Here is a 68032-nt window from a genome sequence, read left to right on the forward strand (position 1 = left end):
GCATCGCGCTGAGGTTTCTGTCGTGTTCCTCTTTGGTTCGACCATAGACAAGGATGTCGTCCACACATTGCCATGACTCCGTCGAGGCCTTCGTGACACCTCGTCGATCTTTCGCTGAAACTCGTCTTGGGCTGAGATAATCCCAAAAGGCAGGCGACGGAACCTGTAGCGCCCAAACGGTGTGTTGAACGTTGTGAGCTTAGATGACTCTTCTGTGAGCTTGATAGCCCAGTAGCCTGATCTGGCGTCCATGACACTGAAGTAGCGTGCGCCCGCTAGCTTGTGTGTGATGCCATCTAGCGTCGGTAAGGGGGTAATGGGGGCGTTTGATAGCCTTGTTCAAGTCTCTTGGGTCGAGACATACTCTGAGCTTGCCTGTCCGTGGTTTCTCCACCACCACTAACGCGTTGACCCAATCCGCCGGTTCTGTAACCTTGGTGACGATGTCAGATTGCTCCATGCTCTCCAACTCTTTCTTCAGACGGGCGCGGAGAGCAAGTGGAATCTTTCTCGGTGGGTAGATCACAGGGGTTGCGTCTGGGTTAAGGTGAATGGTACATTCTCCTGGGAATAGTCCTATTCCTGTAAAAACATCAGCAAACTCCTCCATGACATTCTCTATCTCTACTGGTGCTGTCACTGATAAAACTAGCTTGATAAGGTCCATGTCTAAACATGCTTTAAGACCTAGCACTGCAGGTGCTCGAGTGTCAACAACGTAAAAGTCCAACATCATGTCCCTTTCCTTGTATTTGCATTTGAGAGTGCATGTGCCTTTTACTGGGAGCTGTTCACCACCATAACCAGTCAGTCTGCGCGTGGTGGGCTGTAGCTCACACTCAGATGTCAAGCTTCTGTACTTACTCAGAGGAATAATGTTTACTTGTGCACCAGTGTCTAGTTTGAATTTTAGCTCTGTGCCTTGTCTTCCTATCTCAATGTCAGCAAAGGCTTGCTCTGTCTCTGATATCTGACTTTTCTGTGTCACTGAATCAATAAACAGTTCATCAGCATTTGACTCTTTGATTGACATTTCATCTTCACTCACTGTATGTACTGTTTTTCCACGGTAAACTCTGCACACTTTTGCAAAGTGATTCCATTTTCCACATTTAGTACACTGTTTGCCTTTAGCTGGGCAATTCCCTGTTCGCCATGCACTTTGTATCCACAATATCCACATGTTTTGGGGGCGTTTGGAGTCTGTGTCGCTCTGTTTTGGAGTTCTGTCTGTCTCCGTTCTGAAACATGCTCTCTGGGCACTGGAGGTGTGCTTTGATGTCTGCCTGACTGCGGCACCGCTTGTTCACGTGATGCGCTCATGCTGCCGCCTGAAATGGTTTTCATCTGAACCTGTGCTAGCTCGTGAGATCTGGCTATGTCGATAGCTTTGTCCAGCGTTAACTCTGATCCAACATTCAAAAGTTTCTCTCTCACTCGCGGTGATTGTATTCCAAATACAATACGGTCCCTGACCATCTCATCCTTGTTTGCATAATCACAGTCTTTCACAAGCAGACGCAGCTCAGTGACAAACTGTTCAAACGATTCACTAGCGCCTTGTACTTTCTCATGGAATTTGTACCTAGCGAAAATTTTATTGGTCTTTGGCAAAACATATGCTTCAAAACGATCGTAGTATGTTTTCAGTACCTTTGATTCAGCCTCGGTAAGTGTCCATGTGTTGTAAATGTCTCTCCCTTTTTCACCGATCCAGAGGAGCAGGTAGCTGCACTTTTCCTCTTCTCCTCTTTCCTTCAGAGGACCCGTGAACATCAGCTCCACATGCTGTTTGAACTACGCCATGCATCGGGTAGATTTGTAGACCCCCAATCCATTCGAGGTGAAGGAACTCCAGCAAAATCCATCTTTAGTCCTTTTACTCTGACACCATGTCTTGTTTTGTACGCTTTGTACAAAATAATAAAATGCAGGACGACAGGATATTTATAAACGTAGCTCTTTATTAACTAGCTATAACGTGCATGTCCATGTGTCTCTGGCCATGATCATCTTAGAATGACCTCACCACCTGGGTGGTCTTAACCAATCATTGCACAGTATGATGCATCCAATTACAATTCAGTATGGTGACACATATGAATATTACAACGTTCAACAGTTTCCCGTGTGGATCAAGAATGGTCCACCACCCAAAGGATATCCAGCCAACTTGACACAACTGTGGGAAGCATTGGAGTCAACATGGGCCAGCATCCCTGTGAAACACTTTCGACACCTTGTAGAGTCCATGCCCCGATTAATTTGGTATACTTAGTGTATCTGGCTGTTTTCGCTACATAACATTTAGAAGTAGTCGCTTTTCAGGTTTAGAAAAAGTGACTGCTAAATGCTAACTCCCTTTCGTATAATCAGGTTTCATAGGTAGCATAGAGAAATCGGTGGTGGTAGTCAGTCGTTTTTAACTGTAATGCAGTTCATTGGTGACAATGACATTAATATGTATTCGGGTTGACATCCATACAAGCATTTTTACCTCAACATGGTGTGAAATACATATATAAACAATAACCTAAATGTAGGGTAATTTTGCTTTGGGGCAGTGAGGAGATCTGGGATCTTTGGTTGAGTTCCATTGATCTCTTTATCTATGGTAATGTGGAATGTTTATTCAAATTATGCTGACTGATGGGCTTCTCGAGTGGCGCAGCGGTCTAAGGCACAGCATCGCCGCGCTTGAGGTGTTACTTCAGACCTGGGTTTGATCCCAGGCTGTGTCACAGCCAGCCGTGACCGGGAGACCCAAGAGGTGGTGCACAATTGGCCCAGGGTTAGCTGGCTGGGATTTCCTTTTCCCATCGTGCTCTAGCAACTCCTTGTGGCGGGCCGAGAGCCTGAAAAATGACTGCGGTCGCTTGCTGGACGTTGTTTCCTCCGACACATTGGTGCGGCTGGCTTCCGGGTTAAGCGAGCAGTGTGTCAAAGAAGCAGTGCGGCTTGGCAGGGTTGTGTTTTGGAGGACGCATGGCTCTCGACCTTCACATCTCCTGAGTCTGTAGGGGAGTTGCAGCGATGGGATAAGACTGTAACTACCAATTGGGGTAAAAAAATAAAAATAAATGATGCTAACTGATGTGGCTCATGCAATGGAATGACTTTTTTGTAATGTCAGTTGAGTTGATTTAACAAATCACAGCACAGATTGATAGGTACACTTCCTGCTTTTACTTCCTGCAACACCTGGGCTACAACACCTGGACTATAAGGCATGCATGTATTGCTATTGTAATACGCAAAATGTGTATCTCAAAAGGATAGCCAATAGACGTGTGTCAGTTACCTCTCTCTGAGAACGTTTTCAGCAGGTTGCCACAATGGTCTGCAATAAGCACTGAATTAACATTATCCCCAGGACATTTATTTGTTAATAAAAAAATATACAGTGGGGTAAAAAATTATTTAGTCAGCCACCAATTGTGCAAGTTCTCCCACTTAAAAAGATGAGAGAGGCCTGTAATTTTCATCATAGGTACACGTCAACTATGACAGACAAAATGAGAAAATAAATTCCAGAAAATCACATTGTAGGATTTTTAATGAATTTATTTACAAATTATGGTGGAAAATAAGTATTTGGTCACCTACAAACAAGCAAGATTTCTGGCTCTCACAGACCTGTAACTTATTCTTTAAGAGGCTCCTCTGTCCTCCACTGTTACCTGAATTAATGGTACTTGTTTGAACTTGTTATCAGTATAAAAGACACCTGTCCACAACCTCAAACAGTCACACTCCAAACTCCACTATGGCCAAGACCAAAGAGCTGTCAAAGGACACCAGAAACAAAATTGTAGACCTGCACCAGGCTGGGAAGACTGAATCTGCAATAGGTAAGCAGCTTGGTTTGAAGAAATCAACTGTGGGAGCAATTATTAGGAAATGGAAGACATACAAGACCACTGATAATCTCCTCGATCTGGGGCTCCACGCAAGATCTCACCCCGTGGGGTCAAAATGATCACAAGAACGGTGAGCAAAAATCCCAGAACCACACGGGGGGGACCTAGTGAATGACCTGCAGAGAGCTGGGACCAAAGTAACAAAGCCTACCATCAGTAACACACTACGCCGCCAGGGACTCAAATCCTGCAGTGCCAGACGTGTCCCCCTGCTTAAGCCAGTACATGTCCAGGCCCGTCTGAAGTTTGCTAGAGTGCATTTGGATGATCCAGAAGAGGATTGGGAGAATGTCATATGGTCAGATGAAACCAAAAGTGAACTTTTTGGTAAAAACTCAACTCGTCGTGGTAAAAACTCAACTCGTCGAGGACAAAGAATGCTGAGTTGCATCCAAAGAACACCATACCTACTGTGAAGCATGGGGGTGTAAACATCATGCTTTGGGGCTGTTTTTCTGCAAAGGGACCAGGACGACTGATCCGGTAAAGGAAAGAATGAATGGGGCCATGTATCGGAGATTTTGAGTGAAAACCCCTTCCATCAGCAAGGGCATTGAAGATGAAACGTGGCTGGGCTCTTTCAGCATGACAATGATCCCAAACACACCGCCCGGGCAACGAAGGAGTGGCTTCGTAAGAAGCATTTCAAGGTCCTGGAGTGGCCTAGCCAGTCTCCAGATCTCAACCCCATAGAAAATCTTTGGAGGGAGTTGAAAGTCCATGTTGCCCAGCGACAGCCCCAAAACGCTCTAGAGGAGATCTGCATGGAGGAATGGGCCAAAATACCAGCAACAGTGTGTGAAAACCTTGTGAAGACTTACAGAAAACGTTTGACCTGTGTCATTGCCAACAAAGGGTATATAACAAGTATTGAGAAACTTTTGTTATTGACCAAATACTTATTTTCCACCATAATTTGCAAATAAATTCATTAAAAATCCTACAATGTGATTTTCTGGATTTTTTTTCCTCATTTTGTCTGTCATAGTTGACGTGTACCTATGATGAAAATTACAGGCCTCTCTCATCTTTTTAAGTGGGAGAACTTGCACAATTGTTGGCTGACTAAATACTTTTTTTCCCCACTGTACTTATTTCCCTCATTAAAATGCAAATCAATTTATAACATTTTTGACATGCGTTTTTCTGGATTTGTTTGTTGTTATTCAGTCTCTCACTGTTCAAATAAACCTACCATTAAAATTATAGAATGATCATGTCTTTGTCAGTGGTCAAACGTACAAAATCAGCAGGGGATCAAATACTTTTTTCCCTCACTGTACATTACTCTTAATGAATTTCCACGTGGGCGAGGATATTAGAAATTTTATCAAAGCCTATTGGATGACAACTTGTTTTTAACTAGGACAGAGGAATTTATAACTGATTTTTTTCGACATAACATAGGTACAGCAAATCCCCTTATTATATGGGACACTTTTAAATGTGCCTTTAGAGGCCATGCAATTCAGTACTCATCTCGAAAACAAAAGCAATTTAGGTCAAAAGAGTTCATACTAACAAAGGAAATAGAAGGTCTAACAGAACAGATAGATAGTAATAAAAACTGAAACATAGAGGCTCAGAATAAACAAAAAGAAATGGAGAAACTTATTCAAGAAAGATCAAGTGTCATATATTATAAAAATAAAGCAAACTGGATGGAATATGGGGAAAATGCACCAAATTATTTTTAAATCTTCAACATAGAAATGCTACCAAAAATAATTTACTGAAACTGGTTACAAATGACGGAGTCACCCATGATTCACCAAATGATATTTTGAAGGAGGAAACAAAGTACTTTAAGCATATGTTTTTGTTTCAGTCGCCTCCATCTCCTCTAACTGAAGCTAATTGTAGAGATTGTTTTCTATTGATAATGTAAAACTAACAGCCATACAGAAAGACTCATGTGAAGGTGAAATTACAGAGGAGGAACTTCTGGATGCAATTAAAGACTTTAAGTCCGGGAAAACTCCAGGGTTGGATGGCATACCAGTCGACGTATACCAAACCTTTTCTGATATACTCAGAAGACTGTTATTAGCATGTTTTAACCACTCCTATGTAAATAGTAGATTATCAGACAATCAAGAAGAAGGTTTGATTTCATTATTACTGAAACAGGATACAAGTGGAAAATATAAAGATTCAGTCCATTAAAAAAATTGGAGGCCCCTTACACTTCAGTGTTGTGTGATGCAAAAATTCTAGCAAAATGTATAGCGCATAGAATTAAAAAGGTATTGTCGGACATTATTCATTCTAATCAGACAGGTTTTTTACATGGACGATACATTGGAGATAATATAAGGCAAGTACTTGAAACAATAGAACACTATGAATATTCTGGGAAACCAGGCCTGCTATTCATAGCAGACTTTGAAAAGGCATTTGATAAAGCACAACTGGGGTTTATATATAAATGCCTGGAGCATTTCAATTTTGGAGAATCTCTTATAAAATGGGTTACAATCATGTATGGTAACCCTAGGTGTAAAATAGTAAATAATGGCTATTTCTCAGAAATTTTTAAACTGTCAAGAGGAGTGAAACAAGGTTGTCCACTATCGGCATATCTATGTATTATGGCCATTGAAAAGTTAGCTATTAAAATCAGATCCAACAATAATATCAAGGAATCAGAAATCCAGGGCTTAAAAACAAAGGTGTCATTGTACGCTGATGATTCATGTTTTCTTTTAAATCCACAACTTAAATCCCTCCACAGCCTCATAGAGGATCTAGATACATTTTCTAACCTCTCTGGGTTACAACCAAATTATGATAAATGTACTATATTACGTATTGGATCACTAAAAAATACAATTTTACATTACCATGTAGTTTACCAATAAAATGGTCTGATGGTGATGTAGATATACTCGGAATACATATCCCAAATGAAATAAATGATCTCACTCCAAAAATGTTTTATAGAAAGTTAGCAAAAATAGATAAGATCTTGCTACCATTGAAAGGTAAAATACCTGTCAATTTGTGGAAAACTCACCCTGATTAACTCTTTAGTATTATCCCAGTTTACCTATTTGCTTATGGTCTTGCCTACGCCTAGCAAACAGTTTTTTAAATTATATGAGAAAAACGTATTCCATTTTATTTGGAACGGCAAGCCAGACAAAATTAAATGTGCCTATTTATATAATGAATATGAATTCGGAGGACAGAAATAATTAAATATTAAAGCATTAGACCTATCACTAAAAGCTCAGTCATACAAAAGTTATACTTAAATCCGAACTGGCTCTCTAGCAAATTAGTAAGATTCTCTCACCCAATGTTCAAGAATGGCCTTTTTCCCTTTATTCAGATTACAACCTCTCACTTTCAGTTATTTGAAAAGGAAATAATCTCCCAAATATCACTATTTCTAAAACAAGCCATAGAAAGTTGGTTGAAATTTCAATTTAATCCTCCAGAAACAACAGAACAAATAATGCAACAAATATTGTGGTTAAACTCAAATATACTAGTTGATAAAAAAAACATAATGTTTTGAAAAAATGTTTAAAAAAGGTATAATCTTCGTAAATTATATCATAGGTAGGACTGGTGGAGTTATGTCGCACATGCAGCTAACAAAAACATATGGAAATGCCTGCTCTACCCAAAATTCCAACCAAATAATTGCAGCATTACCACAAAAATGAAAGAGGAAAGTGGAAGGGGGAAAAAGTAAGGAACATGTCTGTCGGCCCTGCATTAAATAGTATAATTGGTTAAAGAAAATTGTGATAAATAAAAAAGTATACAGTTTCATTTAAGGACCAAAGGATTGACAGCCGTCCCATATAGATTGCAAAATAGTTGGGAAGAGATTTTTGACATACCGATTCCATGGCATAGTGTTTATGAACTGATACGCAAAATGACGCCGGTATCAAAACTTACAATTTTTTCAATTTAAATGATTATACAAAATTATTGCTACCAATAGAATGTTATTTATATGGGGGATACAATCTTCCCAGCTCTGCAGATTTTGCTGCGAAGAGACAGAATCATTAGATCATTTGTTTTGGTACTGTCCATTTGTAGCTTGTTTTTGGACACAGGTCCAGGAATGGCTAAATGATTGCAATATTTACTTGGAGCTAACCCTGCAGATAGCACTACTGGGTGATTTTAAAATGTACAATCTGTAGAAACAATGAGAATAGAAGGGTTCCGAACTTTTGTAAAACATCACAGTACAGTTTGAAAAATATATGGCAAATAGAAATCCAATATGGATGGTGTTATGAGATAGATGGGAGGTGTTGAATGGAGTTGAAGGATGGGACTAATAACAACTAACAACAACTAATAACAACAAGATAACTAATGTAAAGCATACTGTGTCCATAATAAGTATATAGGTTATAGGTTGAGAGCTTTTGTGAAAGAGCACAGTTAGAAAGATATGGCATATAGAAGCAAACGGGATGGACATCATGAAAAGGATCGGAGAGGTTGAAGGTAGTGGAAGTTCAGGAGTAAAAACAAATAAAATAGAATTATTGTAAAGTTGACTGTGTCCATAAAATGTATATAGTATGTATAAGCTGGAAGTAGAGGCCTAAGCATTGTTGTTCACTAGTTTACTCCAATTAAGGAAGGGGTGGTGGGGTTGGAAAGTAAAAAGGGAAATATATTTTAAAAAAGGATATGTATATACAGTGAGGGAAAAAAGTATTTGATCCCCTGCTGATTTTGTATGTTTGCCCACTGACAAAAACATGATCAGTCTTTAATTTTAATGGTAGGTTTATTTGAACAGTGAGAGACAGAATAACAACAAAAAAACATGTAAAAAATGTTATAAATTGATTTGCATTTTAATGAGGGAAATAAGTATTTGACCCCTCTGCAAAACATGACATAGTACTTGGTGGCAAAACCCTTTTTGGCAATCACAGAGGTCAGACGTTTCTTGTAGTTGGCCACCAGGTTTGCACACATCTCAGGAGGGATTTTGTCCCACTCCTCTTTGCAGATCTTCCCCAAGTCATTAAGATTTCGAGGCTGACGTTTGGCAACTCGAAACTTCAGCTCCCTCCACAGATTTTCTATGGGATTAAGGTCTGGAGACTGGCTAGGCCACTCCAGGACCTTAATGTGCTTCTTCTTGAGCCACTCCTTCGTTGCCTTGGCCTTGTGTTTTGGGTCATTGTCATGCTGGAATACCCATCCACGACCCATTTTCAATGCCCTGGCTGAGGGAAGGAGGTTTTCACCCAAGATTTGATGGTACATGGCCCAGTCCATCGTCCCTTTGATGCGGTGAAGTTGTCCTGTCCCCTTAGCAGAAAAACCACCCTAAAGCATAATGTTTCCACCTCCATGTTTGACGGTGGGGATGGTGTTCTTGGGGTCATAGGCAGCATTCCTCCTCCTCCAAACATGGCGAGTTGAGTTGATGCCAAAGAGCTCAATTTTGGTCTCATCTGACCACAACACTTTCGTCCAGTTCTCCTCTGAATCATTCAGATGTTCATTGGCAAACTTCAGACGGCCCTGTATATGTGCTTTCTTGAGCAGGGGACCTTGTGGGCGCTGCAGAATTTCAGTCCTTCACGGCGTAGTGTGTTACCAATTGTTTTCTTGGTGACTATGGTCCCAGCTGCCTTGAGATCATTGACAAGATCCTCCCGTGTAGTTCTGGGCTGATTCCTCACCGTTCTCATGATCATTGCAACTCCACGAGGTGAGATCTTGCATGGAGCCCCAGGCCGAGGGAGATTGACAGTTATTTTGTGTTTCTTCCATTTGCGAATAATCACACCAACTGTTGTCACCTTCTCACCAAGCTGCTTGGCGATGGTCTTGTAACCCTTTCCAGCCTTGTGTAGGTCTACGATATTGTCCCTGACATCCTTGGAGAGCTCTTTGGTCTTGGCCATGGTGGAGAGTTTGGAATCTGATTGATTGATTGCTTCTGTGGACAGGTGTCTTTTATACAGGTAAAAAGCTGAGATTAGGAGCACTCCCTTTAAGAGTGGGCACCTAATCTCAGCTCGTTACCTGCATAAAAGACACCTGGGAGCCAGAAATCTTTCTGATTGAGAGGGGGTCAAATACTTATTTCCCTCATTAAAATGCAAATCAATTTATAACATTTTTGACATGCGTTTTTCTGGAATTTGTTGTTGTTATTCTGTCTCTCACTGTTCAAATAAACCTCCATTAAAATTATAGACTGATCATTTCTTTGTCAATGGGCAAACGTACAAAATCAGCAGGGGATCAAATACTTTTTTCCCTCACTGTAGTAATTTGAAGAAGATTGAGCATTGGGACTGATACGAAATTAGAGCCTGCTCACTCTTCAAGGCCTGGTCCACTGCTCTCGTGTTTAAGTCCTCTGTTGTTTGTGATTTAAGATAAGCTTCCTGTGGAACAATAGATAGCCGCCAGTACACAGAACTCACAGGCTGTAAGAGAGACCGGGTGAAATTTGGGACAGAGGTGAATAATTGAAGACACGTTTTTGACAATTTATTTCTCAATTCTATAATTTGGGTAGCACCAGGGATTTAAGTAAGAAGGTAATGTCATCTAAAACAATAATCTGTTTCCATTACGTGGAACTGTGTCCAGTGATTTAAGTAAGTAATGTCATCTAAAACAATAATCTGTTTCCATTATGTAGATCTGTGTCCAGATTTTTTAAATGTTTTATTTTTACCTTTATTTAACCAGGTAAGCCAGTTGAGAACAAGTTCTCATTTACAACTGCGACCTGGCCAAGATAAAGCAAAGCAGTGTGGTAAAAACAACAACAACACAGAGTTACATATGGAATAAATAAAACGTACAGTCAATAACACAATAGAAAATCTATATACAGTGTGTGCAAATGTAGTAAGTTATGGAGGTAAGGCAATAAATAGGCCATAGTGCAAAATAATTACAATTATAATTTAGTATTAACACTGGAGTGATAGATGTGCAGAAGATGATGTGCAAATAGAGATACTGGGGTGCAAATGAGCAAAATAAATAACAATGTAAATAACAATATGGGGATGAGGTAGTTGGGTGGGCTAATTACAGATGGGCTGTGTACAGGTGCAGTGATCGGTAAGGTGCCCTGACAACTGATGCTTAAAGATAGTGAGGGAGATAAGTGTCTCCAGCTTCAGAGATTTTTGCAGTTCGTTCCAGTCATTTGCAGCAGAGAACTGGAAGGAATGGCGACCAAAGGAGATGTTGGCTTTGGGGATGACCAGTGAGATATACCTGCTGGAACGCATACTACGGGTGGGTGTTGCTATGGTGAAGTAGATCCAAGTAAATGTTTTAGTACCGAATATTGAGCTGATAAGCCAGCACCAACTTTCTGAAGGTCCTAGCAGATTTGTTAAACAACAGGTTTCATATTTTGACTAGTTTATGACCCAGGGACAGTTTGTACAGAACATGCAACAGGTCAAAATGACAATGATTCCAAGAGAGGGGCTCTGGGATTGTTTACTTTGGAAGGTGCCTATTCAGCTTGACGAGACATTGTATCATCTGATGTGTGTGAAGTATAATTCTGTATACGACTGATGGAATGTCCGCTACCAAGTAAAACATTTTTTTTTATCAATGATTCTGTATCTCTCCCTTTGAAAGGCTTCCTAAGGCAAATGCCTTGGGAAAGCAATTAAAGGTACCCGGATCCAGCTGTTAAGGGAGCTCCCAAATCAAGTAAGGCCTGGCCATTTGTTTGTTTTTACCCTACAATTTTTACTATATACACATTTTTTACATTTTAGTCATTTAGCAGACACTCTTATCCAGAGCGACTTACAGTTAGTGCATACATTATTTTATTTTTTTATACTGGCTCCCCGTGGGAATCGAACACACAACCCTGGCGTTGCAAACCCCATGCTTTACCAACTGAGCTACATCCCTGCCGGCCATTCTCTCCCCTACCCTGGATGACGCTGGGCCAATTGTGCACCGCCCCATGGGTCTCCCGGTCACGGCCGGATTCGACTAGCCTGGATTCGAACCAGGATCTCTAGTGGCACAACTAGCACTGCGATGCAGTGCCTTAGACCACTGCGCCACTCGGGAGACGCCAGCACCCACACACAACCCACCTGTTAATGAATATTTATTAGTGGTGTTAATACTGATTTATGGTGTGGGGTCTTTTTATTTGGTTTTAGTGGGTTTTTCACGGGTTAGAAAGGATGCAACTTAAACAATGTGGTCCTCTGTAGCTCAATTGGTAGAGCATGGCGCTTGTAACGCCAGGGTAGTGGGTTCGATCCCCGGTACCACCCATACGTAAAAATGTATGCACACATGACTGTAAGTTGCTTTGGATAAAAGCGTCTGCTAAATGGCATATTATTATTATGAAAGGGTACACAAATGACATTTTCTGAAGTTTCTATTGTCGGAGTTTTGGTTGCACACATGTAAATTCTCTTGATAAGAAATGTACTGAAAAACCCAACGTAAACCTGATACACAATGTTTGAAATGTTTAAAATATCTTTCAATAATGTCTGAGGTACAGGAAAACAAACACTCACTTAATAGGGCTGACTGACCTCTGACCTCTGTTTTGACTTCCTGGTGGGGCCTGATCACCCTCACTAGAAAGACTGGAGACATTTGGTGAGATTTAAATGGGCTATGTAAACACTAATAAATTAGAAGAAGTTTATAATTTATCAATAGTCCCATGTGTGATTCGGACCACAAGCAGGACAGAGAGCGAGTGCTACCCCTGAATGAGGGACATCTGTCTCTAGTCTATTTTACCATTACCTTATGGGATACAATTATTTCCTTATGGAGTTATCAAGAGTGGTAATTCTAATTTGATTAATTCTAATTAGTAAATTTTTTATTTAACAAGCAGTGTTGTTGATTTTTTGGACGCATGAATCATGATGTAAGTCATGTGTCCAAAGGGGGATTTACCAGTCCCCTGGGGCCCTTTGGTCTTGGGGCCCTTTGGTAAATATGCAAGCAGATTTTCTTCACATGCCTGCCAGTAAAAAGGAAAAAGATGTTGGTAATGGTTGACAGTTACTACAAATGGATTGAAGTTTTCCCCACATCGAGTGATATATGTGTATTGCTTTTGTTGTTTTCTTTTATTTTCTTTGTTTTAGTCTTGCTTCAATAACATATCTCACCAGATTGGGGCTGCTGGATGGTTGGGATTTCTCCCTAAGGATTAGCCCTCTAACTCCCTGACCCTGTAACTCTGCAGTTAGATCGGCAAGATGATAGGGGAGTATAAGCCAATTTGGAGAAAAATAAATTGTTTCAATTGTGTGTTGTTATTTTCTTTGTTTAAGAAATCTGTATTATGAATATTGGTAGTAGTAATAATTTGTCATACAGTAAATAATTTGTCTGGATTTCCTGAATCAGGTAGTAGTAATAATTTGTCATAAAGTAAACGATTTGTCTGGATTTCCTGAATCAGAAATGCCCTAAACTAATCTGTTGTTCTGGTCTGTCCTCTCTCTCTCTCTCTCTCTCTCTCTCTCTCTCTCTCTCTCTCTCTCTCTCTCTCTCTCTCTCTCTCTCTCTCTCTCTCTCTCTCGAGGTTATGGCGAAGGTGACCACAGATGGTGTCTAGATGCATGGAAGGGATAACTTGAACAAGAACTGTGTGAACCTCAACCACCCCTAACCGGCTGAAGCAATGGAGTAAATAGCGTTCAATATAGTCCTTCACCACTTCTACCTTGAGACCTGAGTCCGAGCCAGCAAACTGTACACAGCATCCAGTCAAAGCTATCAACTGCCTTTTCTCTCATGCCTTTTCTCTCAGGAGTGCGACATGAGTCCACGTGGAGTTAGCATGGAGAGAGATCGCATCCAAACTTCTCTCATGCTGCTGGTGTACTGGTAGGAAATTGAACAAGACATAATGGCCTGTAAAGGACATTATCAAGGGCCATCTACTTTGAACATGTGCCATTAAAAGGACAAACTGAAACACTATCTGAAGAAGAACATGAAGAAACGCCAGAAGGATGAGTGCTGGGAGGGAGGGGGTGGTCAACTGTGCCCGTAATTGATTTAGGCTTATCCAAAAATATTTATTTGGGGTATCAGGTTGATTGTGGAGGTGTGCACACTGCAAAATGTATAGTAATTTAGACTAAGAATGCATTGAGATACCAATCTGTCATTACCACAAGTGATGAATAGTTAACGCTAGAAATATAAGATGAATATACTGTATGTCAATATAAATGTACATTCTGCCAGTATCGATGTGTGCTAAGTTGAGGGTCTTAAATTAAAGTGATAGAACCAACGTGACACTCTAAGGACTGTCATTCTAAATTTGGGTTGGATAATTTATCAATAGTTATAATTATGATTTGGAAAGGCGAGGCTTCTAGAGACAGAGCTATGCCCATAAAATGTGAGGAGAGACACTAGATTGTAGCGTGGGCTAACCTTGCCACAATCTCATTCTTATCAAGGTTGGTGTGAAACTGTTATAACATGTGTTCTCTCTCTCTTCCCTGTGAAAGTCAATATGCATGTGCCCTAGACCAAATTCGGGAGATCTCTAGAGACGTAGAGAAAATTGGCAATGCTAAAATAATTGTGTTATTAACATGCTGTAAGGCGATCTGTGCCTCTCTGGCTGGTAAGATTTCAGCAGCGATCATGTTTTCTGCTCCTCCAGAGGATGGTGAAACTAATGAGTTGCCAACTCTGGATGAGCTCCCATTTCCCCCTGTAGATACAGACGATGAGTAAGGACTGAAGGTTGTTTTCGTTTAACAAGAACTGTTAAACCACAAGGTTTTATATTTTGACTAAGTCGATGTTCCAGGGACAGTTAGAAAAACATATGTCAATCCAGCCAGATTGAGATAAGAGATATGGAAACAATGGTTAACATTGAGAGATTTATTCACCTCTGAATCTACAGATCCCTTGTGTATGCGTGTGTATTTTTTATACTCACTCCAGTTGATTTTAACCTTTTGATTGTAGATTTTAGCATTATTATGATTCATTATAATGATGTAATTTGATAGAACCTCCTTTTGATAGAAGCTTAAATATAATGATTACATTAAAATGTAATGATTATTATCACACAAGTGATAAGAGGATGGAATGTGATGGACATTTTTATGTTTGTGCTTTTCTATTTACCAATTTCTATGTTCTATGTTTGTGCTTTTCTATAAACCAATTTCTGTGTTCATGCAAGTGACTTATTGAACGAATCCTCACTATCAGTATCTGCAATTTGGCAGTACGCCCAGAACCTTGTTTAGAGAAAGAGATAGCTGTGATGAGTGTGATAGAAGGAGTCAGGCGCAGGAGGGTAATCACCGAATGCAGAGTTTATTCCGTCGTACACAAATAGCGCTGGATAGCAACAAACGAAACAGGCACAGGGGAAAAATCTACCCTGGCAATACAAGGTAACTGTAGCTCCAACAATAACAGGCACAGGGGAAATATCTACTCCGGCAATAACAAGGTAAGAGTAGCTCCACCGAGCTACACTACTCTCACAAATAAACAATCACCCACAAGGACAAGGGGGGCAGAGGGAACCAGGTGTGTGTGATTGACAAGACAAGACAAATGGAATGATGAATAATGGAGCGGCAGTGGCTAGTAAGCCGGTGACGACGAACGCCGAAGCCTGCCCAAACAAGGAGGGGAGGCAGCCTCGCCGGAAGTCGTGACAGTACCCCCCCCTTGACGCGCAGCTCCAGCAGCGTGCCGACCCCGGCCTCGAGGACGGCCAGGAGGACGCGGAGCAGGGCGAGCCGGATGGCGACGGTGGATATCCCGCAACAGGGAGGGATCGAGGATATCCCTCACCGGAACCTAGCACCATTCCTCCGGACCGTACCCCTCCCACTCTATGAGGTACTGAAGGCCCCCCACCTGACGCCTCGAATCCAGGATGGAACAGACAGAGTACGCCGGGGCCCCCTCGATGTCCAAAGGAGGTGGAGGAACCTCCCGCACCTCAGACTCCTGGAGCAGACCAACCACCACCGGCCTGAGGAGAGACACATGAGGGGTTAATACGGCAATCAGGGGGAAGTAATAAGCTATAAGTGACCTCGTTGATTCTCCTCAGGACTTTGAACGGCAAACCACGGGCTCAGCTTCCGGCAGGGCAGGCGGAGGGGCAGATTCCGGGTCGAGAGCCAGACCTGATCCCCCGGTACGAAGACCGAGGCCTCACTGCGGTGATGGTCAGCGTTGGCCTTCTGACGACGCACGGTGCGCTGGAGGTGAATGTGGGCAGCGTCCCACGTCTCCTCCACGCGCCGAAACCAGTCATCCACCGCAGGAGCCTTGGTCTGGCTCTGGTGCCACGGTGCCAGAACCAGTTGGTAACCTAAAACACATTGGAATGGCGTTAGGTTAGTAGAGGAGTGGCGGAGAGAGTTCTGGGCATATTCTGCCCATGGCAAGAACACCGACCACTCCCCTGGCCGGTCCTGGCAGTAGGACCGCAGGAACCTACCCACATCCTGATTTACCCGTTCCACCTGCCCATTTGACTCGGGGTGGAACCCAGAGGTCAGGCTGACCGAGACCCCCAGACGTTCTATGAACGCCTTCCAAACCTTGGACGTGAACTGGGGACCTCGGTTGGACTCTATATCCTCTGGCACCCCGTAGTGCCGGAAGATGTGAGTAAACAGGGCCTCCGCAGTCTGCAGGGCCGTGGGGAGACTTGGCAGAGGAAGGAGGCGGCAGGACTTGGAAAAGCGGTCCACAACTACCAGGATGGTGGTGTTACCTTGGGAGAGGGGAAGATCAGTCAAGAAATCAACACTAAGGTGAGACCATGGTCATTGTGGAACTGGTAAAGGTTGTAACTTACCTGCTGGGAGGTGCCTAGGTGCCTTACTCTGGGCGCAAACCGAGCCATGGTAGGCCATCAGTACTTTCCGATCAGGCAGCGCCCTGTACGACCGATACCTGGGTGACCAGAGGAGGGTGACGTGTGTGACCAGAAGATCAGACGATCACGGAGAAGAGCAGGCACGTACCGCAGCCCAGCTGTACACTGAGGTGGAGATGCATCTGTGCGTAATTCCTGCTCTATATCTGCGTCCATCGCCCATACTACCGGCGCCACAATGCAGGAGGCCGGGAGTATGGGGGTGTTGTCTCTGGGCCTCTCCTCTGTGTCATACAGCCGGGACAGTGTGTCTGCCTTCACGTTCTTCGTACCCAGAATGTATGACAGTGTAAAATCAAACCGGGTGAAGAATAGGGCCCACCTGGCCTGGCGAGGATTCAGCCTCCTCGCTGCCCGGATGTACTCCAGGTTACGGTGGTCCGTCCAGACGAGGAAAGGGTATTTCGCCCCTTCGAGCCAATGCCTCCACACGGTCAAAGCTCGGACAACAGCCAACAGCTTCCGATCACCAACGTCATAGTTCTGCTCCACCGGACTGAGCTTCTTAGAGAAGAAGGCACAGTGGCGGAGTTTGGGTGGTGTGCCCGAGCATTGGGATAGGACAGCGCCTATCCCTACCTCGGATGCATCCACCTCCACTACGAACGGTAGTGATGGATTGGGGTGGGCCAGTACCGGGGCTGAGGTGAACAGACCCTGCAGTCTCCCGAAGGCCAGGTCAGCCTCAGCAGACCAGCGGAGCCGGGACGGCCCACCCTTCAACAGGGATGTAATGGGAGCTGCGACCTTGCCAAAGCCCCGGATAAACTTCCGATAGTAGTTGGCAAAGCCAAGGAAGCGCTGCACCTCCTTAACCGTGGTTGGAGTTGGCAAATTACGCACGGCTGAAATGCGATCTCCCTCCATCTCCACACCTGAGGTGGTAATGCGGTATCCGAGTAAGGAGACGGACTGCTGGAAAAACATACACTTCTCTGTCTTGGCATAAAGGTCATTTTCCAACAGTCGGACCAGCACTTTGCGAACCAGGGACACATGCTCCCCGCACGTAGCGGAATACACCAGGATGTCCAGCTAGCCTGCCGAGAATAAGCCTCGTGAGATATTGGTCTGTCACATGCATGACCCAGTATTGATCGTCACATGAATGAAGCAAACATTAATTATGAATGATGAATAAGCTAAATCATGCAAATGTACCTTGTCAGAATATAAGGGAACTAACGGGACTGCCCCATTAGAGCTTCTGACAGACACTCACTATGGTGCATTAAGTTTGTTGGAACCTCTCCAGAGCGCTGACAATAAACAATTATTAATTTAAGATTGACTTTGAGTGTCCCTGTGCAAGAACTTCCACGACAAAACCTTTTGGAGACCCATACAGGTTTTTTTTCCTTCTGGTTAGCCATATTATAGTGTTAAAATTCCATAGGTGTTATTATTGTGAATTGACAAGTTGAATCGTGTGCTGGCCGGCGGTCCCTGGGGAGAGGGTTGAGAACCACTGATTTAGTCAACAATTTTTAAGTGACACAATGCAATTCTGAAGTGACACAATGCCTTACATGAGTATTTCACAAGCCACCATTACCAGCCATATGATATGTAACATGTAATGATATAACACAACAGATTAGATAAACTACAATGTCACTCTCACTCACGGTTGCACAAAAAGAGCTGTGCACAAACCATGCCCCAAAATATTCAAATGAGCCGCCACACCTACATTTTAATTATCACTAAAAGATGGAACCCTCTTTTCTAAATGTGTATATTTGGTTCCAAGACAAGGACAAAGTTGCTTAGCATTTGAGTGCAAAGTTTGCAACTCTTTCTTCTGAAGACATGAATATAAAATATAAAACATGATTTGCTATGTCAGTCATAGTGAAGGTCTTTGACTCCTCTGCATTAACAGGGTTGGAACCACAGCCGTGGGAAGTAGGGGTGCTGAGGGTGTTGCAGCACCCCTGAAAAAATCAGAATAGAAAATAAACAAAAATAATAATAATAATAATAGTGAAACATTGCAGCACCCCCACCCCCAAACTACTTCCCACGGCTATGGTTGGAACCATGGTCTTTCATACATCAGAAGACTGTGTTAGCCCACTGAACTAAAGCCTACACATCACACAATCCGAAACACGTGCGTTACACTTCACCTCCCTTTGACCTCTTCTTCTTCGCAAAGATCCATCCAAGGCAGAACACCACTGTGACTGCGGGATCGGACTGTGTTAGCCCACTGAGCTAAAGGGCGGCAGGTAGCCTAGCGGTTAGAGTGTTGGGCCAGTAACCGAAAGGTCGCTAGTTCGAATACCATAGCCAACAAGGTGAAAAGTCTGTCGATGTGCCCTTCAGCAAGGCACTTTACCCTAATTTGCTCCAGGGGCACTGTACTACTATGGGTGACCCTGTAAAACAACACATGCACCTTTCTGGTGTATGTGACAATAAAATAACTTTTTTTGTATAGGCATTAGCTCTGGGAGTCAACGCAAGTCTTCAGGTCTCACTCAGGCAAGGTTATTATCTGAGCGTGGTTCACCAAACAACCTCTATTACAGTTAGGCCTATTGTCTTCAGGTCAATCCCTCACAGTGAACAACCCCCTTAGGTCCTAGAGACTACTTATACTGCACATAACTCATTAGAATTGACTACAGTATCACACCGCATCAATCCTAACACCAATTATTCCACCGACTCAAGCTTAATCAGCATAATAGCCCACTTCAACACTTCTTCATTATCATTGTATAGGGCAGCATGTCTTGGTGTGCACATGGTGTCTTGGTATATAGGCCCTATTGGCAATTATGTCACGACTTCAAGTATTACAAGTCAATTCCATACATTGGGAGAGTAAATTAGCCTTTTCGTTATACATGATCCCGAGAGACAATGTTGGAGTGGTCGATTAGCCTACAATAGAGGATTGTTTGTCACTTTGTCGATGTCCATGTTTTAAAGATGATCCCTCCTAATCTAATTTTGTTAGGATTTATTTGTGTTCACAGCCACTGAATAATGCTAATCTAATCTCCATCCCTTGCATCAATTAATAATGGGAGTTGGAATAATGAGAATAAATAAGATTAGGTCAACCAACGGGCGAGATTTAAAAAAAAAAATACAGTCTGGAGAAAACACAGTGCGTGTGTGGAGAAGTTCGCGTAATGAGGTAAGGACATAACAATGCAATTTGCGCTGCGCGTCATTTGTGGATGTAGATGTGTGCTGCTGTTGGCGTGCGTGCGCGCGTGTAGTGTTTACTGCTGAGTCAGGCGCGTCCACTCTCTCCATCAGCACGGTCTGTTGCTCTCTTCCAGTCTCTCTCGCTCTCTCCGTACATTACCTCCCCACTTTTCTTCCTCTGCCCAGCGACGTCAATTTTCATTGGATAAAGCGGTGGCATAAACGCCAGGAATATCGAGGTTCTGGTTTCTCCACGTCGTTTAGTTGTAAATTTTTTAACCCATTGACAAGTTGTTTATTTTTTAGGGCATTGGTAGTCCACGTCGCCGGCTGGATCCAACCAGTGGTGTTTACGTTCCTTTACATTACCGTAAACTGTAAGAGGTTTTGCTTTATGAATGAACAACGAGAAGGAAATACACGGGATTGTGAAACTCTCCAACCGCGGTCGCGGGGAGCGAGTCACCGATATGAGGGATTAGCGTCCTCATACCCGGTACTCATTGCGGAAAAGCCTCTCACTGCGGACCCATGTGAAAACGCACGGTGGGAGAACGTGCTCAATAGGCATTGACCAGCGGAAAACCGTGGTGACCATGTAAGTTGCTGTCTGCACCTCATGAATTGATGCAAAAGACGAGGTAGCCTACTTTACTGCCGCGTTTCTACTGTATGCTTGTACCACGCATGTTTTGCCAACAATGGGCTATGAATAGGATAATGACATAGTAGTAATAATAATAATGCAATTCTCAATTATTTTTGAATCTAAAAAAATCCGACAGAGCAACGCCAGTCAGTGTCATTCGCTCAATGGCTCAATGACACAACGTGATGCAGTGCCTCCGTGATAGACATGTATAATAAGGGGGAAAGGCACTTGTTAATTCCCTCCTTGCTGCATCTCTCACAGTCAAAGTATTAAGACACGTTCACCTGACTTCCCCCCTAATTCCCTTCTTTGCTGCATCCCTCACTGCATTTGAGAGACACATCACATTCACCTTATCTACACCCATAGTGTACCAGGCAGCAAACACAATCTGTCAGCCCATCTCTGCTTGTCTGGTTCCTAATGGGTCTGACTCTGACTGTGTCCCCCCATCTGGTGTGCTTTGCTTACAGGTCCATTCATATTGTTGCGCTGGGCAGTGAGTGCCCCGGGGGAGTGGGGCCAGGAGAAGAGGCCATGGGTCAGGGCCAGCTCCAGGGGGGCCTGCTGTGGAGTTATTTGGGCCACGGCGCCATGGCCGGAGGGCCTGAGGAGAGCAGCCTGTCCAACCCGGCCTTCATGGAGTACACGTCCCACGTTTTTGGAGACGTCACTGTGGTGGTGCAGGACTGCCCTAGCTGGGTAAGTGTGTGTGTGTGTGTGTGTGTGTGTGTGTGTGTGTGTGTGTGTGTGTGTGTGTGTGTGTGCGTTTAGGCTCTGGAGCTGATGGGGTGGGTGATTATTTTTCTATTATTTCTCAGTTTTTCTCTGCATTGTTGGGAAGGGCACTTAAGTAAGAATTTCACTGTTAGTCTACTTTCCTGAGCTTTGTCTTCTCCTCAACGGTGGCAAATCTTTTCCCTTTCAGAATAGATTTCATTAGTGGAGACAGATGGAGGTTATCAGGGTCCAAGCCAGTCCAATAAGCAGGCAGGGAAGAAAGGCATTTGTTTGGTCAGAAGAACATTGTCATTGTAAAGAAGTGAGTGAGTCAGTCTGCCAGCCTCTGTTTGTGTTTTGTTTACCTGGTTGCCTTGAGTGTGAGGAGCGCTCTTGAGATGCACACACATTTTGAATTCCAAAACTGTTTTCAGCAAGGGCAGCGGAACAAATCTAACCACTTCTTCTCAGAGGGCGTAAAAATGAATGTACTGTTCAGGGGTTCCCAAACTCTTTCACTCAGGCCCCCCCCCCCTCTCCGCGCACGTGCCACGTCTATTTCTATGGGCACAAGCACTATTCATGACACAAACTGTTCACACCCCTTCTTGTTGGTAGAGAGAAAATGTTGCAGTTTTAATGCTCATTTTCTAGCATTTCTATACATTTTGATATGTTTAATGTGTATTCATGTGATATTTAAGTGACTCAAACATTACAACAACATCTATGGGCTAAAACACCTATCTAAAAATGGTTAGCTGACATGGGCTAGTTGATCTGAACATTTCTGACAAGTTATAAATAGCTGTCTAAGGTATGCAATGACTGACATGACAAGTGGAAAACTGATGATGCACTACCCAATTTCGAAATTGCACCTTGTGCATTCTACTATTACAACTTTTAAGAGTTAATTGAAAGCCGGAGGGGTTGGCCCCCCCGCTGACCCCTTGCGCACCCCACAGTTTGGGAACCACTGCTGTAGATGATGCGATAGCATAGCTGAGATAGCATGTAATTAAGCGTACTACTGTTACTATTTTCAATCTTTTGCCGGTATAGAACCTTTGGGGCCTGGCTAGTTTAGGCCAGACCTGGGTTCAAATACTATTTGAAATCTTTCAAATATGTGAGCGTTGGCTTTAGTCTGTCTGGAGTCCCATATGTGCGGGGTATGAAGTTTTGAGACCATTCTATTGGTGTCTTTAAGCCAGGCAAGCTGAATCAAGACCAGCTAAAGTAATTGAAATTATTTCAAATAGTATTTGAACCCAGGTCTGATGGAGACTGATCACAAGTCTCAATTAACAGTTATTTTAAGGGGGGATGAGGCTTAAACTGGATCCGTGAAACGGGCCCTATAATGTTGATGCATTCGAGATGTGTGTGTGACAGACTTTGCAAATTCACAAACATTATCTTGTAAGAGGAGGCTGGTTTGATGTTGATCTGTTTTCTTGTATACTGAAAACACCAGCCCCTTGTGTCACGCTTAAACAGCCTTGGTTATCAGTGCAAACTTGTAGTGCAGATATTTGGGAGTCTCGGCCATGACAGTACATGGCCTTCAGATTGCAGGACTGTATAGGACAAAGGCAAAGCAGCTAGCAAGCTACTGCTCAGTGTCAGCTGTCATGGGCAGCCTAGCTGTTTGGAGAAGGAGGTGCTTTCTGTATCCATAACTGTCCAGATATCCGTGTCCTCTAAAATGTTTGAATCCTTCTCGACTGTAATATGATTTGTGGATTCAAATAAAGTATTTAAAATGTGTGTATGTACTCTGTGTATGGACAGGATCTGTTGGACAGTGACTGGGCCAGTGTGCGGAGCGTTCTAGAACAGGCTGACATCCTGGTCATCAAGTACTCGATCAACGACAAGCTGGCCTTCCAGCAGGTGCGCAACGGTTATGCCCCTAGACTCCGCCCCCTGCTACGTCACTGGGGCGTGCCCGTCATTTTGGTTGCTGTGGGCGCCCGCCTAAACGGTGAGATCCCATTGGTCTATCCTTGACCACACCACCATTTTGACCTGTTGTGTCTTCTTGTGCTGTATTGCCATGCACTTACCACATGCCAGGTCGTCATGGTAAATAAATAAAACATCTTAATTGACCTGCCTGGTTAAATTAAGATTATATTTTCTATTTTGCATGAGTCAAGTGGTGAAGTTTTGCCTCATAGCACTTCCTGTATAGAAATACTGACAATGATTGGTTATGTGGCCTCTCACACTATTCATAACAGTTTATGACATCCAACCATGTTTATGACATCTGACATAACTCTGTTGTTACGATTCAAACTAATATCATCCAAAAATCACATCATTTTGGGTCTTTTGAAATAGTCTTAATTAATTGATCTTTATATTTGCACATTTTACAAATATGGCTTACCAAACAATTGCTACATTAAATACTGTAGGAGCAGGGAAAATGGCTGAAGGAGTGGATTTGTCTTTTCCCTGTACTCTCAGTTAAGAGGATGATGCTCATTTTATGATTAAATCTCAAACAGGCCCCAGGCTTTTGGCTCTAAGTAATGTGTCTTTGTGGCTAAAACAACAAACAAACCAAGCATAATCTGGTGCAAGAAAGAAGTAGGTAAAGTCCAAAACCTGACACACACACAAAACTACAGTAAATCTTTGAGTGGTACATTGTGACATGTAGCATTTCCCAGGTCGGTGGTATTAAACTAGCAAAGTATTAACCATCAAGCCCACTTTAATGTCTATATCCGTCACCAAAAGTCATTTTTATTTCAGTGGTGTAAACAAATACACCACATTCGTGATGGGTTACTTTTTAGCTCAGTGAGATGCTTTTAGATCTTGCCAGAGCTTCATTGCAAGATGATAATAGTATTTGATAACTCTTTGGTGGTGAGAGAGGGGGCTTGAGGGATAGTGGTGGACCTGACACTATGTTTTTGTGTTGTTTTGTCGCTGCTTTATTGTCTATGCTAATGACAGCTGTGTTTCCTGTTGCCTTTGTTAGGAGACCACCTAGGGCAGAATCATTTCAGGGCACGTCACATACTGTACACACACACCACAAACAGTGTCTAGCTTTCACTCTATGCCTGTAGTTTTATTAGCAGAGTGATTTATCCCTTGCATTTGGCAATGAGCAGACCGCCTCACTCTTTCTGTCTCTCTCTCTGGCTCCTTCTCTACTTTTATGCTGTTTCTATATGTCTTTACTCCTCCCTCCATTTCCCTGTAATTTTCTCTTCATATTCTCGCTCTCTGACTGTCTCTCTGCATGTAGGCTGCAGTATGCACATGCAGGGTGTGCCTATGTGCATGCATTGTAAATCAGTCTGAATTTCAGTATGTTGTTATATCTTTGATGGATAAAATCAAATCTTGAGATGTTCTGCTGGAAGTTCTGTGGGTAATACCTAATTATTTTGCATGTGTGCGTGTAGAGGAGCTAACTGTTGTCCTGTCTCACTCACCTCTTCCCTGTCCCCTCACTGTCCAGATGAGGGGCCCCCCTGCACATGCCCCCTGTGTGCATCAGACTGGAGCAGCTGTGTCCCCCATAGTGAGGGCCTGCAGCTCTCTAGGGACCTGGGGGCCACTTACCTGGAGCTGCCCTCCCTCAACCACGTCTTTGTGGGTCGCTACTTTGGCAGCGTGGTAAGCCAGTTATTAACTGAATATATTGTTTGATGGTGTGATTTATGATTGGTGTGATCTATGTTATCATTCATCATTGATGATGCAGATGGCAAAGTATTATGTTATTGGCCCTAGTGCTAGTGAAGATAAGAATGGGGACTGGCTGCTATGTGATTAAAATGTTCTATTGGTGTGTGTGGGTTTATGCTAACTAGCGTGTGTTTGTGTATGTATTCAGCTGGAGTACTTCATGATTCAGTGTTTGAAGCAGAAGGCCAAAGAGAGGCCAGAGAAGAGGCGGGGCAACAAGATGAATGAGCCCCATCCCCCTCATCTGGAACAGCCAGGTGAGAGACTGGCAATGCAATATGAGGGCCCCCTTTAAATTATTTCTATGTGTCTATGTATTATATCAACTTTACTTGTGGTGTTCCTCAGGGATCAATTATCAACCCTTTCTTGTTCTCTCTGCACATGCTACTGTTATTGTTAACATGCTACTAGATATTATTGTTGACTTAAATTATATTTTCAATTTTTTCCAAATCACCCAACCGTATGTGACTCTTTAATAACCAACCAAATACACAGTTGAAGTTTTAGCCAAACCTATAGCAGACACAGGTTAGTGGAATAGTGTTAAGATTTCTTCGACAATTGCTCCAATATAATAGATTCATTACTTTTAGGGATTTATTATTGCATGGATCCAAGGTTTGTGAGATCTGAGATGAGAACGCCAGGGCTATTTTTGGCTCATGGGCTTAATTTTGAATTATGAAAAGAGAGTAATTGCGCACATCCAAACATGGCACAGGAGCTGGACAAATAAAGCAATGAAAATGAATGCAGACTCACCGTTTGCTGCTCCTAAAGAAGAGTTAGTGAAGCTTAGTGATAGTACAACAATACTCAAGTGACGAAGATCATATCATGTTGGTTGAAACATTGTTGAAACGTTGTCGCTTCAATAGAAGATCACATTTTGGAGTAGCAAACAGTGAGTGGACAATTTTCTTCCTTTACTATATATAGAATATAGACTTTTATTGCTTTATCAAAGTTTCGAATGATCTGTTAGTCAGCCCTTCACCCTATAGTGTTCATTATTTTTGTCTTTATTCCTGTAAATGTGTTATTACAAATATTACATCTATCTGTGTTCATGGACACAGAAATGGAACACACGGCTAAGCCGGCCGTGACCGGGAGTCCCATAGGGCGGCGCACAGTTGGCCCAGCGTCGTTCGGGTTAGGGGAGAGTTTCGCCGGGGGGCTTTACTTGGCTCATCGTACTCTAGTGACTCCTTGTGGCGGGCTGGATGCCTGCAGGCTGACCTCGGTCGTCAGTTGAACAGTGTTTCCTCCGACACATTAGTGCAGCTGGTTTACGGGTTAAGCAAGCGGGTGTTAAGAAGCACGGCTTGGCGGGTCATGTTTCGGAGGACGCATGACTCGACCTTCGCCTCTCCCGAGCCCATTGGGGAGTTGCAGCGATGAGACAAGATCGTAATCACGAAATTGGGGAGAAAAAAGGGGGGTAAAATTACTAAACAAATATAAAAAATAAGAACACACGGCTAAGCTACAGTTAACATACTGAATATAGCATCCTTGCCATTTAGCCACTATGTCTGATGAACTTTGACTTGGTGATTGACAGATAAGAGCAACACTGCCAAAGTGGGTGCGTGGGTGGGCTGGGTTGGCTGGTGCCCGTCCAACTACTTAACTTTCTCTCTTTATAGTGTACAGTCCATGAAATATGAAGTGCATTGATTCCTGGACAGCCTTGCCTGTATACCAGGCTAAAACAGAGTGGCCATAAAAAAGTGATGAGGTGCACAGGGGGACAGCGTGGATTAAGCATTAATAGGTTTATAATAGGACAGTGATTTACATAGCTTCACACTAGGAACCCCCTCCTCTGTCTCTCGCTCTGTTTCTCTTCTACTTAAGTCTCTGCTTTTCCCTCATCCCTCGTTGCCACGCCCAACTCCCCAAGCTAACTGTCTGATCATCTTTCTGTTCTCCCTCTCTTTTTTTCCTCATCAATCCTTTATTCTTTCGCCCCCTCTTTCAACCTTCTCCCTTCCATTCTCTCTCTCTCTGTTTCTTTCTCTCTTTCTCTTGATCTCTCTCTCTCTAACCTTCCCCCTTTTTAATCCATCGGAGCTGCATACGTAACGATGTTGACACTTACTCCTCCCATTTTCCCTCTGTGCTTTTACTCTTCCCTTTTCCCTTTTCTCCCTTTACTGAACCCATCCCTCACTCCATCCCTTCAGCGCGTCTTCCCCCCATCCGAGTGGAGGAGTCCAGCTTCTCTAAGGACCTACAGTGGCTGCTGGAGCGTGGCATCCAGTTCGCCGACGTGGCCTTCTACTCCGGGGACTCTGGGAAGGAACTGGGCTGGGGGCACGCCGCTGTGCTCTGTGCCGTCAGCCCCTATTTCAGACAGCTGCTGCTGGGCCCCAAGGCCAGGGAGAGGCCCATATCACGCTGCGCCTGCCGGGGGGATGGCCGGGGGGATGGCCGGGGGGATGGAGGCCCCCCATCGCTGCTCTCCACCTGGGATGGGGGCCTGGGCATGGAGGACGGGTCGCGGCCCGACGGGCATCTGGCCGGACGGCTATCACGCCTGGTGGTGAAGGACCCACTGCTGTGCCTGTGCCTGTGGGAGACACTCATGTTCCTCTACCGAGGTAAACTACTGGTTTAAGTGCTGTTGCTTTGAAACAAGCTTCAATTTCAAAGTTAGTTTAAGTGGCAAGTGCTTTAAGCATGTGGAGCAGCACTAGAGAGCGAGGCTTTAGCCAAGTGAGCTAATGTTGTCTGCTTTGGTGGGTGCAATCATTTACAATGGATCATTTACCATCACTGTACGAAACATACTGCTACGACTCTATCCGTAGTCTCCATTGTGTGTGTGTGTTGGCTGTGCTCAGTCATGGTACCACATAAAGATCATCAGTGTTTAATTAAGATGATTTTACCCTCCATTTACCCTGCATTGTGAACCAAACTAACCAATTCATCTTTTCCTTGAGTCGACCTACCGTTGTCTTGGAGGAAATTTCAGCGAGAAAGCTTTGTCACAGCTTGGAATTAATCTCCTGAATGAGGTGTTTGTGGGATATTACCCTGCGCTGGGTGTTAAATTAATCCTTGTATCAGCTAAAGTACCTCCATAAAAAACTGAGTGATGAGCTAATACCCCTCTAACTCACCTCCTCCTGCCGCAATGGTCTGTTTCCCTTCTTATATGAAGGAATACTCCACCCACCCCTTCAACCTTCAAGGCTGCCTGAAGGACTGTTGTTTGATGATTTCAAGGATTATGCAAATTGAAGAGATGTCTCCGTTTTCTGCCTTTTCCTTGGGATACTAACTCACAATCAATGTTTTGTCTTTCTCGCAGGTACTTTCTGAAAAGTAGGCTACTGTGATGTAGTTATGAGTGTGACTCATATGCGACTCCGTGGATCTTTTTGTATTTGCATTGGTGTTCCTACAATATTATGTGATATGAGAGAGAGTATACAAGGTTGTTTATATTTGAGTCAATAACCATGTTTCCATCCACAGTTTTTATGCGAGTAAAGTAAAAAATCATGACAGCTGTGATGGAAGTTTTGGGACAATTTTATTCTGGTGACATGATGATCGAAGCTTGACTGCCGTTTGACAAATAAATATTCTCGCTCTTATCCATAATAATCTCATCATGTAGACTACCCGCACTGTATCTGCCAGCTGTTGGCTAGAGTGCATGTGCCAAGACTAGAATAGGCCCATTTGCTATTTAATGCAACAGTTTTTGTGACAAAACTAATCGGTAGAGTTGAAAATGCAACTCCCCCCCCAATTCGTCAGGCCATGGACTCTACAAGGTGTCGAAAGCGTTCCACAGGGATGCTGGCCCATGTTGAATCCAATGCTTCCCACAGTTGTGTCAAGTTGACTGGATGTCCTTTGGGTAGTGGACCATTCATGAGACACACAGAAAACTGTTGAGCATGAAAAATCAAGCAGCGTTGCAGTTCTTGACACAAACCGGTGCACCTGGCACCTACTACCATACCCCGTTCAAAGGCACTTAAATCTTTTGTTTTGCCCATTCACCCTCTGAATGGCACACATGCACAATCCATGTCTCAATTGTCTCAAGACTTAAAAATCCTTCACTAACCTGTCTCCTCCCCTTCATCTATACTGATTGAAGTGGATTTAACAAGTGACATCAATAAGGGATCATAGCTTTCACCTGGTCAGTCTGTCATGGAAAGAGCATGTTTTGTATACTCAGTGTTTGTTTCTGCGGTATACATGTGTTAAAGAGATCAATCGAACTCGAACAAAACAATGGAAACGCCCCTCACGCGTCCCGCCGAAAATATTCTGAATCTTTATTTATTTTTATTTTATTTCACCTTTATTTAACCAGGTAAGCCAGTTGAGAACAAGTTCTCATTTACAACTGCGACCTGGCCAAGATAAAGCAAAGCAGTGCGATAAAAACAACAACACAGAGTTACATATGGGGTAAAAAAAAAAAAGTAAAAAAATACAACAGAAAATATATATACAGTGTGTGCAAATGTAGCAAGTTATGGAGGTAAGGCAATAGGCTATAAATAAATAGGCTATAGTGCAAAATAATTACAATTAGTATTAACATTTTCTATATTAGCATTATACTCCTCAATGCCGCCCAGCAAAATTAGCATTAAGGTTAATGTGTATGTCACACTATTTTGGGGTAAAGATCAGAGTATAATGCTAATATGGATGTCAACCCCAGTACATGTCCACGTCATCGTTGCCAATCAACTGCATTACACTTTTAAAAAACGACCCATTTCCACATGGCTAGCCATGCTACCAGCTTACATGAACGGGAGTTAGCATTTAGCAGACATTTTTTCTAAACCCGAAAATGACAAATATTTCCAGATCGGATTTTAGTAACCACATTGTGGGCCTGTTAGAACACTTACATCATGACGGATTTGAGGAATATCCAATTTGTTAGATCAGATTTTTTGAATGGGCACCAATTTCTTTCCCTCATGGTCTGCATTCCATTGACCTCTTTACCACATCTATATAACAGTTGAAGTCAGAAGTTTACATACACTTTAGCCAAATACATCTAAACTCAGTTTTTCACAATTCCTGACATTTAATCCTAGTAAGGATTCCCTGTTTTAGGTCAGTTAGGATCACCACTTTATTTTAAGAATGTGAAAAGTCAGAATAATAGTAGAGAGTGATTTATTTCAGCTTTTATTTCTTTCATCACATTCCCAGTGGGTCAGAAGTTTACATACACTCAATTAGTATTTGGTAGCATTGCTTTTAAATTGTTTACCTTGGGTCTTACGTTTCGGGTAGCCTTCCACAAGCTTCCCACAATAAGTTGAGTGAATTTTGGCCCATTCCTCCTGACAGAGCTGGTGTAACTGAGTCAGGTTTGTTGGCCTCCTTGCTCGCACACGCTTTTTCAGTTCTGCCCAAACATTTTCTATAGGATTGAGGTCAGGGCTTTGTGATGGCCACTCCAATACCTTGACTTTGTTGTCCTTAAGCCATTTTGCCACAACTTTGGAAGTATGCTTGGGGTCATTGTCTATTTGGAAGACCCATTTGCGACCAAGCTTTAACTTCCTGACTGATGTCATGAGATGTTGCTTCAATATATCTACATCATTTTCCTTCCTCATGATGCCATCTATTTTGTGAAGTGCACCAGTCCCTCCTGCAGCAAAGCACCCCCACAGCATGATGCCGCCATCCCCGTGCTTCACGGTTGGGATGGTGTTCTTCGGCTTGCAAGCAACCCCCTTTTTCCTCCAAACATAACGATGGTCATTATGGCCAAACAGTTCTATTTTTGTTTCATCAGACCAGAGGACATTTCTCCAAAAAGTACGATCTTTGTCCCCATGTGCTGTTGCAAACCGTAGTCTGGCTTTTTAATGGCGGTTTTGGAGCAGTGGCTTCTTCCTTGCTGAGCGGCCTTTCAGGTTATGTCGATATAGGACTCGTTTTACTGTAGATATAGATACTTTTGTACCTGTTTCCTCCAGCATCTTCACAAGGTCCTTTGCTGTTGTTCTGGGATTGATTTGCACTTTTCGCACCAAAGTACGTTAATCTCTAGGAGACAGAACGCGTCTCCTTCCTGAGCGGTATGACGGCTGCGTGGTCCCATGGTGTTTATACTTGCGTACTATTGTTTGTACAGATGAACGTGGTACCTTCAGGCGTTTGGAAATTGCTCTCAAGGATGAACCAGACTTTTTTTTTCTGAGGTCTTGGCTGATTTCTTTTGATTTTCCCATGATGTCAAGCAAAGAGGCAGTGGGTTTGAAGGTAGGCCTTGAAATACATCCACAAGTACACTTCCAATTGACTCAAATGATGTCAATTAGCCTATCAGAAGCTTCTAAAGCCATGACATCATTTTCTGGAATTTTCCAAGCTGTTTAAAGGCACAGTCAACTTAGTGTATGTAAACTTCTGACCCACTGGAATTGTGATACAGTGAATTATAAGTGAAATAATCTGTCTGTAAACAATTGTTGGAAAAATTACTTGTGTCATGCACAAAGTAGATGCCCTAACCGACTTGCCAAAACTATAGTTTGTGAACAAGAAATTTGTGGAGTAGTTGAAAAACTAGTTTGAATGACTCCAACCTAAGTGTATGTAAACTTTCGACTTCAACTGTATATATATATATATATATATGAGTATTATAGTGTTTCTATGATATACAGTGCATTCGGAAAGTATTCAGACCTCTTGACCTTTTCCACATTTTGTTACGTTACAGCCTTATTCTAAAATGGATTAAATAGTTTTTTTGTCCTCATCAATCTACACATACCCCATAATGACAAAGCAAAAACAGGTTTTTAGAAATGTTTACATTTACATAAATATTCAGACCCTTTACTCAGTACTTTTTTTAAGCACCTTTGGCAGCGATTACAGCCTCGAGTCTTCTTGGGTATGATGCTACAAGCTTGGCACACCTGTATTTGGGGAGTTTCTCCCATTCTTCTCTGCAGATCCTCTCAAGCTCTGTCAGGTTGGATGGGGAGCGTCGCTGCACAGCTATTTTCAGGTCTCTCCAGAGATTGTTCGATCGGGTTCAAGTCCGGGCTCTGGCTGGGCCACTCAAGGACATTCAGAGACTTGTCCCGAAGCCACTCCTGCGCTGTCTTGGCTGTGTGCTTAGGGTCGATGTCCTGTTGGGAAGGTGAACCTTCGCCCCAGTCTGAGGTTCTGAGCGCTGTGGAGCAGGTTTTCATCAAGGATCTCTCTGTACTTTGCTCAGTTCATCTTTCCCTCGATCCTGACAAGTCTCCCAGTCCCTGCCGCTGAAAAACATCCCCACAGCATGATGCTACCACCCATGCTTCACCGTAGGGATGGTGCCAGGTTTCCACCAGACGTGACACTTGGCATTCAGGCCAAAGAATTCAATCTTTGTTTCATCAGACCTGAGAGTCCTTTAGGTGCCTTTTGGCAAACTCCAAGTGGGCTGTCATGTGCCTTTCACTGAGGAGTTGCTTCCGTCTGGCCACTCTACCATGAAGGTCTGATTGGTGGGATGCTGCAGAGATGGTTGTCCTTCTGGAAGGTTCTCCCATCTACACAGAGGAACTCTGGAGCTTTGTCAGAGTGACCATCGGGTTCTTGGTCACATCCTTGACCAAGGCCCTTCTCCCCCGATTGCTCAGTTTGGCCGGTCGGCCAGCTCTAGGAAGAGTCTTGGTGGTCCCAAACATCTTCCATTTAAGAATGATGGAGGCCATTGTGTTCTTGGGGACCTTCAATGCTGCAGACATTTCTTGGTAGCCTTCCCCAGATCTGTGCCTCAACACAATCCTGTCTCGGAGCTCTACAGACAATTCCTTTGACCTCATGGCTTGGTTTTTGCTCTGACATGCACTGTCAACTGTGGGACCTTATATAGACAGGTGTGTGCCTTTCCAAATGATGTCCAATGAATTGAATTGACCACAGGTGCTCCAATCAAGTTGTAGAAACATCTAAAGGATGATCAATGAAAACAGGATGTACCTGAGCAAAATTTTGAGTCTCATAGCAAAGGGGCTGAATACTTATGTAAATAAGGTATTTCTATTTTTTTATTTTTAATACATTTGCTAAAATTTCTAAGAACCTGTTTTTCGCTTTGTCATTATGGGGTATTATGTGTAGATTGATGAGGAACATTTATTTATTCAATTTTAGAATAAGGCTGTAACGTAACAAAATATGGAAAAATGGAAAGGGTCTGAATACTTTCCGAATGCACTTTATACGGTATGAGTGTTTATATACTGTATATGAGTCTGTCTGTTGCTGTGGTATATATAAGTGTTTGAATGCCTGTGGTTCTGGTGTGACCCAGGGGCGTGGGAGTGGGAGCACCTTCAGGAGGCTGTGGGGGAGAAGCTGAAGAACTCTCTGGCCGTGGCTCAACTCATGGACCGCATCCGCTCCTTCCTGGGCAGAGACAAGGTGACCCATGGCTTACATGGATTCACGCATGCACAAACAAACACACACACACCCTGTGATACCCTATTCCCCCATATAACACAATACATGTGGCTCTGGTCAAAAGCAGTGCACTAGCAGTGCACTAATTGATTGAATTGGGATAATGTTTACTCTCAGATTGAGCAAAGGGGAATGGGATGTGGGCTGCCTTAACATCAGGAGACATGTGACATGCAGGGTCATAATTAGATTAGGCTTGAGTTCCTTCTATTTCAATTCCATCAGAAGTGAAGTGTCATTTTTACACTCATTATTTTCACGTAGCATTTCTCAATACAAGTCATGCGTTTGGTTCCAATCCGTCTCCAGGATTTACTAAGCAGTGATTTGTTTACTCTAAACCAGCAGTCTCTGGCTATATTCACCATGCGAGCGATGTTCTATCACTGCAGCATAATGAAGCAAATGGGTTTGATATGCAGACTGCTCTGGAAACGAGCCTGCCTGCCAGTCTGTTTCAGCATTAGCCAGCTCCATTGAGGCGGTCTTGGCAGGGAGGGCAGGGACAGTGGAGTTGGCTGCTGCTGAGGCAGGCTTGCAGACAGGCTATTTCTATGCCACGGGGGAGGTGGAGATGGAAGCTCAGAATGAATAGCACTCATGGTAGTAAATACCAACAGTGGTGGAATCCTCAGACATAACCCATGCTGTGTGTGCCTGTATGTGTGTGTGTTTGTGCTTGCATGTGTATGTACGCATGTGCTCGCCTGTGTGTGTGTGTGTGTGTGTGTGTAGGGCCCCAGGGACACGCCTAATGCTCGTCCCCCCCAGCTTGGTCCTCAGTCTCTGGTCAACCTCTTCAACTCTCCTCTCTACTCTGATGTCATCTTCATGGTGCAAGGCAAGTACACACACACACACACACCAAGTCACCTTTTTTTTTATTACAGATGATTAACTTATTTCCTCACTGGGGGCCCTCAGGTAGTCAGTCCATTTCATTATTGCACCAGAGAAGAAAATGGCATCAACATATTTAGGGTGCCTCGAATGACACTTGATATACAATAGTCACAGTGCTTTAGACATTCATGCCAGATTTTGTACAATTATTCTGTTTTGTCTATAAGAGCTCAGTAATGTTAAAGACACCCTGATATTATGTTTACAGATTTTATTTTATGTTCACAATTTTATAAATGCCTTTGCTGCAGCAACGGTACATTGTTTTTATGACAAACTCTCTCGCAGGGTGATGCCAAGCTCCAAGTTCATAAGCAATCATCTACAATAACCCATGTAATGAAATATATATATATATATACAAAAATATGCCCCTGACACTTCAAATGTATCCACTTTACAGCACGTCCTTCACCTGCGCTGCACCCAACTATAGAGAGGGCTGTCATAAGAGTGACACAATGCCTGTCAGACTTCAAGACAACCATTATGTCATGCTTTATAGCTGTCATAAGCTCTGGGTTAATTTAAACGACCCGTTCTGAAAGGCATCAATTCATAACTATGACAGTTTTAGATTCATTACGCCTTGCACCTAGACTGTGCATGAGCAGATCATTCGGTAGACGTGATTGTCTGATGTGAAGCTGTAATGTAGAGGCTTTTCTGTTTCTTTCGAGAAAAGTACAAAATACAGAGAATAGCTGTGGCTATTATCCTCAGCTGTATCGTGAAGAGACTAAAAACCTTCCCCCTTACAACAGCGGTATGTCAGGGTGTGATTAGCAACGCGTTACCGAAAGCTATTTCTCTTCACCTGAACCATCATTCAACCCCTCTCCTCCTGCAACTCTTCCCCAAGGCTTAGCTGGGAAGGAAAATGTATTCTCAACAAGGTAACCTGGTAAAATAAGGATTACATTTAAAAATAGACTGTGTTTCAGGGAGTGTGTTACCAGCTCACCGGGCGGTCCTGGTGGCTCGCTGCGATGTCATGGCGGCCATGTTCAGCGGGAAGTACGCGGAGGCACGGAGTCGGGTGGTGCCCATCCACGGAGTCTCCTCTGACACCTTCCTCTCCTTCCTGGAGTATCTCTACACAGACACCTGCTGTCCCGGTGGGTCCACTGCTGCAGGGCGGGAAAAAAACAGGCACTTTGTATACAGTGAGGGAAAAAAGTATTTAATCCCCTGCTGATTTTGTACGTTTGCCCACTGACAAAGACATGATCCGTCTATAATTTTAATGGTAGGTTTATTTGAACAGTGAGAGACAGAATAACAACAAAATAATTCAGAAAAACGCATGTCAAAAATGTTATAAATTGATTTGCATTTTAATGAGGGAAATAAGTATTTGAGCCCTCTGCAAAACATGACTTAGTACTTGGTGGCAAAACCCTTGTTGGCAATCACAGAGGTCAGATGTTTCTTGTAGTTGGCCACCAGGTTTGCACACATCTCAGGAGTGATTGTGTTCCACTCCTCTTTGCAGATCTTCTCCAAGTCGTTTGGCAACTCGTACCTTCAGCTCCCTCCACAGATTTTCTATGGGATTAAGGTCTGGAGACTGGCTAGGCCACTCCAGGACCTTAATGTGCTTCTTCTTGAGCCACTCCTTTGTTGCCTTGGCCGTGTGTGTTGGGTCATTGTCATGCTGGAATACCCATCCACGAACCATTTTCAATGCCCTGGCTGAGGGAAGGAGGTTTTCACCCAAGATTTGATGGTACATGGCCCAGTCCATCGTCCCTTTGCTGCGGTGAAGTTGTCCTGTCCCCTTAGCAGAAAAACACCCCTAAAGCATAATGTTTCCACCTCCATGTTTGACGATGGGGATGGTGTTCTTGGGGACATAGGCAGCATTCCTCCTCCTCCAAACATGGCGAGTTGAGTTGATGCCAAATAGCTCGATTGGTCTCATCTGACCACAACACTTTCACCCAGTTTTCCTCTGAATCATTCAGATGTTCATTGGCAAACTTCAGACGGCCCTGTATATGTGCTTTCTTGAGCAGGGGGACCTTGCGGGCGCTGCAGGATTTCAGTCCTGATCATTGCAACTCCACGAGGTGAGATCTTGCATGGAGCCCCAGGCCGAGGGAGATTGACAGTTATTTTGTGTTTCTTCCATTTGCGGATAATCGCACCAACTGTTGTCACCTTCTCACCAAGCTGCTTGCCGATGGTCTTGTAGCCCATTCCAGCCTTGTGTAGGTCTACAATCCTGTCCCTGACATCCTTGGAGAGCTCTTTGGTCTTGGCCATGATGGAGAGTTTGGAATCTGATTGATTGATTGCTTCTGTGGACAGGTGTATTTCATACATGTAACAAGCTGAGATTAGGAGCACTCCCTTTAAGAGTGTGCTCCTGATCTCAGCTCGTTACCTGTATAAAAGACACCTGGGAGCCAGAAATCTTTCTGATTGAGAGGGGGTCAAATACTTATTTCCCTCATTAAAATGGAAATCAATTAATAACATTTTTTACATGCGTTTTTCTGGATTCTTTTGTTGTTATTCTGTCTCTCACTGTTCAAATAAACCTACCATTAAAATTATAGACTGATCATTTCATTGTCAGTGGGAAAACGTACAAAATCAGCAGGGGATCAAATACTTTTTTCCCTCACTGTAGGTCCCACTCCGGGTAGACATGGGTTAGGCCTAGACATGGTCTTGAGACCAGGGGTGGCCAAACCATCATTCTGGAGAGCTATTGTTCCAACCTTGCTCTAACTTATGTTGTGTTTAGTTGATACGAGTAATACGGTAGACGGCAAACCGGATGTCATTGTTTTCAATGAGAGCACGAAGGTAAATGCCGTTGAGGCTGGCGTTGAATGCCGTCAGCCGTCACGGTAGACGGGACTTGCCACCCTCTTTCTTACTTTCTTGTCCCACTATACCAAATGGTATGACGTTCTTTTCCGTCCCTTGTCTAAACGCAGCATAACACTCAGTATTCAGCCAATTAAGGTCCTTATTATGAGCAGCTGATTCCCTAGAAACAGATGTGATTCAGCAGGGCTGGAGCAAAAGCCTGTACACCCAGTAGAACAGAATCTTAAAGTTCAGATAGAAATGTAACGAATAGAGCACACAGTCCTCTGTCGTGTTGAATAGACTGAGAACCATGCCTGTTCTGTGTGGTGTATTTCTAGTTGCAATCTGTCAGTGAACAAGCCCCGGGTCCACTGCAGTGGAGGCTGTTGAGGGGAGGACGGCTCCTCTAACCATTACCACGAGCCCGTCCTCCCCAATTAATGTGCCGCCAACCTCCTGTGGTCCACTATAATAATCTCAGCCTCATTGCAAAATGTATAGAATAGCATGAGATTAGCTATAAAACTGCAAATGTTTCTTGCTGTCCCATGCCAATATGTGTAGAATTGCAGGAAATTTGCTTTAGCTCAGACTAGGGGTGTAACAGTTCACCAAACCCAGTTTGGTTTGGTTTCAGTAGTAAATGTTTGTTCATTTAAGAAAAGATAGTGTTGGTATTCCTGTTTCCATATACAGTATGATCATGGGTCATGTAATGATGAGAGCACAATCAGGAATACCAACACTTTGTATTTTCTTAAATGAAAACACGATTACTCATCAATAACAACACTAAAATAAAGTGCAACATGCATGTGAAATCAATATATAACATGGCTCAGATATTGTATAATGGTTTCTTACAAAGAAAAAAAAAAGTGTGACTCTCATAAAGGGGGCGTGTCTGTAGAACGGTACTTCTCATTTCCCACTCCGGGGTAATGTGATGGCCTATCACTATTAAGTAGCTCTGTGTCCATCCATCTGTATTAAGCAAAACACAGGGTGCATTGGCCAATTAATTGACAACTTCGGCTTTAGTTTGCTTATATAGACCGGATACTACCAGTTTGCTGAAATGGGTGCGAGAGAGCGAAGTTCGTAACGTTGTTTGAGCACTTTCATGAGGTGCTGAAACCGCCGATTCTTCTCAACCACAGAAAATGGGCGCATATCCGCGGCCAGGGGTGCACATTTTACTGGGGACGGGGGGGACATGTCCCCCCCACATTCTGAAATTGCATTTTTGTCCCCCCCAATTGTATCATTGGAATGTGATACATAACGTGGCAACGGTGTGCTTTAGGACCATGTGGACGCCTCAGAGCGGTCAGGTAGGCTGTTTGGAGTGTTTATCCGACTGGATATATATACAGTTGAAGTCGGAAGTTTACATACACTTAGGTTGGAGCCATTAAAACTTGTTTTTCAACCACTCTACAAATGTATTGTTAACAAACTAGAGTTTTGGCAAGTCAGTTAGGACATCTACTTTGTGCATGACACAAGTAATTTTTCCAACAATTGTTTACAGACAGATTATTTCACTTATAATTCACTGTATCACAATTCCAGTGGGTCAGATGTTTACATACACTAAATTGACTTTAAACAGCTTGGAAAATTCCCGAAAATGATGTCATGGCTTTAGAAGCTTCTGATAGGCTAATTGACATAATTTGAGTCAATTGGAGGTATACCTGCGGATGTATTTCAAGGCCTACCTTCAAACTCAGTACCTTTTTGCTTGACATCATGGGAAAATCAAAAGAAATTAGCCAAGACCTCAGAAAAAGAATTGTAGACCTCCACAAGTCTGGTTCATCCTTGGGAGCAATTTCCAAACGCCTGAAGGTACCACATTCATCTGTACAAACAATAGTACGCAAGTATAAACAGCATGGGACCACGCAGCCGTCATACCGCTCAGGAAGGAGACTCGTTCTGTCTCCTAGAGATGAACGTACTTTGGTGCGAAAAGTGCAAATCAATCCCAGAACAACAGCAAAAGACCTTGTGAAGATGCTGGAGGAAACAGGTACAAAAGTATCTATATCTACAGTAAAACGAGTCCTATATCGACATAACCTGAAAGGCCGCTCAGCAAGGAAGAAGCCACTGCTCCAAAACCGCCATAAAAAAGCCAGACTACGGTTTGAAACTGCACATGGGGACAAAGATCGTACTTTTTGGAGAAATGTCCTCTAGTCTGATGAAACAAAAATAGAACTGTTTGGCCATAATGACCATCGTTATGTTTGGAGGAAAAAGGGGACTGCTTGCAAGCCAAATAACACCATCCCAACTGTGAAGCATGGGGGTGGCAGCATCATGCTGTGGGGGTGCTTTGCTGCAGGAGGGACTTGTACACTTCACAAAATAGATGGCATCATGAGGAAGGAAAATTATGTGGATATATTGAAGCAACATCTCAAGACATCAGTCAGGAAGTTAAAGCTTGGTCGCAAATGGGTCTTCCAAATGGACAATGGCCCCAAGCATACTTCCAAAGTTGTGGCAAAATGGCTTAAGGACAACAAAGTCAAGGTATTGGAGTGGCCATCACAAAGCCCTGACCTCAATCTTATAGAAAATGTGTGGGCAGAACTGAAAAAGCTTGTGCGAGCAAGGAGGCCTACAAACCTGACTCAGTTACACCAGCTCTGTCAGGAGGAATGGGCCAAAATTCCCCCAACTTAATGTGGGAAGCTTGTGGAAGGCTACCTGAAACGTTTGACCCAAGTTAAACAATTTAAAGGCAATGCTACCAAATACTAATTGAGTGTATGTAAACTTTTGACCCACTGGGAATGTGATGAAATAAATAAAAGCTGAAATAAATAATTCTCTCTATTATTCTGACATTTCACATTCTTCAAATAAAGTGGTGATCCTAACTGACCTAAGACAGCGAATTTTTACTAGGATTAAATGTCAGGAATTTTGAAAAACAGAGTTTAAATGTATTTGGCTAAGGTGTATGTAAACTTCTGACTTCAACTATGTATACAGTGGGGAGAACAAGTATTTGATACACTGCTGATTTTGCAGGTTTTCCTACTTACAAAGCATGTAGAGGTCTGTAATTGTTATCATATGTACACTTCAACTGTGAGAGACGGAATCTAAAACAAAAATCCAGAAAATCACATTGTATGATTTTTAAGTAATTAATTTGCATTTTATTGCATGACATAAGTATTTGACCACCTACCAACCAGTAAGAATTCCGGCTCTCACAGACCTGTTAGTTTTTCTTTAAGAAGCCCTCCTGTTCTCCACTCATTACCTGTATTAACTGCACCTGTTTGAACTCGTTACTTGTATAAAAGACACCTGTCCACACACTCAATCAAACAGACTCCAACCTCTCCACAATGGCCAAGACCAGAGAGCTGTGTAAGGACATCAGGGATAAAATTGTAGACCTGCACAAGGCTGGGATGGGCTACAGGACAATAGGCAAGCAGCTTGGTTAGTAGGCAACAACTGTTGGCGCAATTATTAGAAAATGGAAGAAGTTCAAGATGACGGTCAATCATCCTCGGTCTGGGGCTCCATGCAAGATCTCACCTCGTGGGGCATCAATGATCATGAGGAAGGTGAGGGATCAGCCCAGAACTAAACGGCAGGACCTGGTCAATGACCTGAAGAGAGCTGGGACCACAGTCTCAAAGAAAACCATTAGTAACACACTACGCCGTCATGGATTAAAATCCTGCAGCGCACGCAAGGTCCCCCTGCTCAAGCCAGCGCATGTCCAGGCCCGTCTGAAGTTTGCCAATGACCATCTAGATGATCCAGAGGGGGAATGGGAGAAGGTCATGTGGTCTGATGAGACAAAAATATAGCTTTTTGGTCTAAACTCCACTCGCCGTGTTTGGAGGAAGAAGAAGGATGAGTACAACCCCAAGAACACCATCCCAACCGTGAAGCATGGAGGTGGAAACATCATGCTTTTCTGCAAAGGGGACAGGACGACTGCACCCTATTGAGGGGAGGATGGATGGGGCCATGTATCGCGAGATCTTGGCCAACAACCTCCTTCCCTCAGTAAGAGCATTGAAGATGGGTCGTGGCTGGGTCTTCCAGCATGACAACGACCCGAAACACACAGCCAGGGCAACTAAGGAGTGGCTCCGTAAGAAGCATCTCAAGGTCCTGGAGTGGCCTAGCCAGTCTCCAGACCTGAACCCAATAGAAAATCTTTGGAGGGAGCTGAAAGTCCGTATTGCCCAGCGACAGCCCCGAAACCTGAAGGATCTGGAGAAGGTCTGTATGGAGGAGTGGGCCAAAATCCCTGCTGCAGTGTGTGCAAACCTGGTCAAGACCTACAGGAAACGTATGATCTCTGTAATTGCAAACAAAGGTTTCTGTACCAAATATAAAGTTCTGCTTTTCTGATGTATCAAATACTTATGTCATGCAATAAAATGCAAATTAATTACTTAAAAATCATACAATGTGATTTTCTGGATTTTTGTTTTAGATTCCGTCTCTCACAGTTGAAGTGTACCTATGATAAAAATTACAGACCTCTACATGCTTTGTAAGTAGGAAAACCTGCAAAATCGGCAGTGTATCAAATACTTGTTCTCCCCACTGTATATATATATATATTTTTTTTAAAATAATGCCCCCCCCTCCCCCCCCCACACACACTTTTAAAACCAAAGTTGCGCCCCTGTCCGCGGCTATAAACATACCAATCAATCTCTTGTAATTTATTTGGTCCGGTCAGAATCAGCTGCGAAGGGCTGCTTGAATGCAGAGGGGAGACGAAGTTGTGTTGTTTTTTTGTGTTTCCGTCTTGCTCTGTTGGTAAGAATACTGGGGTGAAGTCGGCGTAAATGTGTCAACATGTTTGAGTTGTTGGCAGCTGTATAGGCTATTCTCATTGAGCAGTGGCAACATACTCTCTCTGTCCATCGCCGTTGTAATCTACTGGGAAACACAAATGTTCACACAAACTGGAGATTTAAATGATGGAAAATCCTCCTCCAACCCCACCACTCGCCATCGTACAGAACTAGCTCCCAGCTACGACTCACAAAAGGACAGATTGAAATGCGCCAATGAAGATCAGAATTTTGAGAATGTGCACATAGACTCTGAAATGTTTTTTTAGCTCAGATTTAGTCAAGCCTATAGGCCTAGCATTTTATATTTTAAATATATTTTTTGATGTATTCAGTCGGATTCACAGTGCGGACCGAACAGAGGTCCCCGTACCAAACGGTTCGGTACGAATACGTGTACCGTTACACCCCTAGCTCAGACCTTGAGGGGGCCCCGTGAAACTCTGGTACGCCACTGCCCGGATCCTCAGTGCTGCTCAGCAGAAGCTGTGAAATGATTGACGGTGGATTTACACGCTCAGATGGTATAAACAGTATCTCTTATGGCCCAGAGGGATTCGACTGTCAGCTCCCAAAACAATTGACAGGCTGGGGGGAGATCAAAAGCAATTGGAGTGGACACTGTGACACTAGTATGATATGATGAATAGTATTGTATGCTGATTTGTTTGAAGGGTGAGCTGTTATCTTATAGTTTTCACAGCTGTGTGTGTGTGTGTAATGTGATATGATTGACAGTACAGCAAATGGAGACATTTGACTGCAGTCTGTGTGATTTATAAATCACAACAATGGTGTGGATTTCAACCACAATTTATGATCAAATCTGTGCATGAGTATGATGATTTTCTAAATGAGGCTCCAGTATGTTTGACAGTGTCTCTCTGTATGTGTGTCCAGCCAGTGTGTTGCAGGCGATGGCCGTGCTGGTCTGTGCAGAGATGTACCAGGTGAAGCGCCTGCAGCACCTGTGTGAGGTGTGTGTGTGTGCCTACCTCCAAAGCATGCCTAGCCGAGAGCTGGCATCAACTGGCATCAGTGTGATCCGCCTTCTCCGTAGGGCTAAGGTAAGTGTGTGAGAGATATTCTCCATTTCAAATCAACGCCTAGTCCTTAACCTCGTGGCACTCCTGTAGATCTGAAACGTTTGATAGGTGTGAGCAATATGGTGAAGATTCTCATACCCGTCATATTCTTTCAAATCTACCAACCTGGCCTCAGGGCAATTACAGTTTTTCTCCATTGGTTTGGCTCATTTCTTGAAACAGAAATTACATTCTCAAAACTCTAAGATCATTTGGCAAAACAGTCTTACAGTTCAGCACAACACTATAGCTCACTTGCAAAAGCTCATATCTCTCCTAAAACTGTTCACTCATGCTTCAAAACTAAATTCCTTTCCCATATAAGGAGTCAGTGCCACGAAAATGGCAAAGATCCTTCTCAATTGCTTTGGCTCATTTCTTGAAACAGACCGGACGTTCTCAACACTCTTGGTGCTTTAGCCAAAATAACGTGGATGGTTCGGCACAACACCATGGTTCACCTGCAAAAGCTCATACCTCTCCCAAAACAGTTCACGCATGTGTCAAAACTAAATTTCCTTCTCATTTAAACAGTCAGTGCCCCCCAAAATGCTTCGTCCCTTTGGCATTGTGTAAGCACTGCAAGTCAAAATGTTTAGATGTTTTGTCACTATGGCAGAGGACCATTGAAATATCCCTCATGTCCACCTTTCAGTCTTAGCCCAGTCCTTCATTGACAATGGTTACTGTACTGTTTTTTGTCTAGCTAACAGAATACAATTGTGTATAAAACTGAAAAAAATAAATAGGATTTTAGGGTAAGAGTAGCCTCCAAGGTTTGACATCACACATTGCACTCATACTGCCAAGGAAATTGTAACCATTATCATTCACACACATAAAGTAACTTCCATACATCAGAGTAAAAGAAAATGTATACAGCATAATATACTGTAATATAAACACACAAACAAAAAACAATGAAAATTATATGCAGCCTACAGTGCTGTAAATAAAGCTGGAGTTTCACAACTAACAGTTCTTCACTGGTCGCTGTCCTCACCCTCCTGGCCATCCACACGCTGCTGTCTGTCTGGCCACAGATTCTCGTCCACATCACAGCGTATATTCTCCCTTGCGATGCAACGAGGGAAGAAACGGCGTGCATGTCGCAACCATCCCCTACACTGATCTGCTGTAATATCCTCACACGCAGCGTCCATTGCATGGAGCAGGGACCTCTGATCTTGAGCCCGATGCTCATACACTCTCCACCTCCAAGCGGAGAAATACTCCTCAATAGGATTGAGGAAAGGAGAGTAAGGTGGTAGGAACACCATGACCATCCTTGGATGAGTAGTGAACCAGGCCCTGATGAGCGGGCCATGGTGGAAATTCACATTGTCCCATACAATGACATATTGTGGTAGGTGAGGCCCTACGAGACCGCTCTCATTTTCAGGGATCAAATCAACATGAAGGCGGTCCAAGAAGATGAGGAGCTTCTGTGTATTGTATGGGCCAAGACTGGGGATGTGAGTGGCCACACCATTCTCCGATATGGCAGCACACATAGTTATATTGCCCCCTCGCTGGCCTGGGACATCCACCATGGCCCGGTGGCCAATAATATTACGGCCACGTCTTCGGCCCTTGGCCAGGTTGAAGCCAGCTTCATCCACAAACACGAGGATGTGATGGGTCTCGTTTCCTTCCAATGCCATTATTCTCTACAATAGCGTAAAAAAGAAAACATCAAATCAGTCATACAGAAGAGTCATACACTACAGTTACAGACAATTACATAGGAATGTTCTATGTTCTCCACAAGTTCAATATACTACTGGCCACTACTCCAGTGGTTCCAAACCTGGGGTACATGTACCCCTATGCAGAGGTACTACAGGGGTATTTGACAGAAAGGGGAGGGGGAAATCATCAATGACTAGACTTACTGAAATGTTACAGTAAAACCCACAGTATTAGATAGATTTACATGGGAGGCACTAATTGCAGCTCTTTGACCCCTTTTCTTATTGTATGTTATATTCTTCAAAATAAGGATTATAATGATAATTGCATCATACAGTAAGCTGCAGTTTTTAGGCGAAATGTTGAAGTCAGATAAATCAAATACTTCCATACCTGGATTACCTGGATACACAAATCAGGTAAAGTGGGTACTGAAGCCAAAAAAGTTTGGGAACCACTGCTTAATTGTAAAAATGTTATAATGATGGACAACCAGTAACTGACTTACATGTACATACTGGTACCGCAGCTCTTTCACTCTATCAGAGTTCCTCTCAAATGGTACCCTGTAAATTTGCTTCATTGTCATCTGATGCTTCTTCAATATCCGGTCTATTGTGGAGATGCTTATAGAGTTGACATTTTGGAATATGGCATTGTCTTGTAGGATTGCAGCGCGGATCTGTCTCAATGTGATGGCATTATTTGCCATCACCATGTTACAGATCTCTTGTTCTTGTTGTTCATTGAGAAGTTTTCCTCTGCCACCTGTGCAAGGTTGTCGTCCAATCCTAGATATAGAAGTCAAAGGACAACACTCCATTCGTAATGTATACCTTATGTATTCCTTACAGAATGAGTTACCTATGTAATTGTATTGTTGTTTTACTTACAGTAACTTTACCACAATTCTAATGCATCACTGCACAGTGACTGGAATACTACTGTAAACTGTATCATCAATACTGTAGAAAATAAACTATTCCATAGTTTATTTTCTCCAATGTTTTTCTTGTCATTTTTAGTATCATAACATCCCATTGAGGTAAGATATTACTGTAGGCCTATCACACACACACTAAATGAATAGGTAAATATGTAAATAAATATATTTCTTGCTCTATGCACAGTGTCCTGTCCTATACAACATATAATTCCATCATTGACTGACTACATACCTGTTTTCCCTGCGAAAGGTTTGGATGATGGAGGAGACTGTTGAGCGAGGCACATTAGGCTGCACTCGGCGACCTGCCTCCGCCATTGTGAGGCCATGGTTGATGACATGGTCTATAATTGTGGCCCGAATTTCATCCGGGACAGCATGGTGTCTTCGTGCTCCTCGGCCTCTTCCCCCTATTCCACCACCACGCACCCTTACTCCTCCTCCTCCTCTTCTTCTTCCTCTTCCTCGAGCAGGCAGTTGCCCTTGTTCATTTACTTGGCCAGGTGCCTCCATGTTCAGAAATTGTACTGGTCCTGCATGGTCAAGCTCTTTACATACATGTTTGGCAGCATTCACAGTCATGGACAGCACCTGTCAGGTAACTAAACATACTGTTTGATTGGTCATCTGAGATGTGTGAAACTCCTCCTTCGTTAGTCAAGTTCTAGTTTCACCTGACTGTCAATTGCTGTAATAAATTTATCAAATGTTCCAAGGGATTCATATATGGTATTCATGGTATTATGTTCTTGACTAATTTTGACAATTGAACAGACTATTGTGCATGTGATGACTTATACAATGAAATGACGCTGACACGTTTTGGAGCGAACAACCATTAGACTGAGAATCAACAATCAGTTTAGATCAACAAGATCTATTCACTTGGAAATTGTGCTAAATGTAGGCTACCTGTACTTAATCATTTGCAAAGATGTACTGAGACATTGAGACATGTACTTAGACATTTGCAATTTGATGAAATGAATGAGAAATTCAATTCTGTTGTGAACAATTGCCAAGTGGTTTGGAGGTTTGTCCATGTAGTTTTGAGAATGTAATTTCTGTTTCAAGAAATGAGCCAAACCAATGGAGAAAAACTGTAATAGGATTTGGGACATTTATTTGTATCCCTCCATTTAGTATGATATGTTACATTACGAATGGAATAGTAGTAGTACAACATCATTCGAATTGTAGGACGTATAGTATCATACCCGGTCGTACAATATCATACGAATTGGATGATGTTACATATCATACATCTTGCGTCGTTAGCATTTGTGGCTAACGTTAGTGGATAACGCAGCAGGTTAGGAGAACTAACGTAGCAGGTTAGTAGAATAAGGTTAAGGTAAGGAAAAGGTTAAGGGTTAGCTAAAATGCTACAGTCGTCCCCGACACGACTCGAACATGCAACCTTTGGGTTGCTAGACGGTCGTGTTATCTGCCAACCCATCCTCCCCAACCAACTGCCCTACTTTTTGTTTTTATCTTAAGTAACCATAACCATTATTTTATTCGTAACGTAACACATCATAGTAAATAGAGGTACACAAATGTAAGTAACATATCCTACGTCTGTTTAATGTGGTCAGGCTGCATTTACAGGAGTGCCTAGGGGAAGGATTTGGGATTCAGTAAGAGAGTAGGTGTGTTCTGACACAAAATAGCTTATCTTCAGTAGCATCCACCACATCACGTTCCACTCAGTGGAGATGTAGAGTGAGCGAAGACAAGGAAAGGAAGTCACTTCAGACTATTGAGATGATGCACCCCTTGACGTTTCAACAATGTTTCTAATATTAAATGATTAAATAATAGTATTTTTTTTAGTGATCCTTACCACAACCTGAGAGGATTTGGTTGATGAAAGCAACTTGTACCGTACGCTGTAAAAGATTAACCCACCAATGTGCTATCACCTATCCAGTTCTTTCAGGTCATTGGTTTAAAAACACTGGAGGCAGGGAAAGCAGAGAATATGCATGCACGCACGCACATTGCACATGTACAGGGTTGGAAAATGTCATTTTCCGTGTGGAAGTCATTGCTGGTGTTAGAATATACAGGGCGGAATAAATTATCTTCAATAGTTACACAATACATCTTTGCTCAAATAGCTGACTGTTCCCCTCTCTCCTTCTACCTCTTTCTCTCTTACAGTGCCACAATGCAGAGCAGCTGTACGTATGGCTCCTCCACTTCATAGCCAATAACTACCTAATCTTCAGTCACAAGCCAGACTTCCTGGAGCTCTCAGGTGAGAAATCATCGGACACAGGACAGGTTATTGGACATATCGATAACTCAAACCAACTTACTAAGTATGACTGGTGTTGCAAAATCGATGCTTCGACCCACTAAGCAAATGGGCACGCATGAGTCACCATAAGCTAAAGCTGTTGTGAAAGCTAATGACATTTTAATGACAGATTTGTGTAGACCGTATGATAAAGGGAAGTAGTGAAGTGTAACCCATATAGGCATACTGTCAGTTTTGATAGCATATTAAGTAGAGGACATACTAATTCTGAAAGGGGACATATTGCAGGTCAAATAAGCAGTTATGATTGATGATGTAGTGAAATAGTGGATTATCATAGCATGTAAAAACCATTTACACACCTTTATATTTTCTAAATAGAGCTTGCACACCTATTGAAGATAATTTATTCCGCCCTGTATATTCTAACACCAGCAATGACTTCCACACGGAAAATGACATTTTCCAACCCTGTACATGTGCAATGTGCGTGCATGCATGCATATTCTCTGCTTTCCCTGCCTCCAGTGTTTTTAAACCAATGACCTGAAAGAACTGGATAGGTGATAGCACATTGGTGGGTTAATCTTTTACAGCGTACGGTACAAGTTGCTTTCATCAACCAAATCCTCTCAGGTTGTGGTAAGGATCACTAAAAAATTTTTATCACTGCTGAAGTGAAAGCCATCCTCTCTTGGGGAATGCTGCTTTTTAGTTAGCTTTGCAACAGTATCAAAAAGAAATTTTGGATTGTTCTTATTTTCCTCAATTAAGTTGGAAAAGTAGGATGATCGAGCAGCAGTGAGGGCTCTTCGGTACTGCACGGTACTGTCTTTCCAAGCTAGTCGGAAGACTTCCAGTTTGGTGTGGCGCCATTTCCGTTCCAATTTCCTGGAAGCTTGCTTCAAAGCTCGGGTATTTTCTGTATACCAGGGAGCTAGTTTCTTATGACAAATGTTTTTCGTTTTTAGGGGTGCAACTGCATCTAGGGTATTGCGCAAGGTTAAATTGAGTTCCTCAGTTAAGTGGTTAACTGATTTTTGTCCTCTGACGTCCTTGGGTAGGCAGAAGGAGTCTGGAAGGGCATCAATGAATTTTTGTGTTGTTTGAGAATTTATAGCACGACTTTTGATGCTCCTTGGTTGGGGTCTGAGCAGATTATTTGTTGCGATTGCAAATGTAATAAAATGGTGGTCCGATAGTCCAGGATTTTTGTGGAAAAACATTAAGATCTACAACATTTATTCCATGGGACAAAACTAGGTCCAGAGTATGACTGTGGCAGTGAGTAGGTCCAGAGACATGTTGGACAAAACCCACTGAGTCGATAATGGCTCCGAAAGACTTTTGGAGTGGGTCTGTGGACTTCTCCATGTGAATATTAAAATCACCAAAAATTAGAATATGATCTGCTATGACTACAAGGTCTGATAGGAATTCAGGAAACTCAGAGAGGAACGCTGTATATGGCCCAGGAGGCCTGTAAACAGTAGCTATAAAAAGTGATTGAGTAGGCTGCATAGATTTCATGACTAGAAGCTCAAAAGATGAAAACGCCATTTTTTTTTTGTAAATTGAAATTTGCTATCGTAAATGTTAGCAACACCTCCGCCTTTGCGGGATGCACGGGGAATATGGTCACTAGTGTAACCAGGAGGTGAGGCCTCATTTAACACAGCAAATTCATCAGGCTTAAGCCATGTTTCAGTCAGGCCAATCACATCGAGATTATGATCAGTGATTAGTTCATTGACTATGACTGCCTTTGAAGTGAGGGATCTAACATTAAGTAACCCTATTTTGAGATGTGAGGTATCACGATCTCTTTCAATAATGGCAGGAATGGAGGAGGTCTTTATCCTAATAAGATTGCTAGGGTGAACACCGCCATGTTTAGTTTTGCCCAACCTAGGTCGAGGCACAGACACAGTCTCAATGGGTATGGCTGAGCTGACTACACTGACTGTGCTATTGGCAGACTCCACTAAGCTGGCAGGTTGGCTAACAGCCTGCTGCCTGGCCTGCACCCTATTTCACTGTGGGGCTAGAGGAGTTAGAGCCCTATATATGTTGGTAGATAAGAGGAGAGCACCCCTCCAGCTAGGATGGAGTCCGTCACTCCTCAGCAGGTCAGGCTTGGTCCTGTTTGTGGGTGAGTCCCAGAAAGAGGGCCAATTATCCACAAATGTTATCTTTTGGGAGGGGCAGAAAACAGTTTTCAACCAGCGATTAAGTGCTGAGACTCTGCTGTAGAGCTCGTCACTTCCCCTAACTGGGAGGGGGCCAGAGACAATTACTCGATGCCGACACATCTTTCTAGCTGATTTACAAGCTGAAGCTATGTTGCACTTGGTGACCTCTGACTGTTTCATCCTAACATCGTTGGTGCCGACGTGGATAACAATATCTCTATACTCTCTACACTCGCCAGTTTTAGCTTTAGCCAGCACCATCTTTAGATTAGCCTTAACGTCGGTAGCCCTGCCCCCTGGTAAACAGTGTATGATCGCTGGGTGATTCGTTTTAAGTCTAATACTGCGGGTAATGGAGTCGCCAATGACTAGGGTTTTCAATTTGTCAGAGCTAATGGTGGGAGCCTTCATGCGTCTCAGACCCCGTAACGGGAGGAGTAGAGACTAGAGAAGACTCAGACTCAGACTCCGACTACGCTACATAATGGGGAAAACCGGTTGAAGGTTTCTGTCGGCTGAATGAGCGACACCGGTTGAGCATTCCAACAGTATTTCCCTCCAGAAGCCATGAGAAAGTTGTCCGGCTGCGGGGACTGTGCGGGGGGATTTATACTAACGTTACTGTCTGTACTTACTGGTGGCACAGACGCTGTTTCTTCCTTTCCTACACTGAGATTACCCTTGCCTAACGATTGCGTCTGAAGCTGGGCTTGTAGCACAGCTATTTTCGCCGTAAGGCGATCGTTCTCTTGTATATTATGAGTACAGCGACTGCAATTAGAAGACATCATGTTAATGTTACTACTTAGCTTCGGCTGTTGAAGATGTTGATGAACCATGTCCAGATAAAGCGTCCGGAGTGAAAAAGTTGAATAAGGGAAAAAAGTTGCGATGGAAAAAAGGAAAATAACGTAAAGTTGGCAGCTAAAACGCACAGGAAAATGACTCTTCTGTCTCGGGATAAACGTCCGGGGTGAAAAAGTTTAACGAAAAAAGATGAGTGAGGACAAAACTAAAAAGTTGGTAAATTTGTTGAACACAAAGATTGATTAAACGTTTATTAAAAGTAAAACGTGAATAGTTTGGCAGGTAGCCAAGTAGCAACAAACAGCACAGCAGTACGGAGACAATGCGGAAGCGAGACGGAAGTCTCGTCTGAATCTCGTCTGAATCATTCAGGAAAAGATCATGACCATTAGAAAGCAAATTACGGACTCCTCTTTGAATCTGCGTATTCCTCCAGGGCTTAGCTGTCCTGGATCTGCACAGCTCTGCGAGGGCCTGGGATCGGGAGAGACACTTAAGTGTTTTAGTACTATATCTCTTGACACAATGATGAAAATAATCATGGCCTCTAAACCTTCAAGCTGCATACTGGATCCTATTCCTACTAAACTGCTGAAGGAGCTGCTTCCTGTGCTTGGCCCTCCTATGTTGAACATAATAAACAGCTCTCTATCCACCGGATGTGTACCAAACTCACTAAAAGTGGCAGTGATAAAGCCTCTCTTGAAAAAGCCAAACCTTGACCCGGAAAATATAAAAAACTATCGGCCTATATCGAATCTTCCATTCCTCTCAAAAATTTTAGAAAAAGCTGTTGCGCAGCAACTCACTGCCTTTCTGAAGACAAACAATGTATACGAAATGCTTCAGTCTGGTTTTAGACCCCATCATAACACTGAGACTGCACTTGTGAAGGTGGTAAATGACCTTTTAATGGCGTCAGACCGAGGCTCTGCATCTGTCCTCGTGCTACTAGACCTTAGTGCTGCCTTTGACACCATCGATCACCACATTCTTTTGGAGAGACTGGAAACCCAAATTGGTCTACACGGACAAGTTCTGGCCTGGTTTAGATCCTACCTGTCGGAAAGATATCAGTTTGTCTCTGTGAATGGTCTGTCCTCCGACAAATCAACTGTACATTTCGGTGTTCCTCAAGGTTCCGTTTTAGGACCACTATTGTTTTCACTATATATTTTACCTCTTGGGGATGTTATTCGAAAACATAATGTTAACTTTCACTGCTATGCGGATGACACACAGCTGTACATTTCAATGAAACATGGTGAAGCCCCCAAAATTGCCCTCGCTAGAAGCCTGTGTTTCAGACATAAGGAAGTGGATGGCTGAAAACTTTTTACTTTTAAACTCGGACAAAACAGAGATGCTTGTTCTAGGTCCCAAGAAACAAAGAGATCTTCTGTTAAATCTGACAATTCATCTAGATGGTTGTAAAGTCGTCTCAAATAAAACTGTGAAGGACCTCGGTGTTACTCTTGACCCTGATCTCTCTTTTGACGAACATATCAAGACTGTTTCAAGGACAGCTTTTTTCCATCTACGTAACATTGCAAAAATCAGAAATTTTCTGTCCAAAAATGATGCAGAAAAATTAATCCATGCAGTTGTTACTTCTAGGTTAGACTACTGCAATGCTCTATTTTCCGGCTACCCGGATAAAGCACTAAATAAACTTCAGTTAGTGCTAAATACGGCTGCTAGAATCCTGACTAGAACCAAGAAATTTGATCATATTACTCCAGTGCTAGCTTCCCTACACTGGCTTCCTGTTAAGGCAAGGGCTGATTTCAAGGTTTTACTGTTAACCTATAAAGCGTTACATGGGCTTGCTCCTACCTATCTTTCCGAGTTGGTCCTGCCGTACATACCAATACGTACGCTACGGTCACAAGACGCAGGCCTCCTAATTGTCCCTAGAATTTCTAAGCAAACAGCGGGAGGCAGGGCTTTCTCCTATAGATCTCCATTTTTATGGAACAGTCTGCCTACCCATGTGAGAGACGCAGACTCGGTCTCAACCTTTAAGTCTTTACTGAAGACTTATCTCTTCAGTAGGTCATATGATTGAGTGTAGTCTGGCCCAGGAGTGTGAAGGTGAACGGAAAGGCTGGAGCAACGAACAGCCCTTGCTGTCTCTGCCGGGCCGGTTCCCCTCTCCACTGGGGGTTCTCTGCCTCTAACCCTGTTGCAGGGGCTGAGTCACTGGCTTGCTGGTGCTCTTTCATGCCGTCCCTGGGAGGGGTGCGTCACTTGAGTGGGTTGAGTTACTGACGTGATCTTCCTGTCTGGGTTGGCGCCCCCCTTGGTTTGTGCTGTGGTGGAGACCTCTGTGGGCTATACTCGGCCTTGTCTCAGGATTGTAAGTTGGTGGTTGGGGATATCCCTCTAGTGGTGCGGGGGCTGTGCTTTGGCGGAGTGGGTGGGGTTATATCCTTCCTGTTTGGCCCTGTCCGGGGGTTTCTTCGGATGGGGCCACAGTGTCTCCGGACCGCTCCTGTCTCAGCCTCCAGTATTTATGCTGCAGTAGTTTGTGTCGGGGGGCTGGGGTTAGTTGGTTATACCTGGAGTACTTCTCCTGTCTTATCCAGTGTCCTGTGTGAATTTAAGTATGCTCTCTCTAATTCTCTCGTTCTCTCTTTCTCTCTGAGAACCTGAGCCCTAGGACCATACGTCAGGACTACCGGGCATGATGACACCTTGCTGTCCCCAGTCCGCCTGGCCTTGCTGCTATTCCAGTTTCAACTGTTCTGCCTGCGGTTATGGAACCCCTACCTGTCCCAGACCTGCTGTTTTCAACTCTTAATGATCGGCTATGAAAAGCCAACTGAGATTTATTCCTGATTATTATTTGACCATGCTTGTCACTTATGAACATTTTTGAACATCTTGGCATGGTTCTGTTATAATCTCCACCCGGCACAGCCAGAAGAGGACTGGCCACCCCTCATAGCCTGGTTCCTCTCTAGGTTTCTTCCTAGGCTTTCGCCTTTCTAGGGAGTTTTTCCTAGCCACCGTGCTTCTACACCTGCATTACTAGCTGTTTGGGGTTTTAGGCTGGGTTTCTGTACAGCACTTCGAGATATTAGCTGATGTAAGAAGGGCTATATAAAATAAAATTGATTGATTGATTGATGATGCTAAATTAGCATTGTTAGCATTTACCTTTCTTGCTGCTCTTCAAGCCACTACATCCCTGGTTATGACATATTTATAAAGCACACACTGGTTAATAAGCACACAGGGCAGGTTTAGTAGCATCTAGAACAGGTTTATTTCCATTAACAATGTTTTCATCGTACACCAGTGCTTATTTAAGGTCAAATGGACGGGTCTGGAAGGGCACAAGTGAAGTGATACACGATACAAAGACTAAACAGTACTACGCAATATTACTGACATTGGTCCAGCTCTTGGGTGTAAACACAAGTGTATCAGGCAGAGCATGCATGTGGCTTGATGATGGCTTTATAGAAATATTGATTTAGGCAATGATGGATAGAAATAAATACTGCCACTGTGTGTGTGTGTGCGTGTCCATGTGTGTGTGAGAGAGCGGGGTGACATGATATCGTCACGGCAACCTTATGTTTTTGTTGTCTCGGTTGACAGAGGAGGAGCGGGAACAGGTGGAGAGACTGCGCTGGCCTTCCCGAGGGTACCTGCAGGAACTGAGCGAGTACCAGCAGCGTCGACGCAAACTCAAGAAGTCCCGCTGCCTCGTCATGTGACACCCACTCGCCGCCACACCCTGGAGAAGTAGTGAGAGGCGGAGCGGAGAAGAGGAAGGTGTGGGGCGAGAGACAGAGGAGGGGGAGAAGAGTTTAGAGAATGAGAGAAGGCATTAAACAAACCAGAATATAATTCTGAGCAATCTGCCTCAAATGGACAGTGAAAAAGTGGGACAGAAAGCTAGCCAGTTCGGGAGAAGACCCAGAGGGTTCAGCGCAGAGCAGAAAGGTCGAAGAGGCCTGGTCGAAAGGCGACATCTACGGGAGGTGACATATAAGACTGTGATGCACTCCGGTCCCCGAGGACCAACACGTGACTGTGTCCTTGGGACAAAATGACCGATTTACTTAACCAGGGAGAATTTCAAATGACAGTAGAATTCCACTGGAGACCAGGGTGAAAAAAATAAAATGGCCACGTTCCAGGTTTGTCCTTTTTGCAGTTGCGCTGGCTGCATAGCTCAGAAGATTTCTATATCATACTAATGTGGTTTCTGATATGTAAATCCTTCTCCAAGCATTGTGCACATGCAAAAAAGATGACCTGGAACGCCACCATTATCTGTCCATGGAGGACTGTGTATCTATAGCCCAATGGATAACGGTATGAAAATGGCCCTTTCCAAGGCAAATAACTGTGTATCCATTTTTGTTTTTAGCGGAGAAGGTGCTCACATTTACACGTGCCCGGAAACGTTCAAAGGAACATGCTGAAATGTATCCAAAATGTTTGGGAGTGTTCTGTCTAATGAACGTGACCGGTGATTGTGCGTCTATAGAGGATGTCTGTAACTAATCTATGCTGGGCACAGAATCCTACCGTCCCAAATCAACTCAAGGCGCTACACCCAGGGGAAAACGACTACCCCCTCTCAAAAAAAAGTGCTTCTAATATACTAGATGTCCTTGAACCAAGTAAAATCTCACACAGAATAAGTTATAAGGATAATTTAGTTGCTAATATTGGCAGCCTGCAGTACCCTGGTTGGCCTTCAACTTGAGTTACTCAATGAGAGGGGGCAGCAGTGAGCTAGCCTGCAACGTCACTTCCTGGAGTAGCTCAAACTGCGCATGTTACGTCTCCATGAGACGCCATCTTAACCGACTTCATTTGGCTTCAATGCGCTATTGAGTATTCACATAGGAATGAATGGTGTCACGGGATCAATGGCTTTGTCCATTCATTGGCTACACCCTACACACAACTTAATGTCCCCTTCTTTTATGTCTGTAATGGGTCATCAAGAAGTGCCTAGGGCTATAGGAGTTGATTTGGGACTAGGCCAACATAACTGTACATAGTGGTCCTACATGGCTGTCTTATTGGGTTATTCTGCAATGCTAAATCCTCGTAAGAGAGCACCCAATTGTTAACAGCATTGGGGCACCTGGAGACTTAATCACCACATACACACCTTCCGTGATGAACAAATTATTTGATCTGTTCATTGAAACCGTAACCTCTGGTTTGACCTCATTTTTGCCATGAGATTATAATTTGACGGTGCTGCGACTATTTTTATAATGTGTACTGTCTGTACCAGGGGGTGTTTTGTGTTTTTTACATCTGGAGTAGAGCTAACTGCGTAATGCACCCAGCATGTGGAGACTAGAGGGTGCGGGGTGTTTGGTATGGTGGCCCTCTGGCCACGGGGGATGGTCGTGTATAGTGATAGTTGTGACCTCTGAGTCACTGGGAATAAAGACATGTTTTAGAAGAACACGTTGGCACGTCGCCTACTGAATCGTTGACATGCATCTGCTCGGTACGAGATGTCTTCAGTCACGTGTGTTAGTGCGCATTAATAACGCACATACATGTTCACATACTGCATGTCATGTGTTGAAGGTTAGTCTGAAGCTTGGTTGCTTTTGGCTTGAATTTAAACTGCATACATGTATACACACAATATGATTTGAAACCATTTTAAATCTCATAAACCACAAAACACTTTGGAAATATAACCAAATTACTTGAATTCCTAAGCTTTTTGTGGGTGTATTGGAAGCCCTTTATTACTCATGACCCCTTATGTTGAAAATGTTGCAGAGTGTAGTTTTAATGGCTCTGCATAAGTGCTAAATTAATCAGCCTTGCGTAATCTTAACATCTTCAATTTCACCTCATCCACGTGTGTGTGACAGAGTGTAAGTCACATGTAAGTGTATGAGTAACGTGCATTTATGCTTTTTTTCTGGTTGTGTCAATGTTGCCAACAACAACAGTTGTGACTAACAGGTCAACTGGTGTATTGAGACATACTGTATGTAGGGATCTCTAGCAGAGAGGTTGAGGGATACCTTGCTGCAGGTAAAAATGCTTCCGTTTCACTCTTCACTCCCTTCTGCCTTGTTAACATGCTGGGTATGACGCATGCATCGCAAACGTCGATCTAATCTTGTGTTGTGAGATTACGGAATCTCACATTCGCTCTCAAAGGGAAGGCTAAATTGAAGCTACCAACAACCGAATCCATACATTATTTAGTCAGTTTCTGGAAGAGAATAGACCCCACTCTCTGTACCTTGGTGGAAGCTTTTGACTTAAAAGAGGCTATACCTTTGCCTCTGGGGTCATTCATAAACCAAAAGGGTCCCCTAAATGGACAGAAATATTATTTTAATCTAGGCCCTTAGGCTATGTGTTGTGTCCCAAGGTGGCCACAGAGGACCTGTTTGGCCAGCAGGTGGCGTGGTTCTCTGGTCCCTGAGCTATCTGTTCTCTAGCCTCCTGAAACACCACCTTAGCTTCTCCCAGTCTGGAGGCTTGCTGAAGAGCCACATTACTCCCCCACCTCTCTCTCTCCCTCTCTACGACTTCCCTCTCTACCACTTCCCTCTCCCCATTACAAACTCTAATCCCCTGCCTTGCGCCTCATCTCTCCTCACTCCCTTTCGGTTGTGTGTGTGTGTGTGTACATGCCTGGGGCAGTGTGTACGTGTGTGTCACTGCAGCGCTCCAATGGACTGCAGCATCCCCTCAAGTTTCCCACTTTCGTCCAGCTCTGCCACGTCACTGCCCCCTCCCACACACTCCTCACCGATGAACACCCGCGGGACCTACACAAACACACACACACACACACACACACACACACAGAGGAAAACATCATTAAGAATCGCAAAACTACTAGGCCATGTCATTCAGGGATTTTTCTGCTAAAGAAACCCTTGGGCGGGCAGTCCGAACTGTACACGTTTTTTAAAAATAATTTTCGGGATGGAAAACGCTTTCAGTTTAAACTTAAAACTACTAAAACCAGATAAAGTATGTAGAAATTATAAATGGACCAATTTTTTTTTTCATAATCTTTGACAACTAACAAATACCAAAATGAAAGCTAGATAGTCAGGGGAATTGAAAATTACCAAAACAATGAATTTAACAGTGATGATTTTGATTTTGTTATTAGGTTTGAGCAAAAGAACACAGCATTAGCTGTGGCAAAATGCATAGAATTGCAGGAAATTATCTTTAAAACTGCAAAATTCTCTCTCAGCTCCATGGAGAATTGCAAGAAATTGGCTTAAAAATGCTAAAATTACTAAAGAAAACACCAAGATGGGTGCCTTTAAATATTTCAAAAAAATTCAGACAGACTATGCCCACCACCTAAGGCCCTTTTTGATCCAGAAAAACCCAGTCTTAAAAAAAAAAGTTATCCATGAGAAGCTGAATCCTCATGAAGTCCATCAACAGGCCAGCATTAACCAGATAGGAAATTATCATGTTTGGCATAATACATCTTTATTTGATAAGCGCTGTCATATTCATTGTTGATGGGATATGTAACAGACTGTCAAATCAATATTTAAATCTCGGTGTAATGCATCCATGCCAGCTTGACAGTTCACTTGAGAACAGTGATGTAAAGTACTTAAGTAAAAATACTTGAAAGTACTACTTAAGTAGTTTTTTGGGGTATTTATATTTTTGACAACTTTATACTTTTACTTCACTACATTCCTAAAGAAAATGATGTACTTTTTACTCCATACATTTTCCCTGACACCTAAAAGTACTCGTTACATTTTGAATGCTTAGCAGGTCAGGAAAATGGTCTAATTCACACTTATCAAGAGAACATCCCTGGTCATCCCTACTGCCTCTGATCTGGCGGACTCACTAAACACATGCTTCGTTTGTAAATTATGTCTGAGAGTTGGAGCGTGCCCCTGGCTATCCCCAAATTTAAAAAACAACAAAATGGTGCGGTCTGGTTTGCTTAATATAAGGAATTTGAAATGATTTCTCCTTTTACTTTTGATACTTAAGTATATTTTAGCAGTTACACTTACTTTTGATACTTAATTATATTTAAAACCAAATACTTTTACTCAAGTAGGATTTTACTGGGTGACTCACTTTTACTTGAGTCATTTTCTATTAAGGTATCTTTACTTTTACTCAAGTATGACAATTGGGTACTTTTTCCACCACTGCTTGAGGACAGGCGAACTGTGCAGCTGTGCATGAGCGATTTGCTAACATGAATTCTGAATCCATACGGATGAGGGATAGTAAATGAATATGAACGGCTGAATAAATTCACATGTGATGAGCTTGAAGCCAATCAGCGTTAATGGATTGCCGAGTCATTGGGTGGAAGATCGAACTGTTATGCCGCGTTCAGAACAACTGGGAACTCGGAAATCTCCGAGTTCCGATCGCAGTCTGTGCGTTCAAAGCAAGTGGGAACTCGGAAAAAAAAAAACTCCGACTGGGCAAAATCGATTTGAACGGTCATCCATCTCGGAAATCCAACTCGTGAACTCGGGCCTCTTTCTAGAACTCCGACTTTCCGACCTGAAAATCCCTGACGTCATGAGTTCCCAGTTGAAATAACACTTTTTATCCTACAGTATATATAAGATAAGATTTTTTATCCTACAGTATATCGGTCTTTTGATATACAAAAAAATTGAGACGTCGAGATATTACGCTCGTCATGAACTCATTCACCGAAAAGCACTCTTTGTTCTCAAAAAGCATCAATTGAGTGACAGCCATCTTTGAGATCGCGCCCAACTGACGATACAACGTTGCATGAAGTGTTGCACTCACTCACCACAACAACAAAAGGAATAACGAATTGAAATACTGGCAATACTCGAATGAAGACACTCACCGTCCGAGCGCCAGTTATCTCCAAAAAGTAGTCCTGTAAACTACTCATATCGCTCCGTCCAGTGATGTCAATAAATTCTAAATGCCCAGCTTTGAATTTATACTTTGTCAAGACCTCTTTGGCCGTAACGCAATACGGGCACGACGGTTTGAGAAATATTGTAACTTTGTCTCCTCTAAGTTTAGTTTCCACAAATTCCTGTGCCATTCTTGCGTTGGTTGAAAGACAAAAATATTGGCTTGCAAATTTGATATGAAAAGCTCGGCGCAATCAATTGATTGTTTTGATGAGCAGTCTACTTCCGTATTGTGTCAGAGGAGGCGTGTTTATAAATCGAAGGACCTGTGTGAAACTAGCCACAAGGATTAGCCACAATTGTGGAATTTGCGGTTGGCCTTCAAAATAAAAGTACCCCATTGAAACTGATCAAAACGCATACATATAGTGGAATAATGCCATATTTAACACATTAAGCTCACCAGTCAACCTTCTGTGTGTATTGGACATTCATATTGGACTGTACAGCCTTACAGTGGTTTGAAATAAACCCAACCCAAGGAAAACTGTTACCATACCCTTCATTCAGTGACATAATTTTTTTATCCTAATTATCTCGCAAATCTCCGTTTTGGACAAGATTGACTTTATGACCGAAATTATCCTATTTTCACTTTGTAGTCAATTTTGACACTAGAATAAATGTTTCTGACTAACATCGATGCCACATAGGCCGTTTTCTACCAGAGAAGTTGTTCATGGCCTTCAGATGCGGTGTGGTATACTTTTTTATACCCTGTCATTTTTTCTATCCAAGTAGAAAACTGTGAAATAAATGTCAATTTTCTTACCAGATATTTTTTTATATCAGTGTTCAAGAAAAAAAACATAGACCAATCATTCAACCAAATATACTAATGTAGATAGCGCCGAGACCCTTAGAGGGCGTAGTTCTTCCTGATGTGGAATTACGTCTAGGTGTCAATGCAGTCAGCCCAGCCGGCTATACAGTCGTGTCCCCCGTATATAAAGCATCCTCCATTCAGGCTCTAAACGAGTCCGTTTCCTCCTTAACTCTATTTAATGCCCACAAAAAAGGGAAAATATGCGTACTGTCTTAATAAAACAATTTTCCACCAACATTTTGAGATATTCGGACAACTTCCGACTGTTGCACACCACGTTCAGCCAGGGGTAAACAGCATACTACTGCACTGAAAGCTGTATGCAACATCCAAAAATGGTGGTGGAAAATGTACTGGGGTGGGGAGGGTTGTCTAACTTTATTTGTGCTTTGGGGAGGGTTGTGTGTTTCTTTTATTGGCACAGGGGAGGGTAGGGTGTTTTTTTCCCTAGTTTACATTTGCTATTTTTCAAGTTTTACTATATAATTTATTCCATCCTAGCCAAATTTCCTCATCTGCTTGCATGCGCCTCCGCTATATGAAGGTGTTTTGGTACTTCCGTTATGCGCTAACCTTTACTATACAACAGGTCAATATAGTCTACCAGTCGAACTGTCTATCCTGCCCTCTATCCACCATTCATGGTGACAATAGTGGTAGGTGGATCATTTGTCCAGATCTGCAATAAGCTAACTAGCAATCATCCCACACATAAAAGCATTCAAAGCTGCATACAATTTCTATATGAATCCACAAGAACAAATAGGAATAGCTGATAGGCAGCAGAGAGTCCAGGTGCATCATTGCGCATGAAAGGACAGTGAAGACATGAGACATACTGCTCAAAAAGCTCCCCTATTGATCTTATTTAGGGACAATACAATTATCTTACCTAGACTAGCCTACAACACCACAATGGAATGAATAATTGCATTATTGTTTTCAATTGAGTACAAAATTCTACTCTAAGCTGCAGTGAAAATGTCATTTGAATAATGGCGCAAAAGCCCTCCATTTGGATCAGTTGTGGTTCTACTCTCGGTCTAGAAAGGCACAGTAGCAGGCCAGTCTGGCTGTATTTTTACTTCTGATACTGAGATGTGCTGTCTGTTGCAGATCATCATTCTCCCAAGTCGTCACACCCCTTGACTTTTTCAAAATGTTGTTGTGTTACAGGCTGAATTTAAAATTGATTAAATTGAGAATTTTTGTCACTGGCCTACACACAATACCCCATAATGTGAAAGTGGAATTATGTTTGTAAAGAAAATTCTAAATTAATAACTAATGAAAAGCTGAAATGTCTTGAGTCAATAAGTATTCAATCCCTTTGTTATGGCAAGCCTAAGTAAGTTCAGGAGTAACAATTTGCTTAACAAGTCACATAATAAGTTTCATGGACCCACTCTGTGTGCAATAATAGTGTTTCACATTACTTTTGAATGACTACCTCATCTCTGTACCCCACACATACAATTACAGTGGGGAAAAAAAGTATTTTGTCAGCCACCAATTGTGCAAGTTCTCCCACTTAAAAAGATGAGAGAGGCCTGTAATTTTCATCATAGGTACACGTCAACTATGACAGACAAAATGAGAAAATAAATTCCAGAAAATCACATTGTAGGATTTTTAATGAATTTATTTGCAAATTATGGTGGAAAATAAGTATTTGGTCACCTACAAACAAGCAAGATTTCTGGCTCTCACAGACCTGTAACTTATTCTTTAAGAGGCTCCTCTGTCCTCCACTCGTTACCTGTATTAATGGCACTTGTTTGAACTTGTTATCAGTATAAAAGACACCTGTCCACAACCTCAAACAGTCACACTCCAAACTCCACTATGGCCAAGACCAAAGAGCTGTCAAAGGACACCAGAAACAAAATTGTAGACCTGCACCAGGCTGGGAAGACTGAATCTGCAATAGGTAAGCAGCTTGGTTGGAAGAAATCAACTGTGGGAGCAATTATTAGGAAATGGAAGACATACAAGACCACTGATAATCTCCCTCGATCTGGGGCTCCACGCAAGATCTCACCCCGTGGGGTCAAAATGATCACAAGAACGGTGAGCAAAAATCCCAGAACCACACGGGGGGACCTAGTGAATGACCTGCAGAGAGCTGGGACCAAAGTAACAAAGCCTACCATCAGTAACACACTACGCCGCCAGGGACTCAAATCCTGCAGTGCCAGACGTGTCCCCCTGCTTAAGCCAGTACATGTCCAGGCCCGTCTGAAGTTTGCTAGAGTGCATTTGGATGATCCAGAAGAGGATTGGGAGAATGTCATATGGTCAGATGAAACCAAAATAGAACTTCTTGGTAAAAACTCAACTCGGTCGTGTTTGGAGGACAAAGAATGCTGAGTTGCATCCAAAGAACACCATACCTACTGTGAAGCATGGGGGGTGGAAACATCATGCTTTGGGGCTGTTTTTCTGCAAAGGGACCAGGACGACTGATCTGTGTAAAGGAAAGAATGAATGGGGCCATGTATCGTGAGATTTTGAGTGAAAACCTCCTTCCATCAGCAAGGGCATTGAAGATGAAACATGGCTGGGTCTTTCAGCATGACAATGATCCCAAACACACCGCCCGGGCAACGAAGGAGTGGCTTTGTAAGAAGCATTTCAAGGTCCTGGAGTGGCCTAGCCAGTCTCCAGATCTCAACCCCATAGAAAATCTTTGGAGGGAGTTGAAAGTCCGTGTTGCCCAGCGACAGCCCCAAAACATCACTGCTCTAGAGGAGATCTGCATGGAGGAATGGGCCAAAATACCAGCAACAGTGTGTGAAAACCTTGTGAAGACTTACAGAAAACGTTTGACCTGTGTCATTGCCAACAAAGGGTATATAACAAAGTATTGAGAAACTTTTGTTATTGACCAAATACTTATTTTCCACCATAATTTGCAAATAAATTCATAAAAAATCCTACAATGTGATTTTCTGGATTTTTTTCTTCTCATTTTATCTGTCATAGTTGACGTGTACCTATGATGAAAACTACAGGCCTCTCTCATCTTTTTAAGTGGGAGAACTTGCACAATTGGTGGCTGACTAAATACTTTTTTCCCCCACTGTATCTGTAAGGTCCCTCAGTCGAGCAGTGAATTTCAAACAGATTCAACCACAAAGACCAGGGAGGTTTTCCAATGCCTTGCAAAGAAGGGCACCTATTAGTAGATACAAAATTTAAAAAAGCAGACACTGAATATCCCTTTGAGCATGGTGAAGTTATTAATGACACTTTGGATGGTGTATCAATACACCCAATCACTACAAAGATACAGGAGTCCTTCCTAAATCAGTCGCCAGAGAGGACATTTACATTTACATCATTTAGCAGACACTCTTATCCAGAGCGACTTACAAATTGGTGCATTCAACTTATGATAGCCAGTGGCACAACCACTTTTTTATTATTATTATTATTTTTTAGTGAGGACCAGTGGTTGCTAGGCAGTTTCTGGATCACAGGTTCAAGAACAGCTTCTATCCCAGTTCTATCTGCCTGTCAAAATCAAGCAACCTAAACTGTTTTCATCATACTTTTAGAACATGACTGAACCTTTTTTAATTTTATGGTCTTACCACTTTGCATTTTTTTATTGACGTTCTTATGATATATTTTACTGTTTATGTGTACATACCACAGGAGGTTGGTGGGACCTTAACTGGGGAGGACAGGCTTGTAATGGCTGGAGCAGAATAAGTGGAATGGTATAAAACAGTTACAGAATTTAATGGCTGTGATAGGAGAAAACTGAGGGTGGATCAACAACATTGTAGTTACTCCACAATACCAACCTAATTGACAGAGCGAAAAGAAGAAAGCCTGTACAGAATAAAAATATTCCAAAACATGCAACCTGTTTGAAACAAGGCACTAAAGTAATACTGCTAAAAATGTGGCAAAGCAATTAACTTTTGGTCCTGAATACAAAGTGTTATGTTAGGGGCAAATCCAATACAACACATTACTGAATACCACTCTGCATATTTTCAAGCATAGTGGTGGCTGCATCATGTTATGGGTATGCTTGTAATCATTAGGAATGGGGAGTTTTTCAGGATAAAAAAGAAACGGAATGGAGCTAAGCACAGGCAAAATCCTAGAGGAAAACTTGGTTCAGTCTGCTTTCCACCAGACACTCTGAGATGAATTCACCTTTCAGCAGGACAATAACCTAAAACATTAGGCCAAATCTACACTGGAGTTGCTTACCAAGAAGACAGTGAATGCTCCTGAGTGACAGAGTTACAGTTTTGGCTTAAATCTACTTGACAATCTATGGCAAGACCTGAAAATGGTTGTCTAGCAATGATCAACAACCAATTTGACAGAGCTTTTTGAAAAGAATAATGGGCAAATGCTGCACAATCCAGGTGTGGAAAGCTCTTCGAGATTTACCCAGAAAGACTCACAGCTGTAATCGCTGCCAAGGGTGCTTCTACAAAGTATTTACTCAGGGGTGTGAATACTTATGTAAATTTAGATATTTCTGTATTTCATTTTCAATACATTTGCTAAAATGTCTAAAAACCTGTTTTCAATTTGTCATTATGAGTTACTTTGAATTCAGGCTTTAACACAACAAAATGTGGAATAAGTCAAGGGGTATGAATACTTTCTGAAGGCACTGTATACTCTTGGCAGGCATCTAGAATTTAACGCTTCAATATACCCAAAATATTTGTCATTTAACTTTTAAAATGTATTACCTTTTATATGTGGAATAAACACAATGTTTTAATCTGATTAGGATACTTAAAAACTCTCCTGTATGCATGCACACGTTCGTCCAAAATATAATTTCAGCATCCTCAAAATGGTTTGACAATCAGGTTTCGATCCAACCTTTTTATGGAAGTAAAGTACAGTGGGGAAAAAAAGTATTTAGTCAGCCACCAATTGTGCAAGTTCTCCCACTTAAAAAGATGAGAGAGGCCTGTAATTTTCATCATAGGTACACGTCAACTATGACAGACAAAATGAGAAATAAATTTCCAGAAAATCACATTGTAGGATTTTTAATGAATTTATTTGCAAATGATGGTGGAAAATAAGTATTTGGTCAATAACAAAAGTTTCTCAATACTTTGTTATACACCCTTTGTTGGCAATGACACAGGTCAAACGTTTTCTGTAAGTCTTCACAAGGTTTTCACACACCGTTGCTGGTATTTTAGCCCATTCCTCCATGCAGATCTCCTCTAGAGCAGTGATGTTTTGGGGCTGTCGCTGGGCAACACGGACTTTCAACTCCCTCCAAAGATTTTCTATGGGGTTGAGATCTGGAGACTGGCTAGGCCACTCCAGGACCTTGAAATGCTTCTTACGAAGCCACTCCTTCGTTGCCCGGGCGGTGTGTTTGGGATCATTGTCATGCTGAAAGACCCAGCCACGTTTCATCTTCAATGCCCTTGCTGATGGAAGGAGGTTTTCACTCAAAATCTCACGATACATGGCCCCATTCATTCTTTCCTTTACATGGATCAGTCGTCCTGGTCCCTTTGCAGAAAAACAGCCCCAAAGCATGATGTTTCCACCCCCATGCTTCACAGTAGGTATGGTGTTCTTTGGATGTAACTCAGCATTCTTTGTCCTCCAAACACGACGAGTTGAGTTTTTACCCAAAAGTTCTATTTTGGTTTCATCTGACCATATGACATTCTCCCAATTCTCTTCTGGATCATCCAAATGCACTCTAGCAAACTTCAGACGGGCCTGGACATGTACTGGCTTAAGCAGGGGGACACGTCTGGCACTGCAGGATTTGAGTCCCTGGCGGCGTAGTGTGTTACTGATGGTAGGCTTTGTTACTTTGGTCCCAGCTCTCTGCAGGTCATTCACAAGGTCACCCCGTGTGGTTCTGGGATTTTTGCTCACCGTTCTTGTGATCATTTTGACCCCACGGGGTGAGATCTTGCATGGAGCCCCAGATCGAGGGAGATTATCAGTGGTCTTGTATGTCTTCCATTTCCTAATAATTGCTCCCACAGTTGATTTCTTCAAACCAAGCTGCTTACCTATTGCAGATTCAGTCTTCCCAGCCTGGTGCAGGTCTACAATTTTGTTTCTGGTGTCCTTTGACAGCTCTTTGGTCTTGGCCATAGTGGAGTTTGGAGTGTGACTGTTTGAGGTTGTGGACAGGTGTCTTTTATACTGATAACAAGTTCAAACAGGTGCCATTAATACAGGTAACGAGTGGAGGACAGAGGAGCCTCTTAAAGAAGAAGTTACAGGTCTGTGAGTGCCAGAAATCTTGCTTGTTTGTAGGTGACCAAATACTTATTTTCCACCATCATTTGCAAATAAATTCATTAAAAATCCTACAATGTGATTTTCTGGATTTTTTTTCTCTCAATTTGTCTGTCATAGTTGACATGTACCTATGATGAAAATTACAGGCCTCTCTCATCTTTTTAAGTGGGAGAACTTGCACAATTGGTGGCTGACTAAATACTTTTTCCCCCCACTGTACATGTCAGATGAAATGTTCAAGACATCATGGGAAAGCATGCAGTTTATTAGGCTAGATTAAATAAATTATGATGAACTTCACAGGGTGGTGAAAGTGCACGGTGATGAGCTTGATGCTCCTTTCAATAAATATAGAGGGTCTTATTCTGGTGACATGATCGATGCTTGGCTGCCGTTTGACAGGCTACACCCGCACTGTATCTGCAAACTGTTGGCTAGAGCGCACGTGCCCATACCAGTGGGCATGTTCGCTATACCTACTCAACATTTTTTGTGACAAAACCATCAGTATGCCTAGAGTTGAAAATGCCATGGAAACCCATTTAACTTGCATTTTTTATTTTTAACCCCAAAAGTTATTTTTATGTGCACTACACATTTACACACAGACTTTTATCCGCAACAAATCAATTTGATGGAAACACAACTGATTTGTTTTAAATATAAGAGTCTATCTGGTAAGAAGACATTTTTATATATCGTCGCGGTTGAGTGAACAAGCTACCACTGCTACTCAAAGCCATATCAACCATAACCACTTTTTAAAAGAATGTCAAAGCTGGCGAATGTGTGCAGTATAACCTTTTTTTGTCTT

The 68032-nt window shown here is 42.8% G+C and overlaps 2 protein-coding genes across 2 annotated transcripts; one reads left to right on the forward strand and one right to left on the reverse strand.

Annotated features, from left to right (window-relative positions):
* Positions 1–20155: 20155 nt before the first annotated feature.
* Positions 20156–54917, forward strand: LOC121575507 (rho-related BTB domain-containing protein 3-like). Its single transcript, XM_041888633.2, has 12 exons — positions 20156–20623; positions 21151–21379; positions 23195–23387; positions 24891–25048; positions 25269–25377; positions 27319–27735; positions 33462–33571; positions 34349–34454; positions 35461–35634; positions 43102–43268; positions 48091–48187; positions 54799–54917. Coding segments are annotated over exons 1-12 (1881 nt in total). The 5' UTR covers positions 20156–20621.
* On the reverse strand, positions 54437–60379 carry LOC121575508 (glutaredoxin-1). The gene is made up of 3 exons (XM_041888634.2): positions 60047–60379; positions 57841–57977; positions 54437–54937 (listed from the first exon to the last, which is right to left on the reverse strand). The coding sequence occupies exons 1-2, from the start codon at positions 60251–60253 to the stop codon at positions 57864–57866; spliced, it is 321 nt and encodes a 106-aa protein (XP_041744568.1). The 5' UTR covers positions 60254–60379; the 3' UTR covers positions 54437–54937; positions 57841–57863.
* Between the last annotated feature and the right edge of the window lie 7653 nt (positions 60380–68032).

This window comes from Coregonus clupeaformis, chromosome 10, assembly GCF_020615455.1.
Source record: "Coregonus clupeaformis isolate EN_2021a chromosome 10, ASM2061545v1, whole genome shotgun sequence".
NCBI classification, from domain to species: domain Eukaryota; kingdom Metazoa; phylum Chordata; class Actinopteri; order Salmoniformes; family Salmonidae; genus Coregonus; species Coregonus clupeaformis.

Coding starts and splice junctions, on each gene's coding strand:
- LOC121575507 (XM_041888633.2), top strand. Junction 27,736..33,461: donor ACTCATGTTCCTCTACCGAG/GTAAACTACTGG, acceptor GGTGTGACCCAG/GGGCGTGGGAGTGGGAGCAC. Junction 34,455..35,460: donor TGTCATCTTCATGGTGCAAG/GCAAGTACACAC, acceptor ACTGTGTTTCAG/GGAGTGTGTTACCAGCTCAC.
- LOC121575508 (XM_041888634.2), bottom strand. CDS start 60,253: ATGGCACAGGAATTTGTGGAAACTAAACTTAGAGGAGACAAAGTTACA. Junction 57,978..60,046: donor AGATAACTGGCGCTCGGACG/GTGAGTGTCTTC, acceptor GTGTTTGTGTAG/GTCCCGCGGGTGTTCATCGG.